This window comes from Lagopus leucura, unplaced genomic scaffold (genome assembly GCF_019238085.1).
Source record: "Lagopus leucura isolate 7727_CA_CO unplaced genomic scaffold, USGS_WTPT01 Super-Scaffold_100002, whole genome shotgun sequence".
Classification (NCBI taxonomy): Eukaryota; Metazoa; Chordata; class Aves; order Galliformes; family Phasianidae; genus Lagopus; species Lagopus leucura.
Genome location: NW_024962263.1, coordinates 52,749,033 through 52,821,121, shown reverse-complemented (window position 1 = coordinate 52,821,121; position 72,089 = coordinate 52,749,033). Strand labels below are relative to the sequence as shown.

The window sequence follows — 72,089 nt, the reverse complement described above, 5'->3', positions numbered from 1 at the left end:
ATTCTGCTGTTAGCTGTGGAGGAATTTTGGAGGACTAACTCTGAGCAGACAGCAAATGCTCAGTGCACTGAAGAAGTGCCCCAACCTGAGATGGGCTTCAAAGGTTTTTTTTTAGTGAATAAGAAATCTGTGACAGTTGTAGCATAGAGAGCTCAGGAAAAAAGAATTTCATTCTGGGTTGTGCTAAGTTGTCTGCAAATGAGCACTGGTGCCATGATGTGTATGGAATATGAACCCTGTGATGTTCACAATACTCCCCTAAACTAGACTTAAGTAGCTGTTTTCATTGTGGTGGCTGGCTTTGCTGTCGATGCTGAAAACATGTATGACTGTGAGTCGCTACCTGCCACAAGGCTTCTGTGGCAGTCCAGTTTTACAGGACAGGCTTTGGTACTTAATACTCATTTGAAACTGAAATTTGGGACTTATTTAATTTCTCTGTGCTGGGGAGAGAGAGTGGCTCAGTGACTGTGCTGTACAGAAGTAGCATGTGCTAGAAGGAGATAACAAATTTCCTTGCTGCCTGTGTGTTGGCAGGGGGTAGTTATGGATGTTAAATGCTTCTCGTTGCACTTCTCTATTAATTGAAAATTTGCAATATGGAAGAAAATTTGGCACAAAGTAACTTTGGAAGTTCCTGGCACATAAATATCAGAGGAGAGATCTAAAATGCTAGGGACTTTGATTAAGAAAACTGAACCAATGTGATCAATTGATACTGGGTGACAATAATATAGCAGTAACTGGGTCATGTTGGAAGTGAAGCTCCTGTCCTTTATGCAGCTGGCTTTAGGGTCTAAGTGCTTCACCACTAAGAGCAGGAAAAGTAGTTTGTGGGCAGAGATGAGTATTCTTCATCTTCCCATTTGCTTCTAATTGAGTCATTAAGGCCACGATGTAGCTGTTACACGTCTAGAGGCACCTAAATATAATGTCACTGTAAGTCCTAGGCTTCAAGACTGGCAGCTCTGGTCCTGCTCTGCAAACAGGGAGTAGGCTGGGCTCTGCATGGCACTGCCTGCAGCCAAGGGGTGTCTCTGGGGTCTCTGGTGTGCGCCCTTTCTGGTCTCTTTGATCAGCTACTCAAGAAGGGAACTGTTCTCATCAGGACTTGAATCAGTGCCTGCTTCAAGGCTTGAAAGTGTCCTGAGTTAATTTTAGTGATTTATTTTTTAATCTAATTTTGCTTGCTTCACAATTTATATTGAGTCAGAGTCTGTCACTGCAGTTTACTTTCCAGAATATTTCACAGGATTTATTTTCTTTTTTCTTTTGCATACATTACCCTTTAGAAATAATACTTTCAGTGAAAGTCTGCCATCACTCTTGAGGATTACTCTCTCTCCCCTCTGATTTAAGATTGTCCTGAGACTTCTGCTAGCTTTAGAAATCTGTTTGTAAAAAAAAAAAAATAAAAAAAAAAATAAAAATCTTTAGTCTGTATTCATTTCCTTAACTAGAAAAACATCTAATCAATAAATTAATATACTAAATTGTTCTAGCAATACTGGTCAAGGGAAAAAAACAGTAATACACATATGTAAAAAAGATCTTTGTTTTAAATCCTTGATTCCTCTTTCCTACTGAATTTTCAAAAATGAATGTAGGTATAAAGCATCTCTTATGTATTATTTCTTTAAAAGTATTTTTTGTAAGATTTCTCAGAAATTTAGTATAAATAAGGTTTCATAAATGTAACTAAAATAAGAAATAGATGGTAAGTACTATCAGTACTGTGAAATGTGAAAATATGACAAAGAATGCAAAACTGATTAGGTAGGACTGAAAAAGCATGAATGTTAACATGTATTTTAAAATTACAAAGTAAATTAACTAGAGTTTAAACAGGGAAGCAAATAAATTGCTGAGCAGAAAGCAATTAACATTCTGTTTTATGAAGATATGAGTAAGATATGACTTTTTTAGAATGCATATGTTCTGAAGAAACTTCTAGTTAAGTTCAAAGTTGCAAGTTGTTTGCTACTGTTTTTAAAATTTATTTTAAAACCGAGGTAACGCTGATAATAGTTTTTCACACTGTCAAAATCCTGTTTTGGATGACCAGTGGCTGACATATGAGCTAAATGATCACTGCTTGCAGAATGGATGCCAACATGTCATACATACTTTTCTTAGGAAGCTTAGTGACTTTCCATGGCAGCAAAAAGGCAACTAGCTTCTTCGATGTTTCTTTATCAAATTTTACTTAAGACAAAAAAGCTTTCAGATCTGTGGGATTTCAGCCTTCCAGAGGTGGTGTTTAAAAACCTTATGACAAAATGAAGCAACGCTTCTCTCAGTCATCACTTTTCCCCGAGGATGTATCACATCAGCTGATGCAAAAAGGGAGCAAGAAATTAAATAAGGTGCAGGAGCTTTTTCACCATTTTTGCATGTGACAGAATTGCAGAAAATGTTTATTCTCAAAGGCAGCAGGTTTGGGTGAAGAGCAGCAGGTGCCACCTGGCTTTATGCCCCAGAATTAGACCTTGTTGGCTTGCTAATGAAATAGCATTTTCTGTGCTGTAATAGAGCAGCGATGTTTCAAGTTCTTGGGATTTCTGTGAGCTATTCTGGTTCAACAAAAGGAAAACTCATTGCAGGGTTCATCCAGAAGCAAAGAGGCTTTCCACAACTAATTTCTTTGAGTTTTCATCATGTGGACCATTCAAATCTGTAGACAAAAGTGAAGGAAATTGTGACCCACCTCCTTGGTTTCCACAGGCAGCTTTTTATAAGTGAACTGAGCTAACAACTTTATAAGTTCTAAAAGTTAGTAGATAGCTAACAGAGTATAATGCACCTATTAAGATATGACTAATTTTGTAAATTCAGCTTCTCTCATTAGTAGCTCAAATGGTAGTCCAGATAAGAGGCCAGCAGAAGAATGCATTGATATATTCTTCAGAAGATATACATTACACTAGTTTACTCTAACTGATGATAAATGAAAATTCTAGACTCAGAAATGGCTATCAGTCAATCAGTCTTGTTCTTCAGTCTTAAAAATGGAGGTAAAGTTTTTTTATTCTGTTTTCTCATCTATTTCAAATCACTCTGCTCTGTGACATAGCTCATTGCTCATTCCCAGCTGCAGAGAGCAAGAGCATTCTCATTATTGTACTTCCTGCCCCTTTTAATGAAACCACCTTCAGGAGAAAAAAAAAATCTTTTTCTGAAACCCTTGTCTTTTTCATACTAGTTTTTAGTGTTTCTTTTCCCTCTAGTTTTGACCTGTTCACAATTAGCCAGCATCTCTTTTCCTGCACTGAATGGAAACTGGCTGTTCTTCAATGCCCTTGCTTCATTTCAGTGTAGCTACAGTAGATGAGGAAAGGATCTTGTTCTTTCATAACAACAAACAAAGCCTGAGTGCAATAAAATACATTTCTTTCTAATGTATATTTTCATTTTTTTGAACTGTCTTGTAGATTTCTTCCCTTTTCTGAAACAGTTTTTTTTTTTTTTCTAATCTACTTATTGCTTATACTGCTCTTCACTGGTTTTGTTTTAATTTGAAATAAACCTCTATTTATCTTTAAGAAGTAGTTTCCTCTATTAAACTAGTCCTGGATGGGGTAAAACTTCAGTTAGGTATTTGTTGACGCATATAGTTAATTACTGACTGTTTATTTGTTTTTCACTAAATTTGCTTGCCTTTGAGGCCTTCATTTGTTCCACATTAATTCTCTCTTTCTCAGTGATTCTCCATTTCAGACTCCTGTGTTCAAACATTCTTCATCTTCCTCTTTTGTAAGGCAGAAGTGATGAATCAGCATTTATGCTGCAAACTGTCACCAGATTGCACTTACCAAGAAAATGACTCCCAGTCATTGCTGGAAGCTAGAATTGTAGAATAATAGAATCTCAGAATATCCTGAATTGGAACGGACCCACAAGGATCACTGAATCCAACTCCTGACTCCACACAGGACCACCTAAAACTCAGACCGTATGTCTGAGAACGTTCTCCTCTGTCTTGGAGAGACTGTTCCGGTGCTTGGCCATCCTCTGGTGAAAAGCCTTTTCCTCATATTCAACATGACCGTTCCCTGCTCCAGCTTCATGCTATTCCCTCAGGCCCTGTCAGCAGAGCCCTGTTCAGTGCTGCCCCTCAGCTCTTCTCTGGGCTGAGCAAACCAAGGGAGCTCAACTGCTGCTGCTGCTCTGCACACATCTCCACTGTAGGGACTTCTTTCTCTAGAAATGGGAAAAATTTCTATGCATTTTAACCTCTTTGAGACTAATTTCTTCTTATGGAATCTTGACGCCATTGAAACCAGGTGGTAGTGCAGCCCATTTCCAGAATAGTATCTTCTTTTAAATCCCAGTTGCATACAGCTGATTAATGGTGAAACCGTGTCATGATTGGTGGTACTATATTCTTATATTCTTATTTTACTGCAGAATGTCTACAGTACAGAAGGTATCAGATTGAACATATAGTTTTTAGGTTAAAAATGAAAGAATTAAATACCCTTCTCCCTGTATTTCCTAGTGAGTTTTAGACCCATTGGACAGTTTTAATTCTGCTTGTAAATAATAATAATAATAATAATAAAAAAATCAGATGTGAATGAGTTTGAAATTGGACTGTTAAGCAGACAAGAGGGCAAACATTAGGAGCCATAAAGGTGTTCTCACTTAAGAGGTTGAAAATGGCTTTACGCAGGTTGGGAGCTGTTCCAGTACTACTAGCACAGCTTATTTTATGTATATTGATGAGCTTTTAGAGGTCTCCATGATGACCACTGCCCTGACTTGGCTTAAGTTTGTTATCTGGGGCATAGTGCCCTCTTTTATTATTATATTGTGAAAATACTAACAGATAAGTATGCATGCCTAATTCCTTCCAAAGTAAGTATACTTGAAAATGCACTGTATGATTAAGTGTTTAATAAATCTGTGCTTTCCAAATGTTGGCTTGAGCATCATTTATTTACTTGGAACAGTGCTTATCTACCAATCCATTACTGCCTCTAAGTCTGTGATGGAGTGGTTCTCTGGGAATGGCATGTTGATTAACTTCAGTATCAACATCTTGCTCTGCGTTTTTCTCTAGACTGGGAATATGTCATCTTTGTAGAACAGCTATAAACTATGTGAGCTGCTCTGAACATAATGCCTCCTATTTTGTTATATCAGCTCACAATGTCAGAGATGTATGTTGATGGTGTGGCATTAGAGGCTGAATCTTCTTGCTAAAATTCTGTTGCATTTTGTTGCTGGGTGACAGATGGCAGCAGAGGGGCAGTCTGAAAGAATGTCTTCTGACATGAAAATGTGTATGAAGCAAAGGAGTGTCATTAAATTCCTCCATGCAGAACACATTGCATGCATTGACATTCATTGATGCTTGCTGAACTTTTATGGAGATCGAGCAGTGGAAGTGAGCGCAAAGAGGTGGTGGGTGGTGTTTCAGCAGAGATGACAGCAACAGAGGTTCACCTCTAATGGTACAGATTTTTATGTGTGGCATGCAGGCTCTTGCTGATCGCTGGTGAAAATGCATAGCTAATGGTGGTGACTACACTGAGGAGTATTTTGTAGCAGGGAATTTGCTCTGTCAAATATGTTATTGTACTCTTTGTGTCTGTTGTAGTTTCCATGGAAATAAGAGCCATCGCTTCTTGAGCGACCTACATAGACATGTATATTATATGGGTTTATAGCTTTGCATTCTAGATTAGGCATGAATGTTAAGTTAGCCTTATTATAAAATAAATATTTGTTACACATACATTTTTCTGGTTTTTAAAGATACCACTGGATATCCATCCTTGCTTTTCCTTTCAAACATTAAACACTATATTAATCAAACAAAGATAGTAGTCTTTAAAATGGAAAACAATATGATTTCATATTAAATATTATTTTCAATAGAGAGTTACAAATAATTGTTATTTTTTGTAGGTTTAAATATAAGCACACAAATGTCAGTGCAAGTGTCCTTCCAAGCAATTCACCAAACTCTTCTGGAATCTTAAATGTCAGGTGGTCCATGTAAGAGCTGGATGAAATGCTGTCTAAAATTACTATGTTAAAGAAACAAACAAACAAAAAAACCCAGGATAAACAGTTAAGGTATAATTAAATGTAGAAAATTTCCATCTTCCACTTGTTAAACATTTCTATGTTTTCTAGAACACATAAACAATGGACGTTGTAGATACGATCAGATACAGTCATGATGGTGAAGCAGCCAATGGGTGTTTTTCTGTTAGCTGGAAATTTCTGAAATTTTTCATCTCTTTTACTGTAACTTTTCTTACCTCAGTTTTATTTATTCTGTACTGGAACTATGTAGCCAATTTGTGAAGCAGTGACTGTTCTCTTCTCCAATTACTTTTTGGATCAAAAACTGCAGGGTCCTGAGGGGAAAAAAAAGTGGAAGGAAAAGCCAGAAGGAGGGGAAACAAGCCTTCAATTGAGGATAGATTTCCTGAAAAAATCTTTGTTTTGCTAATGCTAAAAAAGAAGTTTATTTCAATAACAACTCCACTGGATAACCAGGATAGTGTTGGTCACACTGCTGAGTACCTGTAGGTATCAGGGCAGCAAAATTGATAAAAAGTGCAGGACTTGAGAGGATAATTTTCTTTTTCAAATTTAATTTCAATTTTTTTACAAGATTTTTCTTAAAAGCACCTTTATAATAAACATATAAAATATTATAAAAGAGGTTAATTTGCTCATCTGCTTTGTAGTGATGTGAATAATAATGCAATCTATGAGCTTCTGAGCTAAAAAGGAAACATTAATGTGATTATTGAACATTTTTTCCTCGTGAGTTGTCCTGCTGAATAATACTTGTAGAAGAAAAGGCTGGATAGTTTGTAAAATGGCTTAACAGAGAGAAAAAGTAAGTGCTCAGTAAAAGGAAATTTCCTGAGACCAGAGAGAATAGTAGGCTGTGTTAACAACACTGGATGAGTATGAGGGCCTTGATTACAGACGTAGCTTGTACAGGAGTTTAAATCTTCAGATCTTTTCAGTGTCACTTGGGAAAAGCTATGCCTGACAGTTACACCATCCTGGTGGTCTTTCCTGCCTACACCTATCAAATTCATACAAGTTCCTTTTCAGAATTCCCAGCATTGACTGAGGCCACTCTGTGATGGTATCCTTTCCTTATTCTTCAGAAACAGCTCTTACCTGTGTCTGGAATCGCTTTATTCTGTTTGAGTATCTTCCACTCCACTTCCAGTTCATCTGTTTGACCACTTTACTTCAGATAAACCTTCCTCCTAAATGTATATTGTATATTGAGTTACTCTGTGTGAAACAAATCTTCTGAGAACTCCTGTCTTATATTTGGATTTTGGAAAACCTTAGGGAGATATGCAAATCTTTCTATTTTCAGCTAGATTTATTATATGTTATTCAATTATTGTGTGCTAAGTGAGAACTAAAAATAAGGAAATACTAAGAAAGAAATGCTGAAGTTGAATAGGAAGGAAAAAGTATTTAAGTAATCATAACTGCTATTTTTACTTTTTCTGCTCACAGTACAAAAAAACATAAGCTGTTTCCCTAGGCTGCAATCTCTCTCACGATATTATCATTAGAAATCAGTTTTTCCATACTGCATCTGCAGTATTAGTTCTTATTTCAAGCAAAGGCCTAAAGCCAGATACTTTTGTCAGCCTCTGTCTTCTCCTTTGTCCAGTCTATCCAATCTGATACCCCTCTTTCCCTTCCTTTCCTTATTTCTCCTCAGTTGTGTTGAGCTGAGGTCTAGCTGGTTCTATGGTGATCTCACTTTCCCAGGTCTGTCACGTCTCCTCAAGACACTTGCTCGGTGAGATTTCCAACAGTTTTCAACATAGCACTATTTCCAGAAATTTCCATGTGAGTTATACTCTTAGCTCAAGGTGACACTTTTTGAAAATGTTTGAAGTCTTTCTCCTGGTGTCAGTCTGGAGTGCCTGAGCAAGAAGCCAAGGTAAAACAAACAGATCAAACTTGTTCTCTGAAGTGCTTTAAGTACTTTTCTTCTATGTCAATATACCTTAGAAGCTAAAGGCAGAAAGTTTGCATGAATAAACAAACAGAGCTAGTATTAAATGTTATCAGAAAACTGAAAAAATGATGTCTCGAGTAGGACAAGTGTCAGAAGTCGCTATGTATTGCAGCAGTGTCTTTGGAAAGCTTTTCACTGGGGGTATGGAAAGGATTTGAGGAGAATCCCTCCTGCCCTGCCCATTGCAAGGGAAGGTTTCTCATTTTTCTCCAGGGATTACTGCTGATGCTATTTTGTAGAGTAATGCTGGTGAGGGCACGGATCTGTGCTTATTTGGCTAAACTTGGTGATTCATTTAAATGACTTGATTCTGCCAAATAATTTTAATTGTCAGAGTCATAAGGAACAATTAAATGGTGAGGGACTTCTTATCAGACCATGATGACACAAGATAAGGGGAAGTGGCTTTAAACTGGATTTGGACAGAAATTCTTTACTGTGAAGGTGGTGAGACAGTGGAACAGGTTGCCCAGTGAGGCTGTGGATGCTCCCACTCCGGAGGTGTTCAAGGCCTGGCTGGATGGGACTTTGAGCAACCCGTTTTAGTGGGAGATTTCCTGCCTATAGCAGGGGATTGGAATTAGATGATTAAAGGTCCCTTCCAAACCAAACCATTCTACAATTCTATGAAATGTGTCAACCTTTCTTATTTTCTGGTTTTCTAATTTCTTGGTTACATTAAAAGGCTCACAAGGCTAAAACACTTAGAGGATTTGCCATCTCTCATGTATAAATTCATTATTTCTAAGAGATCTTTCTCCAACTTTAAATATGCATAAAGACTTACTGAAAGGTTTTAATAGACCATGTGCAATTCATGGGAAATAAAATGGAAATTAGAAAGGAAAATTACATTTTTATAGTTGTTGTAATTGTTATTTATAAATTTCAGTGGAAAATAGCAATACATGTACTAATTATCAACTAGATACGTGTATTTTTTTATTTGTGGAAACAATCTTTTTTTAAGACTGGCACTTGGTAAGCCATTAGTACTACTATTACTAAATTTCTGAAGTTATTCTTATCCACACTGACTAGTAAATTCTTCTGTCGTAAAGTTGTAGAACCAAGAGGCCATGTTTTTTTTATCAGTAAAATTTCCATTAGTCTGTATTTTAATGCATTTTTCATATCCATCCTTTCAGTGAGGGTGGTGAGGCACTGGACCAGATTACCCAGAGATGTGGTGGAAGCTCTGTTCCTGAGGACAGTCAAGGTCAGCCCGGATGGGACTCAGCAACCTGATCTAGCTGTAGGTGACCCTGTTCATTGCAGGGGAGTTGGACTAGATAGGTTTTTAAGGTTTTTTCCAATTCTAAGGAATCTATGATTCTATCCCCCTGCAGGGAAAAGAGACATGTTCGAACTATGGAAGAGACTAATTTGCTGGATCTGCATGTAGTGTGAAATACTAAGAATAAATATTTCCACAGGATATGGTATTAGGCATGCTTTCACTTTCCATCCTTACTGATCTGGAATCACAGAAAAATAACTTATGATGTAAAGGTTCAAAAGGATTAACCTAAAGACAGTTAAGTTCTTACATTTTCAAGTGATAAAATCTGCAAAAGAATAATGCTAAATAAAACTGCCCTTCAATTCGTTGAAACAAATTACAGAAGAAACAGTCTCTGTAGAAAGTAAATGTTATATAGATAGGATTACTATTTAATCTGATGATCATTAGGTTACCTTAAATGCACAGTAGTGATTGAGTTATCACAGTTTATCAATAACCATCTATTGTATTCCATTATTTCTTCCTTTAGAAAGATGTGCTTGGTATAACACGCTAACTTATGGCATAAAGTCACAGCTGCATGGAATGACAGGGACAGCAGGTGACCCAGGAAAGCCAGTAGAGCTAACATCCTAACGCAACCATGGACATGTAATCTGAGGGTCGACTGGAACACACCATAAATCTTCTGATTTATGACAGTGCTGAGGGACCCTCAGCTGGTAATTGCATCATAAAGGCTTATCATAACAGGGTTACTAAGAAAGCTTCCATGGCAACATCTACAAAAGAAAACCTTCACCTACAACAGTGTGTGTGTGTGTGTGTGAAAGTAAGTGAGAGAGAGAGAAGCATTTCTGAGGGTGCCAAAATTAATCTGACCAGCATGGCTGGGCTAAGCACTAGCAATAGCAGTGAACTACCAAGAACCCTGGTTATTTTTGTTGTCATAAACATACAAAAAGAGAACATCTGTACAAGAACTACTTACCAGTACTTAGTACTCGTAATTAATTAGTACCCCTTTCTCCCCCCCGCCCCCCAAGACACAGACATCCAGGAATGTAACTTTTTCCTGTGGTCTTGAGTTCTCACTGTTTTATTTTGTTATTATTTTTTTTTTCCCCTGGGGAAAATGAAGGTACAAGGACAGAGGCCTTTGCCTGAGTTCTTCTGCTTTCAGATGGTTCATTCTTGTATTCTTCAGACTATATACAACATTTGGAGAGTCACCTCTACTTCAGAAGAATGGCTCTTGACTCTTCTTTCATCCTGTTCTTTCCCTAAAAGATAGTCTGCAATTTTCAGGACGGTTGATATTTCAAAAAAAAGAGGAGAAGTTGACAAGAGGTAACCTTAGTTTTTCTGTAGAGGAGAAAGGAAAATACCTCATTCTGATTCTTGATACTCATTAGACCTTTCTGTGAAACCTAGGCCTTCATGTTCTTGGAACCAGGATTTATCTCTGTAGTTATCAAAGTCTTTGAAACAGTGTTCTGTGACGTTGTGATTTCTGAAATGATGCCGTATGGCTCACACATGCAGCATTAGGAGGGCGTGGATTTTGTAATGCTGCATTATTATTATTTTTATTTATTTTCCCTAAGAAAAGAAAACTTTATTGTATTAACTGAATTATTTGTGGTCATAATTTTGATGGAGAAAAGTTGCTATATTCTGTTATGAAGAGGAAATGGAAAGGTTCTAGGTGAGAATAAATATGTTACTGGTAGTACACAATAAGAACAGGCTCACCTTAATGGACTGACAGCCCTGTAACTAGAGCATTGGATTAGCATGCAGGAGAGCAAGACAGTCAATATATTTGCATGGCACAAGGAGGTGAGCTCAGCTTTCTACGTTGTCAAGAGTTTCAGCTATTAGAACAGGGAGCTACCTATAATTTTCTGAATATTTGTTTATCTACAATGGACTGGCTCCAACAGGAGAGGCTAATGCCTAAAGGCATAATTTATGTAACCCTTACCACCAACTCATTTGCTAGCTCATTCTCCCCCACTCTCCCTGTATGTGTAAATCTGCATCTGTCTTCAGTCTTTCATAGTGAAAAAATGTTGTTGAAATAGATATTTTCAGCAAGAATGGATACAAGAAACTCAGAAGTCTCTAACGGGCTATTAACAGATGTTGAGCTTTTCTGACACGAGAAAAAGCTGTTCTCACACAAGGTATGGTCTTTGCCAGCTGATCATAGGACAGTCTCAAGGAGTTGTGTAAAAATGCTTATACACATCCACAACTTCTGTTATTGTTAACTGTAAGTAAATTTTTAAGACTAACACTGACTTTAGTTACGGTTATAGATACATATAGATGCAGTTTTCTTAGAAAAAGTGCATATCCTTATATTATCCTTCTCTAAGAAGTGTCTGTGCTCATTCCCTCGAAGGTGAGTATTTCTTGAAAGAGTTCTTGTTGTAGGATGGAAATTAACCAAAAGGTTAATGTTGTCAGGATCATTACATGTTCACACGAGATATAAGTGTGTCATGTCTTCTGAAGTTATTCAGTGATTCTTCTGCACCAGTTGAAATAAGCACTTCTCTGCTGTTTCATACCTTGTCCTTTGATAGTCTGTGGAAATAAAACCCAGATTGCTCCAGCAAAAACTACTGGCTGTGCAAAATGCTTGACTGGCCAACTGTCCCCATTGGCAGGAAGAAGCAGTTTCTGTCATTCTAATGATGTAAATAGGGAGTCTTAGATAATAGTCTTAGTAATACCACACTGGTGTCTTCTGTGAGAGCATGCTATTGAAACAATTAAATGAAAACTATTGGGCACTTAAGTACTTTGTATTCCTGAGGTTTCAAAAGATCTTTGCATTTGCTAATAATAAGTAAGCAATTAGCAGTCTTATCACAATTGAAAAGTACTTTTGTGAACTAGGTGGTATGGGATCATAACTTATTCAAATAAAAAAGAACTTCCTTGGCATCATGTACTTTATGAATACTGATAATTATAGTAGTAGGCAATTATTAAAAAAAGAAAAAGTGAAATTTAAAAAAGGTGAAGCCAAGTCATGTGGATGTTGTCAGAGTAGTGCCTTAGCTTCTGCTCATTTTCTTTATTCCTCTGCCAAAGTCTTAATTTACAGTGGATGTTTCTTTTTGGTGCCATTTGCTTGCCCTGATGCTATCTGTACAGCTCTTCTGTACATTTTGTTCAGCTTGGATTGCCCTTTAAATTTTTGTGTGTTATAAATCTAGTGAGATATTGTTCTTCTCTCTGCTTCTCCTTGTCTTTTACCAAAGAAATTTTCAGCTTGATACTTTTACTCCATAACCCATACTGCTGCATTTAATAGCACTACATGCAGCAAATGATGGCAACTAAATTGGGCATTGATATTTTATGGCACCCATTTAGTACTCTTTGAAGTGAAGCACAAGTTTTCCAGCTTGCTAATCAATTGGGCTGTAAGCAACTGATCACAGACACATTTTCTTCTCGCATCATTTATTTAAGCAAACGTCTCACACGTCGCACTTCCATATGCTGCAAAGCATTGGCACGGGTTTTCAGCTTCATGTCTGCAATTAGTAAGCTATGATTTAGTAACAGTGCCAAAAAATACGCATTTGTGCACTTTATGACATACTCTAAGAGAGCTGAAGCATCTTTCAGTCTTTATGTCCTAAGAAAGGCAGTTGTTTCACTCATTGAGGAAACAGCTTAAAGTTTGTGTTTATCTCTGGCTTGACGGCAATGAGCACTAACGATGACAATGATAATAATAACAGCAGTAGTACCTGAGGAAAAACCGGATGGCCGCGCTGGCACTGCCAGGCAGACGGATGGGTGGTGGGGGAAGCCGCCGAGCCACCCGCTTCCCCTCTGCCGCAGCAGCGGGGCGGGCGCGAGGCCGGGCCGGGCCGGTGGGCAGCGGGGCTGCGGCGCGGGGCACCGACACCCTCTGCTGTTGCTTCAGAAAACAGCGCTCAGCGGCAGAACCGACAGCTCTTTTGGGGTGACACAGCAGCGGGAGGAGCCGGTAGCATAGCTGGAGCTTAGGTGTGCTTGCAGTCAGTATCGGATAACGTTTAGGAGCTTTGCTATGTTTCAGTGGCTCTCTGCTCTTGCTAGACGTAACCTCTCCGAGTGGCTTGCTTCCTCAGGCACCGCCGTTCTCCCAGGGCGGTGCTCAGCCCTTTTTTTTCCATGCGTCCCTCAGACTGCCGGCTTTTGGTGCCCTGTGGCATCTTTGGGCTTCCCCCAGGGCCTCGCGTTTGAGGAACTGCCTGTCAGCTCTTAACCCTTTGCTTGCTGATGCCCAAATAAATTAAAAAAATAACAAACCCTCAAGCAATTCAGGGTTTGCTGTGAATCTGTTTGTGCTTTAAACGTTCCTTCTTTTCCTTCACTCTTGCTCCTGCACAGCTTTGCCTTCTGTGCCTGATTTTTCACCATACTCATTGCTCTCAGCATCACTCTTTATGTACTCTTCACTCCTACAGGCTCAAGCAGGAGCTCTATCAGCTGGGTAATGAACAGAATTCGATAGGCGGGAAGAAGGGAACTGGGGATGGTTTGCCTTCCCCACTCCGTTCTGGAGTCAGCAGAGACTGGCTTAGTCGGCTGGTGCAGGCAGAGCCTCTTATTCTGAGAGCTAAACTCGCCATTTTTCATCTCATTGTTTAAACAATTAATTATGTGTGACTGAAGATACCAGAGGAGGTAGGAGAGGCAAGGTTCTGGAGTTATATATGTAAAATTTGCTTTATATGCTTTGCTTCAGCTGAATCTTTGTTTTCAGACTGATTCTTTTTATTCTGGGCATTTGAAAACTGAAAAAAAACCAGCCCAAATTCTGTTGCGAAAAGGATTAAGATTTGGATATCCAGAGGGGGTTCGGGTTGGATATTAAGAAAACTGTCTTTTCAGTGTGGTGGGCAGTGGTACAGGCTGCCCAGGGAGTGGTGGAGTCACCATCCCCGGAGGTGTTTAAGAAACACACAGCTACAGCACTGAGGGATATGGTTTACTGGCATAGTGGGGATGGGTTGATAGTTGGACTAGATATTCTTATTGATCTTTTCCGACCATAACCATGATTCATATAATTGATAGTAGCTTTTGCTTTTGGGAAATGAGTTATTTTTTTTCATGTTGAAAAGGCAAAAAGATGTCTTTCCAGGATCTAGAGCCAGTATTTATCTGACACAATCCAATGGCATCATCTGCAAAAAACCACCAGTTTAATCTTAGTGACTTCTGTTTATTCCCATAAAGCTTATCAATGGCATCAAGAGCTTCTCATGCCTTGCAGCCGAAGTCTGGGTTGCGTTGGCTGATTCTCATTCCCTTCACAGAGCTGTGTGCCAGCTACCAACACTTCAACATGCCAAATGATTAACTGATAGTGATCTACACATAGGAGGTCTAATTGTGAATGATCATTGCATAAACAATTAGATAGACTTTAAGATTTAGGGGGTTTATTTTATTTTTATTTTTGAAGTAGGAACTGAAGTACAGACACACGTGAAATACTACAGTTATTTCTTAAGAAGAGAAACACAGGTGCAGCCTGCTGTGGACAAGCAGGAAGACAGAAAACTTCCAGTTAGGGACCTTGATTAAACAAAACAAAAGGAAGATGTCCAAGGGGTCACAAATTTCTGCCATCTGCAATTAAGAACTGAACTATGAATCTTATGCTGAATACTTACAGTCTCTGTGACTAAAATATAGGTATGAAAGTTGTTTAGGAGGAAGCATTCTTTATGCTTTCCTGCCTCTCTTTTTCCCCTTCCTCTGCCTCTGAAAAGGATGGATGAAATGCGACATTTCCCGAGGTGTGGGCTCATGCAGCCAGACGGCATTTCTGGATAAATGCAGACAGGAGAACTTTGTTTCCCTGGCAACTGGAGCCACAGAAAAGCTCTTCCAGCATCTCTTCCCTTTGTTCGGGTTCACCATGATTGTATCCATTGGTCAATCAGGTAGGAAAAACAATTATGGACTAAAAAAAGCATTCTGATAGTTTGCTCCACTTAACTCATCTTGCCGCCCTCACAATTTCTAGAATAAAAAGAGGCCTCTTCACATGATCTCTAAGTTCACAGCTGGATTTCAAGGTCTGCCCTGCTCTGAAAATTCACCTTAAACCTGGAATGTGTCACGATCTTCAGGGAGACTGTTGGAAACTCAGCAACTTTCACATGGCACCTAAAACCATGCATGCTGCTGTGGTCCTCGAGTCGTGCCAATGACTCACTGAGCTTTGTTCTTACCTCTGAGTCAGGGCTGCATTAATATTCCAGTGCATTATGATGATTTTGAAGCACTGCGCTGATGGTGGTGGCTCTTTGAGCAATAAACGATTTTAGATTTTACAGATAAAAAACCTGAAGACAATGTGGAAGCCCTTCCCACCTGCTATTGTTAAACATCACACATATCCCTGCCCTCAGTGTTCTTTATTCATTCAAATAATTTCACTAGGATTGTAAAAGAAAACACTTCACAGCTACAAAATTTCCAGTTTATGTTTTTTTCCTCTGGCTTAAATGTTGCAATATTGTGTAGTTTATCTAAGAATGAGGCGCAGAACCCCTGTGTTTTGCTGCCTGGCTATCAGACAGCTGGCTGTGGTATTTCTTTAACTCTGAGGACTGGCATTCATGACTTAAATAGTGTTTCTTAAATATCGAATTTCATGTATGGTTTTCTGTTTTTAATCAAAAACAAGTCCAATTTATTCCTCTTCTTTCTCCTAAAGTCCTGTGAATTGAATGCTGAATCTATAGTGTTGTAATAAGAAGAAAATTGTGGCATTTAAGCCACAGATGTGCACAATCAGAGCTAGAGACAGACTGTAGCTGTGTGTTTGATATTGTGCTTTTATGCTCTTATCCTTTCCCAGATTTTTCCTTGCTTTCCCCAAGAAGAATAAGGTCTTTTATCTAATGGAGTCCCTCAGGGGAACAGGGAGTTCTGGCAGAAATTTTGGTGTGGACCGGTTGAGCTGACCTCCTGCCAACCCTTTCTTTTCCTTCCTTTGTGACTTCGGGACTATTGGAAAGGCCCAGTGGTAACCGAACAGTTATTTGCTGGAGGAGAGGGGGGTGTGACTGAGCATGGTTCTTCCTCTGTCCTCAGGCTTCCTTTAGCCACCACTGCAGAAGTTTCTAGGATATGCAGTGAGGCCAGTTATTCCTGATAATCCAGCTATTGAAGTTTTCCTCAGAAAAGCAAACATGCAAAAGGGAAATATTATTTTTAAGAGTTTATCTGAATTTGTCTAAAATTGCAGAAGAAAAAAGGCATTTCTTTATTCCTAATGCTTTTTTTCTACTGAGTTGTAAAGACCTGCAACAAGCAATAGCTAGAATAGAGCCCCTGAAGTGGAGCACATTCAGACAGAAAGCACCAGCCCCTCATATGCCTCACCATGCAGCTAGCAGTGCCATGGCTGAGCTCCACCTCAGTCCAGCTTCATGCAGATATAATGCATACTTACACCATTAAGGGTCAGTGACTGTTGCTGTAAACACATAGAGTGTGTGTGTGTGTGTGTGTGTGCTGACTTTAAGATGCCTGAAGAGTTTCAGCACAGAACGTAGCTAGAGAAAGAGGAGCTTACTGTCCAGCCCCTGATGCTTGAATATTCTTTGTCTGCTATTAACTAATCTTACTGAATTTTTCACATTATCTTTGCTTTGGATTTATGCAGAGAGCAATAGTAAGCTTTTCTTCTCCATTTCTGATCCAACTGTAGCAATAGCAGAATGATGAACTGTTGCTTCTTCTTCAGTATCTCCAGCCTAACCCTTAATGTTCACTTAATTATTTTGCAGCTGTATGTGCTCACACTTCAGATACTTACAAAAAAAATACCAAAAAAGCAACAACAAAACAAACACAAACACCCACAAAAAGCAAACAAACAAACAAAAACCAATGCAACAAACAATTGTTGATAAGAGAGAATTTAGCAACGAATGCTAAATTATTACTGTCTTCTGGCTCTCCTGTTTTTTAATTACAGAATGTGGAGAAGTTTAGTGAAGGTGTTCATAAGAAGTTAAAAATCTCCAAATAAATCTATGTAGGAGGTGAAGCAGCAGTAATAATTCCCTTTGGTACAATTATGTGGGCCCATGGATTGCAAAAGGAAAAAACAGGCTCAGGGGGTATGTTATGTTAGGATCTCACTTTATCTTCCAAGTAACGGTTATTGTCCCAGGCGAGTTTTCCACCTTTAAAATATATTTGGTTGAGGGGTTTTACTGTCATGTGTTTGTTGCCTTGCACTTTTGATGTGCTCATCAAGGGTGAAACTTCCAGACAGCTCCAAGTAGGTGACAGTGAGCAGATGCTGATGTTTTCCAGTGAGCATGGTCATGGCCATCACTATGCTTGTGTGAGCCTCGATCTTTCAGAAAGGGATTCTGTACATTTTAAAACTCCTTCTAGACTTTTGATTCTATGGCTGATGCCATTTCTCATCTTGATTATAGGTTTGGAAAGAAAAAAATGTTTTAAAAATGGAAACCTCAGCCTATCAGAAGAACTTGGAGTAAAGTTTCATAAGGATGAAGGAAACTCACAACCCCTTTCCTGACCATCTGAGCTTCAGAAAATGTCCAGAGAGGCATGACACCCTGCAGGTGCCTGCAGAGACCTGCTGTCCTGCACAGCCTGCTTGGCCTATTCTCTGCTCCTTCCAAAGGAGACGCCACTTACTCAGGGAACTCTGGTTGGGACTTGGGATTTCAAACAAAGATTAGTGTGTTTTCAGCTCCACAGGATGGAGTGTTTAAGGGATTAAGCCTGAGGAATTTGATTTCTGCACACTCCTCCTCTCCATCCCTGACCACAGCAGGATGTACTTGGCTTCTCACAGTGTGGCACAGTTTGAATGAAAAATAGACAGCAATCAGGCTGTTCCCAGATGTTCCTGCCTCTCTGTGCTGTGGGATCCAGCTTCTGGCATTCCTCCAGGTTGCAGGCATAAAGGAAAAGGAGCACAGCTACCCAGTGAGAAGCATTTGGGATCCACAGTTGTGAAGCTGAGGCAGGAAAAGTCTGACAGGTCAGGAAAGAAATCTAACCTGAAAAATTCTGTTTTATTCAGCATCTACCAGCCTGTAAATGCATGCAGAATTCAGGAAGGCAAAGGGGGTCTTTGCTTAAGGCCTGGGAGTGTGAGGGCAATGAGAAAAGTTGATTTGGAAAAGTGTACAAAACCAAGCACCCACTCACAGCAGAAGTTATTTCTTTTATTTTGTCTGCCTCTGAGCGCAGAGGCAGAAGTCATGTGAGCTTCTGAGCTGCAGGGACAGAGGCAGAGGAGAACGCGTGCATCAGAGCAGCATGCTGCTGGAGCCCTGACGGAGAGAGGGAAGCAGAGAGAGCCTGGGAGGGAAAAGGTAAAGTGGTAGGAGCTGGAACAGCAGCAGCTGCTGCTACTATGGCATAGCTCATGCTCAGGAGTCAGCTCTGCTGCTAGCATGCATCTCTGAGGGCTCAAGTGCCTCGGGTTCAAAAGTCCTAGAAGATCTGTGATACTCCCAGGAGCCAAGTGGATGCTTTTTTTTTTCCTGTTAATATCTGCCTGAGGACTCTGCTCCTTCTCCTGGATTGAGAGGTATTTCGTGTCATTAATTTGTCTCTTGTTTAGAAGCAAGCATGATATCTAGAAAAAGATTAGGCAGGGCTTATGCCAAAGCAGGTATACAGAGAGGTGGTAGATTTTTCTCCTTGTTTATAGTAGAGTTTAGGGAGCAAGGAGCCCCTGTCACTAGGATGCTGTTCGACTTAAAAGATGGAGGATGGGAAAGAGAGAGTTAAAGAGTGGGGGTGGATCTGAACTGCTTCCCATCTGATTTGTTTCTCTGTAATTTCTGAAAGTGGAGGGAAACTTTCCTCATGCACCTGGAGGAGAAACACTTATTACATACTGAGATGTAAAACTTATGTTTATATATTTTGAATGTGGTTTATTTAAATCCCTGCTTGGCAAGCTACACTTCTTGCTACAGCAGTGTTCCCCTTAACAGGTACAAATTTTATAGCTCTTACTATCCAGTGGCTGCGATAGCACCTCTGTCTCATTCCCTCTTTTTCCCTTTTCTAGCATCCTTTCTCCTGCAGCCTCCTCCCAGTCTCTCTCTTGTCTGTGGGAGCCGTGGTCTCTATGGATGCCCCTGTACAGATTTTCCGGGAGGAGCTGGACTCCACCTGCGTGCCGGGGCCCTGTCGCCCTCCCAGCACCAGCAGCAGCTGGCCCCTGGGCTGGGCAGACTATGACAGCAATGCCACTGGGACCTTTGGGGACACCCAGCACAACTACACCAGCATCTCCCCCTCCATTCCCATCATCATCACCGCTGTCTACTCGGTGGTCTTCGTTGTTGGCTTGGTGGGAAACTCTCTGGTGATGTTTGTCATCATAAGGTAAGGGGCTTTACTTGAAAGAGGTGCAAATGGCTGTCCTGAAATTTGGCAGCTCGGGGAATTTATGGAAGCTGTCTGAGTCTGCGTATATCAAGAACTGAACAAAAAAAAAAAGGAGCCAGAATGACCCCAAATCTTTTCAGTCACAGAACCTGCATGGAAGTGCAGTTACAGAGAGAAGGGAGGAACTGGATAAAGGTGATGAATCCTGCAGCCTGTGGGAAAGGTGCTTGGTGCCCCTGAGCTGTGTACATCGGGTGCCCTCTAGGGATGAGAGGCTGCCTTTGACTGAGAGAAAGTGGGAGATAGAAACTTTTGCAGGGTACCTTCTTTTTGTGATTTTATTTTTTTCTCTGCCTGAGAGGAATCCTCTAGACATGGCTTATGTATCCAGCTGTGTGGACACTGATATTTTGCTGCCTCGTCACCTAGTAGCTCTCTTAATGAGGTAGGAGAAAAGGAAACAGTAAGAATCACATCCATTTAATGTAAGCTAAGGGATGCTGTTTCCCTGCTTAGTGGTGTTTAACTCCAGTTGTTGGCATTGCCTTGAAGATAACAAAGCAGATGCAGAGAAGGTTCTACTTTCCCTATTGTTTTTCAGGAAACAGGGGAAAACTGTGTATCTGTGTCAAATAGTTTTTCATATTGAAATACTTAGAGAAATGCATCAATATTGGTGTATTGTTATATTTTTTTCCTGCGCTATGCTTTCTCTCTCTTTTTGTTCTTCCCATTTGTAATTTGTAGTAATTTCTGGACAGTGCAGCTCAGCAGGGTGATAATGACTAACCAAAGAAATTGAAATCATGAAACTTTTCAGTCTCTTCCATCATATTTTATATGAATCTTACAAAAAACTCTGGTTTTTGGTTTGTTTGTTCGGTTTTTTTGTTTTGTTTTGTTTTGGTTTTTTTTGGTGGGCATGTGGTGTATTTGATCAATAAATGAAATCACCTTGAACATAGGAAGAAAAATGGTGGGATTGCAGGTTGATCTTGTTAACAAAGTGTGCATGATAAAGGTCAAGCAGTTGCAGAATGATGAAATAACTCTGCCAGACTTGGTATGGGAGGAGTTAACTGGAATCAGTGAAGTTATTGACGATGTACTTTATGAAAGATGTCTTAGAACCAGGTGAATATCTTGAAAAATGAAATCTCATTTAAAAGTCAGTTCAATAAATAAAGATTCCCGTGGTCAATGCAGGGTAACGGGTTTGCTCCATCTTTGTGATGCTGCAGTTTTTATATCTCATCATTATATCAGCTATTTTACTCTTCATTCAGAGTAAATATTAAATTTGTTTTTGCAAGAAGAGAGACTCCAATCTTAACATGCACAGTGCCATAGGCAGAGTTTTTCTAAGCCATCAATCTTTTAACAGTACAGTGCTGATTTGCCAGTCCAAGCAATGGAAGAAAATTCAAACTTATCCAGAACCCTGGAAGTCAGCATGGATGGATCATATTGATTTGTATGTATTTCTTTTTCTATCTTCTTCTATTACCCTCCTAAGGTTATTTTTATGAAGGTCTAGCTAGCTTTGGCTTCCTCTCCGCCAGATCCTTCTTTACTCTTAAATACATTGTAATTACATTACAAATTTAATTGTATTCAGTATGGAACATTTAAGATTCCAAATGTTCATGCAAGAGTGTATTTTCATTTCTGTCCTAATTTTTAATTTCCTTTCTCTTTCCCACTCATTCTCTCTCTTCACAAGTGCATCTCAAGATGAGTTTTCATAACCCATTGAAAAATGCAGATTGCACCGATGCTTTATGTGGAAAGCCAAGGTCTGCAAAGACAAAGCAGGAAGGGGGTAATCGTGTCCCCTAGCCATCCCAAATTGACTTTCCTGCAGCTAACAGAAATTTTAAAATGGAGTGATGGCTTGTCTTTACCACCAGGAACACTATATTTGTAGGAGTCTTCTCTTTACTGTTTCTCATGTCTCCAAACCCCAAATCCTTCCTCCTGATACCTACTGGACTGGCAGGCAGCACAGGCCTGGCTCCTGCTCCCTTTGCTGTTTTGACCAACACCCACTACTGGCACATGAATTTTCAGTTGTGATAAGGAAGCAAATTGTGTAATTACGTGGCTTACTAAAGATGAAAAGAATTCTTTCAAATAGCCAAAGTATGCTTCCTATGTGATCATAACAGCTCATTTATTGGAGGGATGGGCTGTGTCACAGACCTTTGCTCTTCCCCAGATTGGAGAGCTGGTGTTCATATATCTCCAGGGATGAGGGAGGAGTGAGATTTTTGTATCCTCAGTGATGAGGAGACAATCCTCATGGTGATGCTGCAGACTTCTTGAGACAAAGGAGTGTGTTTTCAGTGAGTGCAGAAATGGAAGCAGGAAGAAAATAGAAAAAAAAATTGATAAGAAGAGAAAGCCATGCAGATAAGTGAGACAGAGCTAAGAAGAAAGGGATAAGTTGAGACAGAGGTAGGTACATCTTTCCAACACTTGAGTGATGTAGAGAAAGAATATGAGTTGGAGAAAATTGGAAATGGCATTGTTCTGAAATCTCTTTAATGTGTTAAGAAATCCCTGTGATAGGAAAACATTCGAGCTGAAATAGGGTAATAGAGAGATCATGTATTTGTCACCTCATTTTGGTGACCAGTCATTCCAGCTCTTATTGAGAGCTGTGTTGAAGGCACAGTGGGAGTAGTACATTAGTACTGTGGTGCCAGTGTGACCTGTTAAACCATGACTCAGGAATCCTGGATTCGTTCTTCCCTTGGTTTTACTGCAGGGATACAAAGCGTTGTTCTTACCTATCAAAGTGATCAAGGTCAATTTGTGGCTCTGTGGCTCAGTTTCCTCTTGTAAAGCGCATATATTGATATTTACTGTCTTTAAACAAAAAACAACAGTTAGATTTATAAACCCAAATCCCGTCACTCAAAATCCTAACAGAACAAGACCAGTTCTATTGTAAGCACTCCAGACAATTCAGACACATCAAAAAAGTTTACTTTTAATGCGCCGAAAGAGGAATGAAACCTGCACCCTTGGCTCTCTCCTTGCAGTTGATATTAATGCTGTGGATGGTTTGCAGGAGCTCTCCCAGTGTTCAGATCAGCTGCATGGTCCATGTGTAAGTACCAAGGGTCTGTTGTCAGACCAACAGCCAGTACGGCACAAGGGATGTAATGCTCATCTAAAGCTGCTTCTTTTCATTGGGAGACAGTAGGAGAAGAACAGGGAGTTTTACTGCCTGCTGCAGTGGTAGAAAGTGCAAATGCTATGTGGGAAGCACGGTACAGAGGAGAAGAGGAGGCAAGAAATGGGTTTGTAGAAACCAGATAAAATTATCTGACCTCATCTGAGTGAAGTTATACAGCTTTGTGCATTTTGACACGGTCAAAACCTATCTCAAGTCCTCAGAACTTTTAATCTCTGGAAGTAAAATAGTTGGCCAGTGTTGATAAATAAAATTGCTTGTCCTTGGAAACATGATAGTCCTTTTCCTTTCTTCTTCTCTTTCTCTCTCTCCTCTCCTCCTGACTTTATTTCTCTAAAATTTAGTTCTAGCTTAAAATAACATGGTGCTTTCTTGTGACAGCTGGATGGGAAGAAAAGTCCTCTGAATGAAAGCTGAGATACAGCTTTGGCAATGGATTTGCTTTTACAAAAAACATAAACATGCTCTGGTAAAAACTCTGTGGGAGCCATGTGGCTGTCTCTTGCCCAGTTCTGAATCACTTTTTGCATGTGCCTTACCTCCATTGTTCCTGAAGTCATTTACTGAGAACAGTTGCTATCATCTAATTCTTAAATAGCCAATCCTGTTATTTCTTTTTAAATTACCATTGACGCTTCCAGTGAACTGTATAATTTTCTGCATGCAAAAGCACTTTTAACAGGAGTTTGTGTCACTGTTATCTATATTCATTCCTAGGGGAATAGAGAAAGCTTGTAGTTTGTTGTGATATTCGTAGAACTGAGTGGCATTTTATGCAACAGAAAGAATTTATAAAGAAATGTCAGCTAAATTCAACTCCTTTCCAGATTGTTTATAAATCTTCTCCATGATGAGAGCTGGGCAAGAAAAAACCGAATGAGGATTAACAAAAGCAAGTGTAGAGTCTTGCATCTGGGGAGGAATAATTGCATGCACCAGTACAGGTTGGGGGATGAGCTGCTGGAGAGGAGCTCTGCAGAGAGGGACCTGGGTGTCCTGATGGACGACAGGTTGGCCATGAGCCAGCAGTGTGCCCTTGTGGCCAAGAGGGCCAATGGCATCCTGGGATGCATTAAAAAGAGCGTGGCCAGCAGGTCGAGGGAGGTGATCCTCCCCCTCTACTCTGCCCTGGTAAGACCTCATCTGGAGTACTGCGTCCAGTTCTGGGCTCCCAGTACAAAAAAGACAGGAATCTCTTGGAAGGTGTCTAGCGGAGGGCCACAGAAATGGTGAAGGGCCTGGAGCATCTCTCCTATGAAGAAAGGCTGAGTGAACTGGGTCTGTTCAGCCTTGAGAAAAGAAGACTGAGAGGGGGACCTGATCCAGGTCTATAAATATCCAAAGTGTGGGGAGCAGAATGGCGAGGCCGAACTCTTTTCAGTGGTGAGTGGAGACAGGACAAGGGGAAACGGCTGGAAACTGCAGCACAGGAAGTTCCGCACAAATGTGCGCAAGAACTTCTTTACAGTGAGGTGACGGAGCACTGGAACAGGCTGCCCAGGGAGGTGGTGGAGTCTCCTTCTCTGGACATGTTCAAGACCTGCCTGGATGCCTACCTGTGCGACCTGGTGTAGGAAACCTGCTTTGGCAGGGGGGTTGGTCTCGATGATCTCGATGATCCTGGGCTCCATCAGGAGAGGGGTGGCCAGCAGGGACAGGGAGGTGATTGTCCCTCTCTACTCAGCTCTTGTGAGGCCCCATCTGGAGTACTGTGTCCAGGTGTGGAGCCCTCAGTACAAGAAAGACATAGAGATTTTGGAAAGGGTCCAGAGGAGGGCGACTAAGATAATCAGGGGGCTGGAGCACCTCCCCTATGAGGACAGGCTGAGGGAGTTGGGCTTGTTCAGCCTGGAGAAGAGAAGGCTGCGGGGTGACCTCATTGCAGCCTATCAATACCTGAAGGGAACCTACACCCAGGAGGGGAGTAAACTCTTCAAAAGGGCTGATAACAGCAGGACTAGGGGAAATGGTTTTAAGTTGAAGGAGGGAAGATTTAGGTTGGATGTTAGGGGGAAGTTCTTTACTAGGAGAGTGGTTAGGCCCTGGAACGGGCTGCCCAGGGAGGTTGTGGATGCCCCGTCCTTGGACGTGTTTAAGGCCAGGTTGGACGGGGTCCTGGGCAACCTGATCTGAATGTGTATGTTTGGTGGCCCTGCTAGGCAGGGGGGTTGGAACTACATGATCCTTGGGGTCCCTTCCAACCCGGGTGATTCTGTGATTCTGTGATTCTGTGATCTCTGGAGGTCCCTTCCAACCCCTACAATTCTGTGATTTCTGTGATTCATTCTAAACAATAATAAAAGTATTAAAATACATATATATAAAAAATGAAATAGATTCAGTATACAAGTTTAAATTAATAACTAGATTTTGGCAACACAAAGATAGCACTTCAAATTATTGTCCTAATTTTATTAAATTACATTTTGAAGTAATATTCTGAAATGAAAAATTTCAGAAGCTGCGGAAGAGTCGACCTAACTGAATTGCCTGTTCTCTATTAATTGTAGCCAGCATGATTTCATTCCTTAATGAAATTATGGAATTGGCTGCTAAAAGTAAAGACCTAGCTGCAGCATACTTTATGAACTTTGTGTCTTTTAATCTGTTTTTACCTGATGAACAGGCAACATCTTACTATTAGCACAGAAGTATCAAATGGATTGATAGCAGTTCATCATGGGACCTGAGGGAATGTCTGGCCTCACCTCTCAGAGTGAAGGTTCTTTTGGTGGATTCTTCAGGATCTGGCCTAGCATGGCACCATTTTCATAAAGACTTTGATTACTAATCACTACTGCCAGCTTTTACAGATGGCACAAAGACCAGGGTAGTAGAAAGAGAACAGGTTTAAAAGTGAAAATATTGGTACCTTGAAAAACATCACTTATTTAAACAAAATCTGAATGTTTTTAATTTATTTAATACCCTACTAGACAATAAGTAAGCGAGACCTGGGATTTATAAGAGACAAGAAACTCAACATGAGTTCCCAAAAAGATGCTATGATAAGAAGAGCTGATACTGAGACACTAGAGAGAACACAGGAAGGGGTTGGAAGGAATATTTATTAGAGAAAATATTAGAAGGAAGCTATTGCTTATAATGTGTAATCTGTTTGGCTTGTGGAAAGATATTTGTTATCTTTCCAGACATTTCCACTGGGCTAGCAGCCAGGTGGTCATTTATTTCAGGGAAAGACATAACTGGTATTAATGACTAGAGCAAGAAAAATTATGGGGAGTCCTTTTGAGCTGACAGAAAGTGAAAACGTACAAGCACTTGCCAATTTGGCTGCTGTTGAGACAGCAAGTTTGAGACAGATGATCAGTCCTCAGCAGGGGGAATGCAAGATGCAAGCATGTCCCTGAGAAACATGTGGTGCAGCAGGGAGACAGTGGGGACAGACTGGCTTAGTCCTTGGTGAGGAGACAGAGAAAGGGAGGACTGGGGACTTTTAATTTTGTTTTTCCCCAAAGAAGATTTGGAATTTGCTGGAAGGGTGTCATGGTAGGACATCTTTAACTTAGTGACTTTGTCCTGGGATGTGCTAAGGGTAGGGAGGGATAATCTTTACTGGCTACTTACTATCTATTCAAACTGTGATTAGTTGATTTCTATCTGAAATTCTCTGACACAGGTGAGTTGTCAAGGAGAAATTTAATTTCAGTTATATATTGCTTTCCAAAGGAAAAGCAACCAGGAAGACTTTGATAAAATCTACTTCTAGGAAGATTACCTCATGTTTATCTTTTGGTCCTTCCATCTGTAAGACCCAGATAAGTCTCAAAATGCAGACCCTGTGCTCTGTTCTTGAAGGCAGACTTTGTGCTTTGATCATTGCTATGCTCTTTTGTGGAGCCTGAAAGGCATTAGGAAATATTAGTATGAATGCCATCTTGTCTACTGGTTGGCATGAGTGCACAAACTGAATTAACTTTGGGGAAGGAGTGTGTACAGATGGATAGAGGACGTGGAAAGAGGAGTGTCTGACCAGTGCTGGCATTCTCCGACCTATAAAATAGATATAAATAACGAATATATGAAGATGCAAAGCATTTTTATGATCCTATTGGGAAGTTTGCATGCTAGTCTGTGTATCATCTTTGAAATATTTAATTATCCTAAAGCCAGAGGGTTCAGATCTCATTAGACTCAGCTTCTAATCCCTGGAGAAGTGAAAATTAGTTCTAGGAAATTTGCTATTTTCAATTTTCAAGACATTGTTTAAAATGAAAGCTCTTTTTTTTTTTTTCTTTGTGAATATTGTAGCCCAACATATTTTTCTTCAATGCATGAGTTTCTGTTAATGTGCGGCAAGAGTGCATGGAGAACCTTTCTGTTTTCTGCATCCGTCAAACCACTAGTGCAGCACACAGCACTCTGCCTGGCTGCTCTTCGCTGCAGAGGTTAGTGCTACTCTGAAGCACACTGTGAGCAAACATCTAGGGTTCCCAAACCTAGCTACCGTGCACCTGGAGGACAGGGGATTTCATATTTGCTGGTTGGCTGGATAGACAAGTGCATTTCCCAGTGCATTGTCAGTAGACTATCCACAGTGTTTAACATAGGGCAGTTAAGAAAGTTCTACTTGAGAAATGGTAGATGAGAACCTGCATGTTTGAATTAGTTCAATTAAGCTATTCAATACGTTAATTTACTGTTCACATGCAGAATTTTTTACCATGCTGCCGGCTGTTGGATAGCATTGCATCTTAATCTCAGATATGGCTTTCTGAATTATTGGTTTGTAAAGGTGCACTGGAAAAGAAAAATATTTTCATGGGAGCTATCAGCCGTGATTTTCAGTTGACTGTCTTAATATTTCCTGCTTTTAACTTGCCTCATCTCCTATGGAAAATATGTGCTCATAAAATCATAGAATTACAAGTTTGGAAATGACCTGCAAGATCATCTACTCCAACCATCCTCCCATTACCATTGCTACCACAAGCACTAAACCATCTCTCGTAGCACCTCATCCAGACACCTCTTGAACACTGTCAGGGATGGTGACTCCACCACCTCCCTGGGTAGCCATTCCAGTGCCTGACCACTCTCTGAGAGAAAAAGATTTTTCCTTATGTCTATCCTAAGTTTCCTCTGGTACAACTTGTGGCCATTTCCTTGGGTCCTGTTTGTTGCCTGGGAGAAGAGGCCAAACCCCTCCTCATCACAACCTCCCTTCAGGAAGTTGTAGCATGCAATGAGGTCTCCCCTGAGCCTCCTCTTCTCCAGACTAAACAATCCTCAGCTGGTATGCACAGTATTAATTCCCAGGACCTCCCTATGTGAGGGCCTTCTGAATTCTTTCTTTATTTCTTACCTGCAGAAACTTCTACTTAGGAGAAAATGTTCAACTATACCTGACTGCTTCCAGCCAATGTCTGCATGCATAGCTGCTTATGTAGCTGGAAAGAAAGGCCCTGAAAAATCTGCTATCCCTGATATCCTTTTCCTTCTGAGTAATGAGATTTGTTCTCTTTGCCAGCCAATCTCGGACCTACAGCAGAAAATTCATTTATTAAAATCATAGAATAACAAAATCATTATGGAATGTGGAAATTGCCGTAGAGATCACCAAGTCCAACCACCAATCCGTTACAACCATGCCCACTAAATTCAGTGCCATATCTGCATGTTTCTTGAACACTTCAAGGGATGCTGATTCCATCACTATCCCTGGACAGCCTGTTCCAATAATCTCCCTCTTCCACATAGAAGAAGCATTTTTCTCTGCTTTTGGGACTCACAATGCCCTCCATGAGAAGCATATCCTTTCAAGACTTTAAGAGCAAAGGGAAAAGTGGACACCATCAGAGATGGAAACGCTGTACGAACAAATTTTGGAGTATTGGTGTTTCTAACACTAAATATATTTCTCAGAAAAGATGCTCTTGAAATCACACAAAAATATTAAAAGTCCTTATCACAGAAGGAGAAAAAAATATTCATTCTTATGAAGTAGTGAGCATTTTTCTTCATTTTTACCCGGATATATGTAAACTTTACTTTTCCTGTCCCTAATTCAGATGCTGGTTGTTAGGCTGAAGAAGGAAATCTTCCACATCTAAATCTAGAAGATCTTGTTCTGGCTCAGCCTATGGCTAGGTCAGAGGAATAATGATAGTAGTAAATCGTAAGGGTTTTAATGGCATCTTCTGAAATTTAAGTAGATTATGCTCCCTGATGGGAACATGAAAGCCACGATCATGTTTTGCCTCTTTAAGTTGCCCAAAAATAAACACCTAGAGGTGTTTATTAACAAACAGAATTCCACTTTAGGATGTGATTTTGAAGGCAATATATACAACTTTTTTGTAGGCTTTTTGTGATTTTGATGTTAAAGACAGGCAACATTTAAGCATGTGTGATAATAACTTTCACCTTTAATTAAAATGTTTTTCTGACGCCTTCTCCACTGCTAACATCTGACTGTCATTCAAAAAGTAGTAATTTTTGTGTTCCTCAAATGATTTCAATCTTAACTTCATATTATCATTAATCTCTTACATTGAGTTTGAAGATCCAAAAGATGGCTGAGTCATCCTTTTGAATTAATATGTTTGGAATATATCCTCCTCCTCTTTTTCTTTCCCCTCCCCCCGCCTCCCCCCCTCCCCCCTCCCCCTCCTCCCCCCCGTTCTGATGCAATATGATATTGAGCATGCCCTGAATACAGAGATTTAGAGCTTTCATGAATAAGCTTTTCAGCTGCTTAATCTCCACATACATCACCCAGAGGAACCTAGTGGAACAGTGCCTGCATTCTGGTGATAGGTGGTTTTGCAATTTGCTTTTAGACATGCTTAGCATTTCATTTACATTCACTGACTCAGGTATCTGCCAAAAATATGTTTGTTATAGCTTGTATTTTTCAGGCTTTTGTATTTTCATTCTGGTATTGCAGCTTGTTGTTGTAGTATACCTGTTAGACTTGCTCCCCTTCCCCCTCCCCCCCCATTTCATACCACAGGGAAAATCTGAGCCTATTACAGCTGTACCAGAGTCTCCTTTTCAGCTTGTATTAATTTTGTTAATGTTATGCTGTATGTTAGCATGTACGCTCCTCCCTTCTAGTTAAGATAATGCCTTTAAGGGGCTCTTCTAGTAGGTTTACTAATGCATTTTTATTTTTTTCTGAAAGCATGCCAACTTCTTGCTAGCATGCTTCCTCCTTCCATAACCACAGTTTCACTGATTGGAGGTGCAATTCCTTTTTCCTGTTTAGTGTCTTAAAAAGATGCGCAAAGTAAATTCTGCGCCAAGAGGAAAAGTTCAGTAGTGATGGCTGAAGTGAGAGATGGGGAAAATTTTCTCAAGGTCAGTCTAAAGCCAGCCTCAGAGAACTTTCCACTTTTGAAAAACGTGCTTAGGCTAAGTTGTGATAGTTACGAGAAATTTTCTTGTGATATGTATGTAGATATGATTTTAATGTTGCTTCTTAAAAAACACGGTCATATATATATCCAAAAAATTACATCTAAAGCAGAGTTTTCTTTCTCATCTTGACTATTTTCTGCAGGTTTTTCATGTATTCACTGATTATTTAAAGCATGCAGAGGATTGAGTCCTCCTAATTGCTTAACCAGTAGTCTCAAAATCTACCAACTCGCTTAAGTCAGTGAAGGATTGTCTGCTTCTTGAAATAAGATGCTAACACCTGATTTAGCTGTGAGACCTTCCATTCTTATGTTGTATCACTCTTGTTTACTCTGCTAGAGTAATTTAAGTGTGTTGTAGTATATTCCCCCTAAATAACATTCAACTATTTGAATCAATAATTTTGTTTATTTTTTAAATATGATTCCCTTACTCCCTTACTTCATGACTATTTTCATCTTCTTCTTGTGCAGATTTGGGCATAGGGGGAATGCTCAAACCATAAAAAATATTGCCTCCTATATTTCAGTGCAATAGAAAAGTGTTGTAGAAAAGCAGACAATTTTCTCATCTAGAATTAGACTCAAGACTCTATCAGGGTCCACTTCAAACTGTCTGACAGCCACAGTTCTTGCTCTATTACTTTAGCTGGACTTTTGATTAAGCCAGCAAACACATATCTTCAGCGACGTCTAAGCATTTAATATTTTTTGGATGTTTAATTCCAAAAATTCAAAAGGAGTTTGGATGATTGAGTTCAGACTCTCAAAGGATTTTCTGAATTTATGAACTCCTAAATTATGTGTGATTTAATCCATATTGCCTACAGCTTAAAAGGCCAATATCTTACTGAAGTGAAGGCCAATGCTTCAAGCTTTCCATTATTATTGTGACATAAAAGAGATTTAGGGTGGCATCAGTAAAATGTGTTTGTACTTAGCATTACAGAGGTTAACCAGTGAACTTGAGTTAGGTACCCATCGCTGCTTGGCTGTACCTGGAAGAATTGATTGCCTAAATAAATAAAATAAAGTATTAATTGGAGCTGTATTTATTAGTCTTCCTCCTTCTTGTTCAAAGTCTGACAGAGAAGGGGTCAGAGTCTTTCAAGTGCCTGTTCTGACAGAGAGAACAGTGCAAGCAGCACCTGCCCGTGGTTTCTGAACTGGGAGGGAATTGGGCAAGGCCAACTGGTCATGGGCCTGCCAGGGCACTGAGCTATGGGGAAGCACTGGGCACACAGGAGGTAAGGCTATCAAAGCCAGCACTATTATGTGCATGTGCCAAGGAAATGAACCAAAGCTTTCCACAGAATTTTATAAATGGAATGGCACACTGTTTTATATAAGCATGTATGTGCATATCAATTTCATCTGCTTACATTGGAGGTCGTATAAATTCTGATGCTTGGATGACTCTGAATTTCTTAATACCTGTACATAACAAGACATCCTTGTTGTTAGATCAGTGCAGTGAGGAGTATTATTTTACTTACATGTGCATGTAATACAGAGTCTAAAAAATTAAAATTGCTCACTTTATGTTTATAATATCACACACAATGTGTATACAGAGAACACTATTCATGTTCCAGCTTCAGAATTTTGAATTTTGAAGCTATCTAAAAAATTACTTCTATTTTACAGGGGATCTTTTCTGTGCAAGGGTGCACAGGGTGCTAGGATGAGGGTGCAAGCGTGAGGGTGAGGGGTAAAGACTACTGGGAAAATAAAATGTACATTGTCACATAATTAAACTATGTCATACACGCACATAAAAAAGTTTGCAAGGAACAAGAGATTTTAGAGATAAAGGCTTTCAGAGATTTGATTTTTTAACACTAATGAAATCCTCTTAGATATTTCTTATTAAAGTTTTCTGGTTTTCTTTAAAGGGTAAAGATCAAGGAATTTCTTCCATTTGTGAAAGCAAACTTTTCCTATCCAAATGATTGGGGAATTTTTGAACATCCACAAAAGTAGTGATTCAGAAGAGCTAGCAGTAATTTCACATCTGCTTACCACAGCTATTACATTTAATTTAAATATTCCTGTATTGAGCCTAGTAACTTGTCTTTGACTGAAACACAGCTACTTGAAAAACTGCAGACATTGATTTGAAGACATAAAAGAAGGAAAAATTACTCCTTTTTTTTTTGTGAAATTTATTTCCCATAATAATCACTTCAGTTTTTGAGATATATCTGTCGTTCTTTATAAGCCGAGTTTCTCTGGCTGTGACTCATGTATTTGTTCTGGTTATACTTTTCTTTCCAGTCTGAAAGAGCTCTTCAGACCTTGATATTTTCTCCTTGTGAAGAACTCCAGACTCTCCAATCAGGCCAGCTCTCAGTGTTCTTTTTGATCAGCTAGCTGTTTTGCGCTCTCTATGTTAAACACAGTAACAATTTTCTCCACTTAATTGACTTATTTTTGTGGTACAATAAGGTGTGTTTTCTGTATTTTCATAATCTTTTTTTTTTTTTACTTTGAACCAGGCAATAATTCCAAATTTCAGTATTCAGTGATATCTTCAGAACTAAAATCACCATCAGGAGTGCTTTTTCTTTTTTCCCAAGGGAGAAAATTCTTAGTCTGTTAATGTGTCTTGTATTGGTTTTTCCTCACCTTGTCTTCTCATATTTCTGTTTTCACAGTGTCTTATGGGCTGTAATATGGCCTACAAGACAAATAACCTCCTCTACTTGAGGACATGTTTAAGGAGGCTGGTTGTAGAGAAGCCCAGCTCTGACTGGTGGGTTCTTTCCCATCTTTATTCTGCCTTTGATCTTGGAGAATCTCAAATGAGCGCACAGGGAGACCAGAGTAAGGGGTAGAGCACTCACAGCTGTAGAGCACTATCCCAAGAAGCAAGTACCAAGAATCTTTGCAGTCATGTCAGCAATTGCTGCAGGCTGTTGGCATCTCAGTTGGGAGGTTTTTTACCTTCTATTCCCATTCAGTTCTTGTTTCTGTGCTTTGAACCAGCAATTCTGCTTTATTTTCTCAATTAATTCTAGTAAGAGTAGCATAGAAGAATGAACGCTATTTTTCACGCTTCATGTTGGTCATTAAATTACATACTGGCCCATATTTTAATTAATATTTGACTTACTGACTAGGCATATTTTGACAGCACTTTGAAGCTCTGCTAGATATAGTTTTTTCAAATTAATTTTGATTGTACATGTCACAGTTTTAAAGACAAACAGACACATTAAACAACATGTTTATAAGCTGAACAGATTAGATCTAATATTTCCTTTGTAAGCTCATTAATAATGAATAACAAGATCTAGCTGGATGTGTTTCTGTGTGTGTTGAATGTATGCGTTTTAGTTTGGGCACACATTCAAAATAATGAAATAATTTTGAGAAGGAAAATCTGTCATTGAATCTTGTAATAAATTGATGGCAATGAGCAAAAGTAACTTTCACTACACAGTGAAAGGGGAAAAGCATTTCAGAGAGGAGAGTTAAGTATATTCCTATGTTAATAATGGAAATGAGAGAGGCTCTCCTTCATGGTTTAGGTTAGGCATAAGGAAGAACTTTTCTCTCAGAGAGTGGTCAAACACTGGAATGGCCTTCCCAGGGAGATGGTGGAGTCACCATCCCTGGCAGTGTTCAAGAGACGTCTGGATGAGATATGGCTTAGTGCTTGTGGTAGCAATGGTAATGGGAGGATGGTTGGAGTAGATGATCTTGCAAGTTGTTTCCAACCTTGTAATTCTATGATTCTCTGATTGATGCTTTGTGTCCATAGTAGAGCTGGCAGCAGTCCTCTTCACCCTGGTACAGAACCTGTGCCCACAGAGTTAAAGTTAGCATTATACAGAAGAAAGCATGGTCCTGTTTAAGATCATATTTCTCTGTGTAGGTTAAGGTTCTCGCTACATGGAAAAAACAAATGCTTCATTTTGGTGAAATTAAAGGATGCAGAGAAGGCATTGCTATGATACTTTTTTCCATTGAGATATCCTGCTTAAATAGTTATCATCTTTTATAATAGAAGTTGTGGAAGAGTAGGCAGGGAAAATCTGGAGATGAAGGAGGAGAAATTGGAAATGTGGGAGAAAAGAAGATAAATTGCTAGAACTTGTACAAGATGGCAATCTGGCCCAGCAAAAGTAACTATTAACAGAGATTCCTACATCCATGAAATGTCTATTGCTACAACAAAACAAACAATACATTTGTAAATACTGACAGTTAGCAATAAGAAAAGGAAACACAAAACAATTTTGTCACTTGCAAATGTAACAATGATATTTGCTTGTAGATGTAGTTGAGAAGGTAGCATGGAAATCATTGTTTGGATTATTAGATTAAATTTATTCATTATCTGGTTTTACGCGTACTGGATAGCTGTAACTGATCATGCAGGTTGAGGGACTGAATGAAAGGTGTTTACTGTTAATTCAAGGGTCCTGAATATATGCACTTCTGTCACAAATTAGGAATGATAGCAAAAAAATAACGACTGCAGATTGTCTGAAAAACTGTTACGTATTTGAATGTACTCAGTCATATAAACCTTACTTTTTTGTCTTTCAGATATACAAAGATGAAGACAGCAACCAACATCTACATTTTCAATCTGGCTATGGCAGATGCACTAGTTACCACGACTATGCCTTTCCAAAGCACAGAGTACCTGATGAACTCTTGGCCATTTGGGGATGTGCTGTGTAAAATAGTTATTTCGATCGACTATTATAACATGTTTACCAGCATATTCACACTGACCATGATGAGCGTTGATCGATACATTGCTGTATGTCACCCTGTGAAAGCTCTGGACTTCCGTACTCCTCTCAAGGCAAAGATAATCAACATCTGTATCTGGCTGTTGTCCTCATCTGTTGGCATATCTGCCATAGTTCTCGGAGGTACCAAAGTCAGGGAAGGTGAGTGTGAGCATGCAAAGCGGAGACTTCATTTTATTTGAATGTAAAACATTGCTTGGAATATTGACTAAACCTGATTGATTTTGACTTTGGTAATTTGTGCAAACTTTACACATAGAAGATCATTCACATTCCTTGTTTCAAAAAGTGTGCCTAAATTTCTGACATTTTGAAATATGGCGTATAAAGAATTTAAGCTCAGATATCCTTGCCGACTTAAAGAATCAAGTGCACTTTGAAGCACTATTTGTGCTAGACTGAGACCATAAGAAAATAACAACAGACAGCAGGGGGAAGTAGTCAGGTATTTGAACATGGCTGAAAATTCAAAGACCAGATGAAACTTGAAATGTAGGCTGAGAGTTTTTTCTGTAGGCATTGTGAGAGTAGTTCTGATGAGGTTTCAAGAGCAGAAACTAGTTTGCTTCTCATTAGCATTACTATTAAAGCTTGGGAGCTTTTTGTCAGCAACCATTTCACAGAACTTAAAGATATGGTGAAAAAAGGAAGAAAGACAGTAGCTGGAGAGAAAAAAGGTAAGCTAAATGCTAAGAAAATGACAGTGTCAGAAATTCTTATTTAAAAAGGAGTAGGACATGTATGTAGACTTGGAAAGGCTGAGAAGCATCAGCAGAGGAACCAGGAACACAGAGCATGGCAGGGAAGCAACTACAGAACATAAAGTCAATGAATGTGACCATGGAGTGCTGTAGGCTCTGTTGAAATTTGTAATCTGTGAAGGACTGCAGATTTAGCCCCTATATCCAGTGACTCTTTACTATGTTCTGCTAGGGAGTTAATCTTATTTTGAAATCCTTGAAAAGGAAAGGGGAGATATGTACTTCCTACCAGCAGGTATAGCAGCAATATGGGTGCAGTACTGTGTCTTCAAAACCTCTAATGTATGTTCTGGTATTGAGGACATTCTGTTATGGATGGCTCTGCGAAATACAAGGCATACATATTTATTTGGTAGTAGTGATGTCTGGGATGTTACTTTTCTTTTGACAAATGATTAACAAATTGCTGATTTAGCTGCCTATTCCAGTAGAAAGTTTTCACTCCTCCCAGGAGAACTGGTAAACTTTACATAAGGGCACAGTTTTATCCGGGAGAGAAAATAAATGCAGTGTGTTTAACTCCTTGGCATAGATCAGTGCAAACAAAACAATGGTGTTCATTAATAAAACAGCTGTTCAAGTGCTGTTTTGTTTGATTGAGGATATTCAAATTCTTTTTTTCTGTTGGTCTTACAGTGGGTATGTGAAAGGAGAGCGTCTCTGGAAACATCTTTCAGACATTTGGGAGTTCAAGTTTCCCAGTTTGCAGTGCTGTAACTCTTCTTCCCTATCAAGTTCTTACAGGCTCTATAAAGCCATGTGCAGCTCAGGAAAAAAACACTTCAGAACATCTGTGAGAAGAATTTTTGTCTGTCTACTTAAGAAATTCTGAAGGTTATAAAAGATTGGCCAAGTGTTTTGTTTGAAGCATGCTTAACTACCAGAATGTTCTTTTCATTTTGTAATCATCACATTTGGATCAAGGGGCTGCTCTGAGGCCAGAAACGATTAAATGCCTTTTTCACACCTCATGGCAGGTAGATATTTTTTCCTGCAGAAACACCTATTAGAAATACAGCTGGGCCAAATGAGGTTGGAAATCACTGGTAAATGTTTGTCAGTCCCTACTGTTCAGCCCTGCTTGTCTGATCTACAGTGCCTCTTGAGCGTTTATTACCAGTTATTTTTTCTGGTGTGTTCATGAATTGTGCTGTGGCAAAAGGGAGAATACTAAGATACTCCTTACAGCAGGAGCTCAGGACAGAAACTTTATTTTACATTGGTGACAACAGTTGCTGTTTATATGCTACAGGGCCTCTGTTGGGTTTGGATTTAAACAACATCAAACAGAAACTGACTATATTTAAAGCTACAAACCCATGCTCAATTAGTCCTTTTTATTCTCACAATGCAGGATTTCTCCCTGCAGTGTCCTTCCAGATGCATTTTCCTTATATCTGTATAAATTTTCCCTCTCTGGACTTAATGGAGCCTTTATTGCTGAAGAAGCATTTGCTTTAGAAAAGAAAAGGCTCCAGTTTAATAACTCAGTTGAGTAGAGAGAAGTATGAATGCCTGAAGGCAGTAGGTTACTAAGACATTTAACAGAAATAGATATCCTGTACAAGGATTGAGATGAATCTTAAGCGGTAGCTTATCAAATATTTTAATATACCTTTATACAAAAGTACCATCTGAAGTGAAGGAAGTACTTTTCTTTAAGTACATTGAAATATTGGAATATCTGGCTTCAGAGTGGGACAAGACACTGAAATTTTAAATGCTCATTTTGTGACACTGTACTCTACTTAGTTCTGAACTTCTTCAGGCAGAAAGTAGCCCAAAAGAACCCTGCATTTTATTCTTTCCTCAAACACCTGAATATGATTGTGATATTGTGTATCTCTGACAGGGATATTTGTTGGCCATCAATGTAAACCATGAAAAAGTAAATGGATTCCATAGGGCATCCATGTCATTGGGAGAGACAACACTATGAATTTAGGATAAGACTTAAGTAAATTGTTATGAATCTTGAACAGCCATTACGTTTATATTCAATAATTTATTGGCTCCTGAAATACCATTGTCATTTACAAAATTATATAAAGTGTAGCAAGCATAACTGTATTTAGGGGTCATGGACCTGCAGATTTTTTTTCTGTCTTCTTCTGAAGGAGATAAAGCATTTCTTTTGAGAATTTGGATTTTGTGTTGAGGGATATGGTTTAGTGAGAACTATTGGTGATAGGTGGATGGTTGGACTGGATGATCTTGTAGGTCTTTTCCAACGTTGGTGTTTCTGTGATTCTGTGAGTATTCTTATTAAAAAAGCTTCCAAAATTAAAATTGAATCAAGTATACTAATGCTTTTTTTTTTTTTTTAACCTTCTCAGAGTATACTTATGCCTATATTTTATTTTTATTTTTGTGTATATTCAATTTAATATTGTATTAGTATTTTTAGTACTATTATTATATTTAGTATTATTATATTTGTACTTATTTAGTATATTAGTATATCAATACTTATTTTAATACTAAAATATTTGCTTATATTTATAATACAATTAATTACACATTTTTTATCTCAGTAATTAAGTGCAGTTTAAATATCTTTCACTGTAAAATTAAAAGATTTTTTTGAATGAAAAGCAATGTCAAAATTATCTGTTCAAATTCACAGAATGTGAAACATTGTAAACCTTTTTTTTTTCCAGATGGTTTTGATTAGGATAGAATAATGTTGGCACAGTAAAATTTCTAAGTCATTTCTGATTTTTCCTTTTCTATTACTGGAAGGGCTGCCTGGATTCTGAGCCCTTTGCTGGGGGATGGTGGCTGGGCTATACTTGCTCTTCCACCTGCATCTGAAAGTTCCAGGCTTTCCTTTCAGCGTGACTCCAGATGTTCAGCAACACCTACCCTCTCAGAAGTGGCAGCAAAATGCATGGATTCCTCTGGCTTTCTCAGGAAGATTTGATTGGAATAAACATCTTAATCAGCAGGAGCTTTTTCTAACCTAATAATTTGGATAAATCCCTGAAATTAGCTGTGAAGAGGGACAGTTTCAGTGAATGAATGGATGTGGCGTAGAGCAGTCATCCCTGATCAATCACAGCTCACATTTATCTCAGCTGCACATCTAGCTGCAACTTACTGGTCTAACTGTTGTACCCTCATCCTGTTTTGATTGCTGCACCTAGGCTGTGGTCTACTACAAATAACAGTAGTAATCAATGTGGAAGTTTCCTTGAAGATCATTATTAAAGTTTCTAGAATAAAATATCAGAAGAGCAGCTTACTTTGTCAACATATAATCACAGAGGATTAAGAGAAGTTGATTGAAAGCTTCAGGCCTATGACATTATAATTGTGTTATCAGTTTATCATTCTGCATCAGTCTTGAAAGATTCTTTTCACTTTTCAGCTTTCAGAATCATCCATTAGTTATTATATTCTCTGAAACAAAATTTCAAAATATTTAGCTTCATTTTCAACTTTCTATTTGTTATTTTAGAATTTAACTCATCCAGTGACACCTTTCTGATATCTATCCACGGACATGTCTGTATGATACCATAAGGATAACTTCACACGCAGGCACACGCAAACAGCCCTTCTTCACAACAATATCAGCAACATCAATTTGGTTTGTGAAGCATTTTGATAGCAAGGAAATACAGTTTGATGGATTTTTTTTCTGACTAGTCTTACGGAGACATATAAAAAAGTGATATGCAACAGTGTATTGAAGTTTTCCACCCTTTGGTCTGATTCAACATAGCCAGTAGATACCAATTTGCAGAGGAATGATGAATTCCCTAGGGGAAAAAACAAAACAAAAGCAAACCAAAGAATAATGCAGATTTGGCAGGAGAAAATATAAGATACAACTCAGAGTGAAATACCTTGTGTTACCTTGGCTTGTCTTCAGTGAATTTTAACTGCTGATAGTAGTTATAAATTTACCCCTTGTTTTGCTTTGCTATTTATCTTATCTCTTGTTTTGCTATGTGGTTTATATGCTGGAAGGTGGCCATGAGGTCAGAAAATGAAACCTCAAATATTTCACACCTTAGCAGCCTCCTGTCAGATGGAATATTTCTGGGACATAAAATAATGTGACAGCTCATGACTTTGAATCCTGGCATAGGCAAGGAGAAAGGAAGTGGGATGGCACTGGTGGTTCAGATCCCACAGTTGCTGCACAGTCTGAATTTTCAGTGATGTGATCTGCAAAAAGAGCAGCTTCCATTTGACTCTGCACACAAACTTATTTTGTTTGCTTCTATGTGACTGAAAAGAATCTGTTGCCAGGAATTAATTTTTCTGAATGCAAGAATTTCCGTGTATTCAGTTTACTCTGAAGAAAACACATGGGAAAAGATTACTACACAATTATCGCACATTGGCAAAATCTTCCTACAATCAAAAGCTCATTGCACTGCCACCATTCATAATATGAAAAATCTGCCTCCTTACGCAGACAAAATCTTGTATAGTTTGATAGTAATTATGAGTTTTCCACTCCATTAAACCTGGTATACTCTTCTTGGCTTTAAATCTCAGTGAGATTCAAATGGAAAAAAATTGTTCATCCTATTTTATAAATTTTAATTTTTCTGCCTGTGTTCTTAGCTCCTCCTGTGGGAAATTACATTTATACAATGTTATGCAGTTTAAAAAACCCATCTCTATGTAAGTAATTTCCAGAGAAAGCTGTGTAAAACCAATTTCAGTGGTAATGTAAAGCTTTTCATTGAGTGATTTAATGATAACTTCCTTTATTAGTATCACAATGCAAGATAATCGCTTTCTCTAGCTTACACCATGATAATTATATTATTTAGAATATCTAATAATAAAGCAATTTTCTTGCTTCTTTCTTTCCTAGATACTGCTAGCACTGAATGCTCCTTGCAGTTCCCAGACAGAGACTATGTGTGGTGGGACATCTTCATGAAAATCTGTGTCTTTGTCTTTGCATTTGTTATTCCAGTGCTCATTATAATTGTTTGCTATACTCTGATGATCCTGCGCCTTAAAAGCGTACGACTTCTCTCAGGGTCTCGAGAAAAAGATCGAAACCTGCGCCGCATCACCAGGTTGGTTCTTGTGGTTGTGGCAGTTTTTATTATCTGTTGGACTCCTATTCACATTTTTGTGCTGGTTGAAGCATTGGGGGATGTGTCCCACAGTACTGCTGCTGTATCCAGCTATTATTTCTGTATTGCTTTGGGGTACACCAACAGCAGCCTCAATCCTATCCTTTATGCCTTTTTGGATGAAAACTTCAAGAGATGTTTCAAAGACTTCTGCTTCCCCTTTAAGATGAGGATGGACAGGCAGAGTACCAGCAGAGTTCGAAACACCGTGCAAGACCCAGCTTATAGGAGGGAAGCAGATGGGACAAACAAACCTGTATGACTAGTCGTGGAAATGTCGTCTTACTGTCCGCAAGAGAGAGAAGAGTCCAATGATCTTGGACTGACACAGATTACCACTGCAGTTTGAACTAGACTCACACAGACATTTCTGGAACATTTAAGAAGTCCTAGTGGGTTGAACCAAGTCGATTATTGACACACAAAGACATTCTGAAAATAAGTTCAAGTGTAGAGGACCTGATTAGTGGTCAGATTTTGGCACCATAATTACGGTAGTTGACCAGGTGCTACTGCACATTTCTTGGGAAAGAGGAGAAGCTTATTATAGTGTTAAGTAAAGAAAGTTGTGGGTTTTCTCTTTACACTGTAAGATTATCTTAACTGACATTAAATTATAACAGTAAGTTATGCCAAAAGCATAGATTTACTCAAATATTGATTGCTTCTGAAGTATACAGGTTGACAACATGATTTGTCATATTCTTTTAAAGTGAAAAGTGTTATTTATGTTTCAGCAGAACACTACCACATTCCCCTCAACTAATGTATTTGTAACATTTGTCTGTTCTGTGAAAATGCAGCTTTAGCATGAACTGCCTACATATCAAAATGACTTTATTATGTCTGTGTATGGTAAAGCATTGCAGTGTTTAAAAATACTGGGACTTAAGGAAAATTGTTAGTATATCTTTTGCACGTGATTAATCACCTGTATGTAATGTTTTCTGTGCGGTTTTCCAAGATGTTTGTATACATCTGGATAATATAATATTCATTTTCAGAGTGTATTTTCATCAAGAGACTAGAAAGCTTCACATTCATAACTTGTTAAAAGTCTGATGGAAAACTGTGCCACATTCTTTGTATGGGAATAAATAGTTCAATTTCATTTTCAATAAATGGAACATACATAAAAATAGAGCTGTTCTCATTTTCCTGAAGAAATTAGCAGATTCAAAATAAATATTCAAACAGCTGTTGATAGAAACTAGTGAATTAGTAAATAGATTAACTGGACTGATACAAAGGAGATGAAGACTAAATATATTGTCTGGTTTCTTATAGAGTAATAGAATCATTTGAGTTTGAAAGCTCCCTTACAGGTCATCTAGTCCAACTCCCCTGCAGTGAACGGGAGCATCTACAGCAAGAACAGGTTGCTCAGAGCCCTGTCCAGCCTGACCTTGAGTGTCTCCAGACATGGGTGCATTCACATCTCTGGGGCAACCTGTTCCAGTGCCTCACTATTCTTACTGTGACAAACTTCTTTTTAGATAGCCAATCTAAATCTCCCTCTATTAGTCTGAAACCATTTCTCCTCATCTTGTCCTATCACAACAGACCCTGCTAAAGAGTCAGTCCCATTCCTTCTTACAGCTCCCCTTTCGATACTAAAAGGCCGCTACCAGGTCTTCTCAGAGCCTTGTCTTCTCCAGGTTGAACAGCCCCAGCTCCCTCAGTCTGTCCTCATAGGAGAGGTGTTCCATCCCTTGGGTCATTTGTGTGGCCCTCTTCTGGATGCACTCCAACAGGTCAGTGCCTTTCCTGTACTGAGGACTCCACATCTGGATGTAGCATTCCAAGTGAGGTCTCATGAGCACAGATCAGAGAGGCAGGAGCACCTCCCTCACCCTGTTGGCCATGCTTCTTTTGATGCAGACCATGCTTCTTTTGATGGTTCTCTTTTTTTTAATTTTTTAATAATTACATATTTTCTTTGATGCAGTCCTATGAACTCATATAAGCATTTGTTTTCCTATGAAGATGGAGAAACTAAAGCACAACAACACTAATTATCAATCTGCTGAGGGTAAATCTGAGGTAAAACTGAACCTAAACTTCAACTTGTAGTTTTTCATCTTGGCCACCAGATATCTTTCTGGTACCTTTAGTCCTTATGCAAAATCATGTTCGGTGTGGGTATCCTCACTGCATAGCAAATTTTCTGAGAAACACAGACTGATTTGGTCCTACTGGAGCAACCAACAAAAAATCCTTTATGCACACAGGTATAAATAATAAAATTTGTTCTTGTAGCTGACAGTATAGTGGAAATTTAATCCTCCGGATAACTTCATCATCTTTTACTATTAATTCAGTCACATATGTAACATATTTTTGTTATCAAGCAGATAAGTGTAGTGCTTCTACATTGTCAGACCAGTGCTGAACAATCACTGGTGTCTACTCCCATGCTTTTGCTCTGAGAAGCAGAGGCTTGAAATTCTGGCTCTGGAGTTTAAGTACTTGGGAACTAACTGCACTCATGCAATTATCTTTGTTAACAAAAATAGTGAAGATAATTATTTTTTGACAAGTCTAACACTTCCTGACAATGTATGCATAATAAGTGAATAGCTGACCTCAAGATACTTGATTTGCCCAAGGAAATGAATGATGCTCAGAAATCTGATTGTATAACTCTATCTTCCTACTCTATCTCCATTTTTTTTTAATTTAATTTAATTTTTTTTGTGTTTTTCTCTGCAACATACATACACAATAATAAATAAAGTTCTGACCTTTAAATAGTCACAAAAAAAAGGAATGCTTGCAGTAAAAATTGACAGTCAGAGGTATTTATCAAATTACCAGTAAATGTACTGTGAAAGAACTAGGGCTTAATGAATTATTTGCACTCCAAATCATGTGTTTTTTTCATATTATATTATTGTGCTGCATGCGTATATCTGTATTACAATAGAATTATTACTCTTCACATCATGTACCCTGATCTGAACTGCAAAGAAAAATCGATGTTCTTAGTGTGTAAGAAAGAAGCATTCTAACTGTCGATTTTTTAATGAGTATGTTTTAAGTAATAAGAGCATCTTCCCTGTAATAGGTGGAGGAAAGAATGAGATCTTAACATTTTTTTCTGTGTTATGGATATACAAGGCTTTTACAGCCATATGATCTGTGTTCTAAAGATCTCTTTCCATGGAAGATTAACAGTCAGATTAGTCCAGGTGTAGCTGAAGGGCGTCTTGGAGGATTTATTGCAAAATTAGGTGCTGTTCATTGAACAGTGAGGGAAAGTTGCCCAAGGTTTCTTCCTTTCTTTTTTTTCTTAATAGATACAATTGATGAGATTAAAGATATAATGAATAGAAAAATATTATGGTTTTGCTCACTGGACCTGTTTCCATATGATTAAATTCCCGTTTTTCATTCAGAAGTTCTCAGACTGGAATGACCAACTGACAAAAACAATTATTCTCAAAGTCATGCATGCTGACTTTGGAAACCTGTACTGAAGCCTTGTAAAATACCTTAATTTCTGTGTGATTCTGGATGAATATTTTGCCTTCACTGTTGTGTAGTCTCCTACTTCCAGTCCTTGTGGGGGGCAAGGGACAGGGCAGTGGGGAAGGGGTTTGCTGCCCCACAGCTGCTGGAGAAAAACAACATGGGATAGATGTGTGCAGGCAGCCTGGCAATCAGCCTTTCCCACTGCAGCTGGCCTCAACTCTCTTCCTCGACAGGTTCCAAAAATTTGGTGTTGCAGATGTATAGTACAAGGTAATTTGACCTTTTAGTGGGGTCATCTCCGTATTGTCTAGAGGGAGTGTTAGGGAATCACCTTCTCTATTCCCTGATTCATTCAATTCCAGAATCTTCTATGTGAGAAATAGTATTCTTCTTCAGTGCTTTTGTCAGTGCTTCAGAAAGCACAGCAGAAGAGCATTACTGCTGAGTTACTGCAGGCTAAATGTCTTCTCCATAATTTCAGACTTCTGCTGTGTAGAGGTACAGGATTAATTAGAGAATGGAGGGCTGCTTCAGTGTCATGTCTCTTTCCACTGCAAATTTAGCTAACTGCTTTGCACTTGCTGTTAGACAAGCCCTATTGTTAATTTTGTTCATCTTTTAATATAGATTGAAAAGGTGTTAAAAATAACTGGAATTCTTACTCAAATGTTTCTGAACCTGGGAATTTAACTGAGTCCATGGATGTTGGTGTATTAGAGTTGCAACTCAACGAAAAACAGTGGTTTTATTCTTCTATTATTTATTTAAGCTGGGAAAAATCCCAGTAAAATCCTTGTATGTCAAATGTCCTTCACTTTTCTTATCTTCTACACATTGAAAATGTCTGTTCAAATATGAAAGCTATTGCCTAGGTTTGACATTACCCTCTAAAAACCAAGCTGGTCACAAGGTTTTCCCTCAGCTACAGCTCAGTAATGCATTTTTAATTACTGTACAAGACTATATTACATTATTATTACTATATACATTATTATTATTACTATATTACATCAGATTTTTTGTTTGTTTTGTTTTGTTTAATGGAAGTCATGATTTACTCATAATCAAGTGAAAAGACACAGAAAGAGAGACAAAATATGTAACTAATTTCCAAGAGAGAGACAGTCTAGAAATTGGAAGAAAGTATGGTTACTGCCATGCAAATGCAGAAGATCTTACCTACAGTGATAACAACATGAAGGATGGGATACTTGCGACATGAGAAACGATTTTGAATTGCACGTGTACACTTGTGTGTGTGGAAAATTGTTCAGTGTCTCGCTGCTACATTCAGCATGCATCAAACTGAAAAGAAATATTTATTACATAGTTTTCTATCTACATGGATAAATGAAATATTAGAAGAAGATTATGTATCATTACTATAGAACAAATAAAGGGGATGTTCTGATGCTGAGTGTGAAGAGAAGCAGATAACACCTCAGGCAGTTTCTGTTTCAGTTTGAGGTGATTAATACTGAATCTTCTTTTGGATTGTACTAAACATTTCTGTTTAGCACCTGCCAAAGTACCTAACTTAAGCTGCTGCTCACACTGTATTACATTGAAAAACCGGGCAGAGAAGGAATCTTCAGATTTGCATAGATTATGCTCTTTTCCATGTTTTTCTGTGCTGATACCAGATGGAACCAAAAGAGCAAACTAACATACTATGAGAATAGTATTATTTCCCGTAGTCTCAGAGAAAACGTGGTTTGTGTTGTTCACTGTCACAAATCTAAGTGAATTGACTGTTCAGTGTCCTAGGGGAAAAAAATTGTCATACAATCTACGTCCCATGGGTCAAAGAAAAGCTTTCAGAAATGCTCATGAAATGATGTATAGAGCTTCTAGTAGGCCTTGCTTATCTTATTTCATTTGTGCCTTTAAATACCTCTTCCCTACAGTGATGTAACACTTTATTTTAAAGATACTCGCTGCTAATTAATTCAAAGGAAGACAGGTTCTATTAATTTATTAACAGAATCTTACACTTGGAAAAACAAAGATGTCAATTAAATGTTGTCACCACAACAGCTCCTGATGGGATGTCCAACATGCCAAACTGCTTTCCAAGTTCAAAGAGAATGTTCTTTAAAAAAGGTCACTTGTCAGGGAACAGAACGTTTCCTAGAATTTCAGACCTGTTTGGTTCTGCCAAGTTATGGTCAATGTAAACAGACCACTACTGAAATGATACAATTGCTTGTTGTAGCATGTTTGATAGACTCCATATGAAAACAGTGTACTGACAATATATCCTTTATGTATAAAACCAATGGCTAAGATAAAGTCCAAAAAAATTACTTATGTAGTTGAATTTTAAAGTTAGGAGGATGTTTGACATTATGCCAATATGAAGCTGGCCAGGGATATAACACAAATTCTAGTTTATAGGATACATAGCAGGTGCTACCACTGGGGAAGCTGGTGTCCAGCTTTGTTCCAAATCCATACTCAGAGCATCACGGCACTTTTATGGATGTCTCTCTGTGAAGGATATCCAGGGATTTTAGGCTGAATCAGTGTGTGATGGGAAAGGAAACGAGCTTAAGCAGCAGCTTTTCTCAGTAAGAGTGAGAAATTAAAATTTTAAAATGGAACCATTTTGGTCTACACCCAAATTTTAAATATTTTCTTACCCTAATGTCAATATTCTACTATGTGTTAAATGATCTAATTTTGAAAAACAGAAGAGATGAAAGATGAAATTATTCTGTTATTCTGTGATTTTGTGATTCTGATTCTGTGTTTTCTTCTTCTTTATCTGAAACAGTGCTCTGCATGTGTGATATCAGGGTAATAAACAAAATAATCCTGTTTTCAAAAAGCACACATTTTTTCTTCATCTCGAAAATCAATGCAAATACTTGCCTCAAAGTACCCATGACTAATCATAAGGTAACTGGGAAAGTAAACATTTTCCTCCATTCTGCCGTGTCTATACCACATGCAAGCAGGCTATGTTACTCAGCATTACTTAATACCATACTTCAGGAATTATCTCCAGAGGCAAGTCTGTTTTATTGTGATTGCAAATAAAAAGCTAAAGAAACTTTTCCAGAGAACTGGTAGTTAGAAAATTTTACATGAAGGAGTGAAAAATATCTTTTTTTTTTTTTTTTTTTTTTTTATCTGCATGATTGATTGTAATTTCAGATTGATTGTATTTAGAAATTCTGGGAAAATTGACTCCTATGGCTCTAAGTGGAAATCTGTCAGCTTTGAGCATACCCTTGGAGTAGATCAGAACTGTGTGACAGCTGATAATTAGAAAGCTGAGATTTAACATCATCTTCAAACTCTTCTATCCATTATAATGTTTGGTCTGAGACCTCCTGCTTTTTTCAGAAGGTAGCAGATATTCTCTTCTGAGGGAAAATATAAAATTTTGAGCCAATATACAGCTGTTGTGGTAATTCATAGATGTAGAGGTACATTTCTTCATATATGATTAGTTGTGGTGGCAAGTATCTGCATTCATTTAGTGATTTAATGTTGTGAAAACTTGGAAGTATGAGAAGGGCACCTTATATGAATAAATGGTGACAGTGAGTGAGACTAGATGTTCAGGGAGAATATAAAAATTAGAAGATAGGAGCAATAGGTTGTGTAAGTATGCATATATCTATGTGTAAACGTATAAGATCTCTCTCTTCTCTTTTTTCCTCTGTCTATTTTACAAAGGTTACCTCAAAGAAACAGCTGACTTTCTCATTTGTTTCTTCTCAGAAATGAAACATCCCACAGGGCTCCAGAATTAAACATGGATTTAGTTTTGCTCTAGTCCAGAAATGATGACTGAAAGTAGATCCAGATTTCACAAATCATGGAAGTTAAAAGGTGTTCAGTTTTCATGGGGTGAAATGGAATTTTATTCTCCTAATGCTTGTTCTAAATATTTAGCTTTATATCTTTTTTCATATATGGCAGCTTGACTGCCTAGTCACCTTAAAGCGAGATTCTGTGAATATGGTAATGGGAAGATATAGAACCCTGTGAGATGTGACATGGTGGAAAAGAGGTAGAATTAAAAAGAGAGTTTGGAGACTTCGGTGAAATACTGAAGAATTTCTTGGAAGAGGTCATTCTGTCTTGAGGGGCTGCTTATTACTGCTGATGCATTTTGTTCCAGACTGTTTCCTGTCAAAGCAAATACTTAACTGTCTCTCTCCAAAGAAGCCATGACCTTTCTTTGAGTGTTTTGCTGTATTAGAAGGTTTTCAAAAAGCAACATGAAAGCATTCATGAAGGCAGTTTGATGATAGACCTGGGTTGATCTTTAGCTATTGCTGCATACTATGGACAAGAACCCTACTGAATGTATTTATTTTCTGTTTCTAAAGATCTGAAATCCAGCACTGAAATTCTCTGCCTGTTGGACAATTGGTTGACTGATTTGTGAAAATACTTTTGTACAGTGAAATTGTAATGTACTTGCCAAAGGCACTGTCAGTCAGTCAAGGAATTGTCAGGAAGCATTTTAGGGATGCTTATACACATCCCTCCTGTGTTTTCTTCCATCCAGAAGAACAATTTTGCATGACCAAAAATACCCTTATTTAAAAATGGCCTAATTCAATTCAAAAGCAGCATTAATACCCTGTCTTCTGTAGCAGGTAAGCTGATGTTTTGTGCTTTCAGGGCACCATTTCCCACTCAGCCTGGAGATGCTTCTTATCTCCAGCTTGTCTCAGGGTTTGAAAAACATCCGGGACGGGAGAGGGAGAAGCACAGGCTGTGTGGTGCTCAGAGATGGGCCACTGCAACTACTAAAAGGGGTGCTGCTGGTCCTGCCATAAGGATTAGATCTATCTTGTGCATCTTACCTCTCCTGTTCCACTTTCAGGCTTTGTCTTCTTGACTGAAAACAGAGATTTAGATGTTTTATGCTTAGGCATAGAACTGCTATGTGTACATTATCAGCTTTGTGTTTCTGTTATCTTCTTAAATTGTTATTCCTATTATTTATTTTTTTTAATTTTAATTCTTCTGATCTTAACAACTCCTTTAAATCCCCCAAACTCAGTGGTTACCTGCAGTTATATGTGTTATCAAAAATATAGTTTTTGGGCCCCATGTGAATCATGGCAAATGCTACAGTTCTGCCCAATGTGTGAATGCACACACTGAGTTTTCCCCTGGCAGTTGCCTCCTTTCTGACAGGGCGAAGTGAAATTTAATCACTCTACTGCACACTGTAGGTATTAAGAACATAGATGATTTTTACATGCATTTATGTTTTCTTTAAAAATACTTATTTAGTGTTATTTCTGCAACCCAGAAATACTTACACACTGATTCCTTGGTTTGGCAGCCATAAGAATGAGTAATAACAGTAATAATAATAGCATAATAAATTATTCATATAAAATATTATGAAGGTAGTTGAAATTCTTTTTGATAAAATGAAGCATTTTGTGACATTGCATTTTTTGAATGCAAAAATGCATATAATATCTCTGAGATCAAGAAGATAACAGGAGGAATCCTCATCCCAGGAGAAGTCTTCAATTCTGGCCATTGTGTTTTTTATTATTATTATTATTATTATTATTATTATTATTATTATTATTATACTGCAGATTAGATTTGGATTTCTCTCTATAAAGTCTTCTACAACTTTCAGGAAATTTTGAAAACTCTTCTTCTTCTATGTTTGAAGTGCATTGTTGGGGTTTGTTCAGCAGTGATACAAGCATAAACTCCATGAGCTGGGTTTCAGCATAGCATGGAGTACCCTGCCATCAAGTTAGTGCTCTTACTACAGTGTTATTTTCACCTATTTGAACACCAGATTGTAAAAGCTACAACTGCACTCTATGTTGAACTTGGATAGGCATAAGGGAGACGTTTCCAAGCTGCAACTGTCAGGTGAAGGCATGATCTAGGCAAGGAGTTGCTTGGCTTGGGCACAGCGTAGACAAACTGAAGGTCTGGATGCGTAGAAACATTCAAGAAAACGTGTAAGCCTTTGGACTTCTGTAGAGTTAGGTGGTAGATGGGCAGGAAATCTCAAATGCACTGTTGATGTATAAAATTCTGTTAAATTCCACTTAATAGTTAAAGTAGATTTTTCTCATCTCATGTTTTGTATTGAACGTAACAGTTCTGTGTGTGACAGAAATTACACTTCTGATTTCACCCTGATAAGTGATTTTGAAGCAGAAAAGAAAATACCATTAGGTCTGTGTGACCTAATGGTAACCTCATAAACATCAGAGCTGTAAATAAAACCTTATTAATATCAGATGACTAAGATAGAACTCTTTTTATCATCTTACAAGCTTACCTATGTGTACCAGGTCTGGCCAGGAGCAAACAAATGTTGAATGCACAATGATTTTGAGTATCATTTATTCAAATAATATTAACTGTTGTCACATACGCCACATGTCAGATAGGTTTTCATCTGTACAACAAATGTGCAGTTATTTGTGTTCATTTCTTAACTAGGGTTGAAAAATACTCAAGGATTTTTATATAGGGATATATAACATCTATACGGCTTGAAAAATAAATCAGTCAGGATAAGCAGTGTGTTGTTCTGTGGCAGACATTTTTGTGAAGTCTCAGATTTGGAAATAAAATAATGAAACTGTATCTTTTTATAGCCTTTTCATTTGCCCCAAGATAGATTACAAAATTGTCCCATATATATGACAAATAGAAATATCTTTACTGAAGAAATGCAGCAACCTTTTTAGTTAGGGTGAGAAGTGGGAAGATCTTTCTTTAAATGCCAGTTTGAAGAAAATACTACGATTTTGCAGAATCACTGAACTATAGGCATTGGAAGGGACCTGTGCTAGATCATTAAGTCTAACATCCTGCTAAAGCAGGTTACATATATTAGGTTGCACAAGAACACATCCAGAAGAGTTTTGAATATCTCCAGAGAAGGAAACTGCACTACCTCTCTTGCAAGCCTGTTCCAGTGCCCTGTCACCCTCAAATAAGTTCCTTCATATGTTCACAGCGAACCTCCTGTGCCCATTGTCCTTTCTCCTGTCACTGGGTACAATTGAAAAAACCTGGCCACATACACTTGACTCCCACCCGTTAGATATTTATAAGCTTGCCTCTTAGTCTTCTCTGGGATGAACAGACCCAGATGTCTCAGCCCTTCCTCACACAGGAGATGCTCCAGGTCCTGAATCCTCTTTGTAGCCTTCTGTTGGACTCTCTCAGAAGTTCCCTGTCTTTCTAATGCTCTTTACAGCAGAGAAGTCCCCAGAGAGCAGTTGCTGATAGCAAGGGAAATCAATTCATTTAAATAAGTATAAGAAAGCACAGAGGAAATAGGGCTGGAGTTAGCACTGGAGAAAAGGCATGAGTAGAGCTCAAAGAGAAGAATCACTGTTAGAGCCTGCAGCTCCAAAGCAGGGCTTTCCTTCACAGGATATCACCCATCTGAACAGCTGTTTTCAGAAGATTTTTAGTCCCTTTGATGGTACTTTAGGGATCTTCTGTTTTACAGAGTTGCAGTATCTTGTAAAGAAAGTTCAAAGGTTGATGTACCAGCTATTTCTGGAGTGGCATCTTATGGCCCTGTAACATCAGAGGCAGCGCAATGGAAAGCTTAGGTTTGCTCTTCTTCTCTCTTGGAAAGCTTTAATTCTTATGCTCTACCTCAGTGAGAATGACTTTGAAGAAGCTGAAATTAGGAACACATAGGTGAATAAATGTTTCCAGTCTCCAGTGAGAATATGGATTAACACCACTTGTATCCTAACTATCATCAGGTCCAACCCCTTTCGCCAGCCTCAGTGCAAACATGCATATTAGTTACATACATTAATCTACCTTGTCTTCTCCTTTTTCACCACATTATTCATAGATGCTATAAATCTGTTTTTAAGCTCGCTTAATTACAAGAAGGAAGGACTTTTTTTTTTTTTCCTGTTAGGGAAGGAAAATTACAGAGATCATGTTTTCAGTTGATCCAATCTGGCAGCACATCTGACATAACTCTTTAATAAATGGAGAAAAGAAATTAGAATTTGCTGTTTAGTAGGCAAGAAGTTGTTAGATAGAGAAAGTTGTCATATTTATTAATACAGCTATTTTGAATATAGAATTCATTTTGGAAAAACATTATGGCAAACTGGGGAAAATGTGAGATAAAAACAGATACTTTTTTCTTCTTTGCTGGGGAGAAAAAGCATACTGCATGTGGCCTGCCAACCTCATCACCAGCCTGTGACAGGTATCCAGTAGTTGCTAAAGGAGCTGGACTGACATCCTGAGCAGATTTTTGCTTGTGGCACCTGGCAGTGGCTTAAGAGCACAGGCTTTTTTGTTAGCTCAAGGGCAAAGATTAGGTAAGCAGGTTGAATTTTAAAATTTGTGGCCTTTGCAAGGTAAGGTGAATGCAAAAATACTGCATTTGATTTGCATTCTGTATTAGTTTCTGCATGTTGCATTCACAGTAGTTACTTATAAAGATAGGAGAAACTGAAGAGTTGGGCCTGTTCAGCCTGGAGAAAATGAAGGTCGGGGGAACTCATCAGTGTGGATAAATACCTAAAGAGAGGATACAAAAACGTACAAAAACGTGGTGGTTTTGTTCTCCTTGACCTTCCCCCACTTCTCTCTCAGCCCCTTCCAGCTGCTGGCCATTCATTCGTGGGCAGCTGGAGATGGTGGGAAGTATTTACCCTGTTAATTTGTCCTTTAGAGTGATACCTGTCCTCAGTGTACCATTGGGAATTTTCAATTTTGTCATTATATTCAGAATTAAATCTGAGAAGCCACATGATCTTGCCTCGGAGAAGTTGCAATATTATTTTGAAGGCTGGAGGGAGCAGACATGCTAGCAGGGTGTGGGTTAGACAGGTTATCACTCTTCTCCCTGCTGCTGTTTTCTGAGACTATTACACCCACACTGCAAACAGAAATTTTACTACTTAAGTAATTTTTCTTTATGGAGTTACTTTGGCATGAATTTTCCTCCTTGCTTTAGGCTTCCATGCAGACTCATGCATGTTTCCTCACTTTGTGAGGAAAATTTACCTACTGAAGTTTGGTGAAGGCTGTTAGAGCATTTAATAATAAAAGAAAAGAATTAAAGCTATTTAAGTAGTTATCTTTTAAACTGGGCTTGCTGACTTTCAATTCAAGATTTCCAAACATTTCATATTCTAATCACAAATATCAGCTGCAGACAGCCCACCAACAATAAGCAGACCTTTTCCATGGGTTCAGATCTGTGTTCACTTGTAAGCACACATCTATCTTTTATATAATCTAATGTCACTGTGTCTAATGTTTCTGTGGGCTGCACCCTCACAGAAATTGCATATAGCTCAACAGAAAAAGCTGCATCATAGACCCTTGGTGCCTGTGGTGCCTGAGGATAGCTGTATTCTCTGGGTCTGCAATGGGGGGGTTTCTTTATCCTCCACACTATCTCTTCAGTATTCCTCTGGAATCCCTTCTCCCTCACCTCAGGACATGCCTTGTGAACAACTCTGCCAATAATAAAGGGAAAGTCATGTATCCCTGAAGTGGCATAGGTGGGCTTTCATCTGCATCATTATTTTTTATCTTTATGTATATTCTTAACAAGTCCTAACGCCCTCAGTTTGATGGCTCATTTTAACTGTTTTCCTCATTAACACATTCTTGTTGTAGTTACATATGGAAAAACTGTATCAGATATCATGTTTCAAAACATTTATTAGTGGTATTAAAAATCAATGAGAAACTAGATGGTTAAATGCAAGTGTGATATGCAGCTGTTCTGTTTAACCTGGATTGAGATGCATTGTGCATTTCCCTCTGCAGAATAATTTATCTGTGCTGCAGAAGTACTCTGATCTTTCTAGAGTAACAGACTCAGCTGACACGGTGAATCCTGCAAATTTTTACTGCTATTGATTAAGCATTTCCCCCTTCAGCATTCTTATTCTTCATTGCTATCAGTGGAGACAAAAGCACTTGAGGAACGAGTGAAAGGTGGATTTCTTCTGTAGATACACAAAAGGGGAAAAATAAAGAAGGGCTTCTACTACAAACTATTTCTAGAAATTTCCAGTAAAGAAGATAAAATCATTTTTATCTCCCTGCAAATTCCTGTAACACTTTTCCCCTTGTCAGCTAATCTCTTCCCTTCCCTCTCTCTCAACAGATACCTCCTTCTGTTTGTTTCCACTCTACGTACAGTGGCTGTACAGAGTAAAACCAAACCTTGCTTCACATATGCTTAAATGCCATGCTTATTTTCAAGTCTGATAAATGCTCTTGCTTTGATTTTCAATTTTCTGGTTGACAGCTTTCTAGAAGCTTTCTTCAGCTAACACTAACTTACTGCTAATTATGACAGCTGACAAGAAAAGTTCATGCCTATGCCCTCATGACTGTAAACAGTGCACAAAGCTCACCACATCCCAGTAGTCAGCATACATTGATGTGTCAGCTGGGATGCAACCAGGGAAGCTGTACTTATCTCTAGAAGTATTGTTTAATCAAACCCAAATTTCTCTGTAGGTTTTTTTTTTTTTTAATTTGTTTGTTTTTTTCCTGATAAAACTTTTCTAGGGGAAATGTCACCAAAATCATTTTTAGTGAAAACAAACACAGCATCCTCCAGAAGGGCTGCAATTCAGGCTGCTTGTGTACTGACGGTGTGAGGGTTGGGGTTCAGTACAGCTGAAAATATAGAGGCTCAGGGCCTCAGACAGGGATCTCTTCCCTCTTAGAAAAAAGGATTCATCACTAAACATGAGTTTTTTTCCCAGTCACTTTCCAGTTGTGCAGATGTCTTCTCTGGAGATATGAGACCCAGGAACAACTGATTCCAACGCAGAAATGATCTGCACGGGTGTTCCCAGACAAGCTACATTATCTGGAGGAGCTGTAAGGGATATGATGCTTGACTTCTTGGCTGGCCTTAGAAAGTGAACTGTGTGCAGGCTGAGCCAGTGCAGCTCTGTGAGACCCAGATCGAGAGGCTGTGATACTGTGCTGCAGAGAAGTGAGACAACTCCGCTTAGGGAGGAGCAGGAGATGGGCCAGCTGCACCAGTGTGGGAGGCTTGTCATGTTTGCATCTGAGATTTTTCTCTTCCCCTTAAACATTTTCAAGTGTCTCACTTTTGCCTCTTGTTACCAATTGAATTATTGTCTTTCTGACAGTTTGAGCAGCTGCTCTCAGTTAAAAGTGCTCTCTTTTTCAGTTCTTTATTTCCTTTCTCCCTCTTTCATTACTCAGCTCATGACGGTAACATTTTGATTGATTTGAGATTTTATCAGGTTTGGGCCTTTGTATGCCAAAGCACAGAGGGTGTTGGGTGTAAGTGAGAGCACATCTGTCAGCTCTGTTCAGCACCACACTGCTAATTTGTTTTCAACAAGTGGAGCTAAATAGCATCCATGGGAAACTAGCTCTGATGGAAACTGGCAGCCCAGAGAAGCTGTAGAAGCTCCATCCTTGGAAGCGTTCGAGACCAGAATGGTTGGGGTCCTGGGCAACCTGATCTGATGGGTGGCAACCCTGCTAACGGCAGAGGGGTTGGAATTGGATTGTCTTTAAGGTCCCTTACAAGCAAAGCGATTCCACAATTCTATGAAGTACAGCTGAGATTGTCTGCCCTTCATTAATCTCTGGGATGGAAATGCTGCCTGAAAATAACAACAGCTTACATAATTTTGGTGATAGTTCAAGAAAAACAACACAAATATAATTTTATTCTAAGAAATGATAGAAATAAAATGACAGCGTATTTAACATGGAAGTTAACTACCTTGATATTTGTTTTAAATGTAGTAGGCCACTGTATGGGAACAGTTGAGTCACCGCCTGAACCACTGATTGATCACCGAGGCAAGGACTGAGTCAGCCCTGGGAGCACAGGTGAAGGAGATTCACCTGCGTGAGTGGAAGGGGTGGAGGCTGGCTGCGCCTCTCCTAGATCCCATTTAAGGGCTGACTGCCACTGAGAGGGGATCTTTTTTTGGAGATTCTACCCCATGGAGTCTTTCCTGTAAATCTGCATCTTTGGCTGTAGGTGAGTGTTCCTTCCCTGTTTGTTTCTTCTTCTATTTTCACCACAGTAATCTTTCCAGGTATAACACCAACTGTAACAGATGCACATCTTCCTGAGGACTATCTCTATGATATTTTTAGATTTATTTATTTATTTATTTTATTTATTTATTTTTTTTAACATGGAGCTTCAGAATTGCAGTCTTATTGACTTCTTATTGTTGTTATTTGGCTTTGAGAGGTTTTCTGATGAATGTTGTAGGAACGTGAAAATACTCATACAGTTAATACCTGTGACCCTTAAACTTCCCTGTCACTGAGATAACCCTAGGCATATCCTATCTTACCTTGAAGACTTGTCAGACATGCTGTGAAACTTCACTGTCAAATCTGATATCAACTCTTGCCCTTGGCACTTCTCTTTATCTGTTCCCAACTTGGTCACTATTTCTTTACACTACACTATCAGTATCCTCCTGTTTTATGATGGTCCATATCAGAGGCAATGGTGGTAGTATGGCAGTAGAGGTTAAACATTCCCACTACATTTTGTTGCTGTGTGACAGATGGCAGCAGAGGGGCACTCGCAAAAAAAAAAAAAAAATGGTGTCAGACATGGAAGTGTGGGTGAGGCAAAGGAATATTGTTCCTTTATAATATTAATTCTTCCATGCAAAATAAATGGCAACCATTAATGTTATTGATGCTGGCTGAATGTTTGTGGAGACAAAATTGTAATTTTCATGGAAATAAAAAGGATGTGTTACTTTTGGAGCAACCTGTGTACATAAATGTACTACATTCCTGCTGAAAACTGTATCTGTGCAAGAATGAAGGTAAGAGGCTATGTAGGTTAATGCCACACAGAAGACTAAGAAGTTTCACTAATAAATATAGTTCAGGGTGGTAAATTAGCTGGTGGTCAAATTTTTACCTGAACTCTGCTCAGATTGGCTTGTTTGGTAGCTGTATGCTTTTGTCACCATTGTGATTGATGCGTGGAATTATTTTTAGTGTTGAGTTTTTAGCCTTTAGTTAAAAATGACACAGCATGAAATCAAGTATGTCTACTTACTTCTAATTATTAGCAGGGCTAGACACATTATTTGTTTTGCATATCAAGTGTTTAATTTACATTGCATCAGTGAATATGAAGCTGCACAGAACTAACTACTATGAGACCAGAAAAAACTTGTAATTAAAAGTTAGACAACCAAATTATTGGTTTTGCTATCAGCAGTTGCTGAATTGAGTGAACTTTTGCAAAGGGCTTAATCTGTCAAGAAAAATTTCATTGGAGTAAGATATGGATCATGGGGTTTCAACATATTGTGCATGAATGGAGACTAGGATCCACATTTTTTATCTTCAGTCTATTTGAGCTCTCTGCCTCCAGTTCCCTCCAGAAACAATGGAGGCAGGGGCACTTTCACCTATCTTTCAGAGGAACTTGCCTTCCTCCTTTGCCTGCAAGGTCAGCCTAAGGAAGGTAAGCCCAGAAACCTAATGCTAGCCTTGGCTGGCTCTTGTACACAGGATGAAGGTGAGGGAAATAGCTGCCATTTCTAGAGAAGGTGACGTACTGCACAAATGCAAGTCTATGCACTGCTCTTGACTGAAGAAGAAAATGATTAAGTACAAGCTGTCAGAAACAATATTACTGGAGGATGTTAATGGGCCAAGAAGTTATGCAGGTTGCCTAGGTGATTTTCAATTATATACATAAGAACAGCTGGCATATCCCCGAGATAAAATATTCCATCTTAAATTATGTGGTTTTCCTTATTAAAACCAAGAAACTGTGAGTGAGAAAGCATACTTTTATCAAGTTCTAAGTGAAAATAAGTTCTTAGAAAAAACTGAACATGGGGGGGGGGGGGGAAGCTGAGCATAGTTTTCTGAGCCAAGTACGTTAGTTTCTTCCCCCTCCCTTGTAAGGAAAATATCTCAAGAGAAGGTAAGTCTTCCCCATTAAGCATAGGGTACATCAGATAGTTCTAAAAAGTTTCATCTGCCATGCTGTGATTTTTATGGTCCAGTACATTCTGCTGCATGTGCGCAAAGTGAGAGGTATAAGTAAAAAGCCCCTGATAGAGGTGCTAATGAGTTATTGATCCCTCTGAGACTGGCAGTGATGGCAATGATGTTACTGTAATTGGTTTGCTGAAGTACTTCATGTGCAATATACTTCTACCTGGGAAATTTGATGTCTATATTTCTAACTTTCTAACTTCAACAAAAGTTAGAAAATTGCTTACTAAACTCAAGTATAACTCAATACTGTAGACTTGTCTGGGAGAAAATATTAGTCAATTTCCCATTTAACAAGTGCATATCCGTCTTTTATAGGAAAGTGTGTGTGGCAAAGTGTATGGAACTAGCCCAAGATTTTTCTGAAGAAAGGTGGAGTTTTCTAAGTAACTGTAGTTTTATTCTTATAGTATTTGAATATGAAGAATCCTTGCATAAGAGAAGTAAAACAAAATCATATTCTGGGCCAGATTATTTTCCTAGCTCTTGTTCCTAAGTGAAGCAATTACCTATGTGAGTATTTTGCACATTTAAGCTCACATTGTTAACAAAGTCAGAGCTGGAAAATGACAGCCTCAGAGGCTTTGCTGAAGGAAGCTCTACAGGAGTAATGTGTCATTCGCACTACTTCACTCAGTGATGGCAGTGTTACAAAAGCCCTGATATCATCCAAACCAACTTTTTTCCTCCAATGGTGAAGTTTCTGCTGAGGACAGGGTCCAATTTTGGACCAAGGAAGATGTGAGCCAACAGGTACAAGCCCAGGTAACAGTGTAAGTGATTATCAAATGAATTTTGCTCGTTCACTAAGAAGAAAGACTGGGAAATGTAATAGTACTGGCATTTGTATGGGGCTTCAAAAAGAAAATGTCAAATTTCATGTGAACTTCGTAACTGTAAGATAAATTTCTGAGCTGCAGTAGGAAGATTAGTGAGGATGTGGAGCCCACTCCATTGGACTTCTTGAGGACCAAGCATTCAGTGAGCAGTGACCTACTTCCTACTTGCTCCTGCCCCACGGGGAAAGCTGAATGAGGTCATTCCCAGTTTACTGTTCAATGATTTCTATGCAACAAACTGTTACACATTATGTAGCATTATAGTTTTTAAAATTATATAGTATCACACTGAATTAACAGAAAAGCTAAAAGGATAGTTATCTGTTAAAAATAGAAGCACATTAGAGCTGTATTGATTCATAGGAGGAAATGACAGGAAAGAATTATACTTTAAAAAGTACTAAGTACAGTTATTGTATTTTTTTTTATGAGAAATTGTCCAGACACTGCCAGATGAGCATAAGTGGTTAGTTTGTGATGTTTAACAGTGATGTTCTCTGATTTGTTTGCTGTGCCCTTAACATGCAAAGTAAACCTCTCATTAAATTCTTCTTGTTAAATTGATTTACACACTTAAACTTTTTTTCTCTCAATTTCCATTTGTGAGTGACTCACTCATGAGTATGTTAATTATTCATAAGAACCTTTTTGACATACTGGAGCAGCATTTGTTACATTACAGACAAGTCAGTCTGAGTCTAATCTCACCTAAAGTGCTGTAAATAGGCTTTGCTATTGTGCACTAAGTAAGAGAAATAAAAATCAATTGAATGGCTTTGTGTATTCAGTGGATTATTAAAATACTCAAACTTCAAAAGAATGAAGTAAAAGGAAGGTGAAGTTCCCCAGGGAAAGCTGTCTGTCTGCTCTTTAATTTCCTTCTTACATTAATGGAGGACTAGGGTTGAAAAATCTTATAGTAGGTAAAAGGCTGTATTCTAATTTTAACTGCTAATAAACAGACGTTTGTCAGAACTGCTGTCTTAATAATTCTGAGACTTTTAATTCTGAATCATTTCATTAGCTAGTAATCATTATTTTATTTGTCGATATGGGGAGAAATTGTTGCAAAAGTTTGTTTTTCTCTGGAGAAGGAAGATCAGAAGTCAAATATACTTCATGATTTTTGTTACAATTTATTAATTTGCTGGGAATTTGCCTTAGATAAATCCCATTGGGATGAACTAAAGGTTTTTCATATATTGTTACAATTATTTCTAGGTTCATTCAGGCAAGTCCAGAGAATAAACCAGAAGCTGACACTAAGAAAGTAACCTTTGATTTAGATTGCTTAGTGACAAAGAATATCAACCACACTTTTGTTTTTATTTACTTTTGTTGGAACCGAGACATAATTTGGTTTTACTTTGTTCATTTTGAAAATGAATTATTCCACACTATATTGATTTCAATTTAATTTTGAATGAAACTGTCCACTCAGATATTGAATTATGTTCAATGAATTTTAACTTGTTAATTTATCTAACAAGATTAAATTGGATTTATTTATGTAGACCAACTCCATGTAAAGCTGACTGTGGAAAGTCAGCAAATATTTCTGCAGAAATTACTAAGACTACTGTATATTCTCTTAGAGGACCTTGAAAAACTTTGTTGTTTCTAGTACCTGCTGTGATATCTGCAGACTTCATTTTGTCAGCTTTCATCCTTGTTTCTAGCATGAATAGCATTCACCTTGACAAGAATGTGAATTACAATATTTATTGCCAGTGCATTATGTTCTTATGAAGCCTATAAACACAAGCTCTCTTTGTAGACCCTGACCTCCTTTGTGGCTGCAGTGAGTTGCGGGAGGAACAAGATACATATATTTCTAGAGTCTATTAGTCTTCTAGACTTTTTTTTTCTTCCTTTCCATCATTTTTATCTTTTGAAGATGAATTTTATCTTCCTGCAGTTCATGGCTTCACATTGAATTATGCAGAGTTATAAGCACTCAGAACTCCACCTATATTTTGTCCGCTTTACTGTACCATTTCCTTTAGGACTCCTTCAGGTCCTTAAACAGATCTCATAACTTCAGAATGTTTGCTGTGTAAATGCTGAAATTAGTTGTGAAACAGAAGCTCTGTAGTGCAGTGAAAGAACAAAAAGTTTGGAAGAAATCATATTCCACTGACTTTTTGAATACAGTAGAGAATGTAGGGATGGTGGAAAGGCTCATGTATGAGGGAGGCATACTGCACATGCATACTGGAGCAAAGGTATAAAAAAAAAAAGTCATGTGTGAAAATCATAAAAGACTTTGCAAAGATATAAGTAAATAGGTGAGAACATAGCAGGAAACTTGACATGGGTAATTGCAAAATACTGGAAATCATGTACAAATTTTAGTATCCTCATGTTGATTTGTTTTACATTAAGATTGTAACACTTTGTTAAAGATATCTAGCAGCTGTTTATAATTGCAAGTAGTTTGTAGTATGTTGTGATTTCTAGTTCCATTAAAGTCACCAGAAGCATATAGGTTATACAGGGCTTGGGAATCTCCTCATTGCTTTTTTTTTTTTCTTAAGTGGAACATCTTGAATGGCTTGTATTTCACTCCTGGAATGTCTGTTTGCAAAAGCAAAGTCTGTTTTTGCATGGACCTCTGTGAATGTCATTATTCAGTTGCGTGTTTTTAAAAATGTGAACATTCAGTAGGCAGTGGCCCCACAGAGTTGACACCAACACAACTGCCATACTGGAGAGCCTGTGGCCAACCGTCGTTCCTGTGAGCATGCCAGGATTCACTCGCATTCCCTGAAAGCGTCTAAGTCAATTTATTTTCGGGAATGTGCTGAAGTGGTTCACTTGGACAAATTATTACAAATTATTGTAGGAGTGCTAGTATTTACCTATAACGTAAAACTCCCAGTTTTACACTTTGCTGTTGCCTGTGGACTCTGAAGCAGCTCTCAGCTCTTAAGGTAATGCAATAAACAGTAGGCTGTACAGATACCTTTTCAGCTAATGGTTGAGTAATACAAGGACAGAAATAAATTTTAAAATATGGTTGCAAAAGAGGGTTTTCATTTTCCCAAGAGAGCTGTCTGAGAAGTAATGATAGTCACAGTTTTTTTCCTTTTATTTTTCCTGACCCTTTCTGGCAGCATCTTTAAAGTGTAACAGCTTTGGTTTTGTTGGGATAGAGAAAAACCCCCCTGTATGTTTGAGGTCTCGGATCAGAAGGCTGTTGAAGAAAATTTATGGGAAGAGAGTGCCATTCTGTGTGAAAGCCAGTACTTCCTTTCTTTTTGAAAACAACAATAACCATCTGTTTTTCAAAAGTGAGCTGCTAAGGTTGGCTGGATATTTGAACCTCCTGAATAGAAGTCTTGGCTGAAAGCATGAGGTAGCAGATGAGAGTGAAGTGTGGGCATGTTCACAAGCAGTGCTTGTGCACTTTGGTGACTTACCTATCAAGGCAGAAGTCCTGATGACTGGTTTGGCTTACATTTCAGAATCTAAATTATGCCTACATTAATTGTTGGATCCCATCTGTGAATGTTAGAGCTCATATAGTATGTGAAGCTTAAGAAGGTAATGCAACATAAAAGATGCATCTTGTATTTATTAGTGTTGCTGTTGGTGATTTTTCTCTTCTTTAACTTGGTACCTTACCTCATGAACTCTGTGGAAATTTCATATGCTTGGGAAGCCAATCATTCTGACAATTCTGATTGACATTTGGTCACAGGGTTTAAAAGCCATTACTAAGAAATTATACTCAGAGGCACATGTGCAATGATTTCCTTCTTTTCTTGGGGTATTATGACTGGGGAGAAAAATTCTGGTCTTCTGATCTGTCTTGTAACAAATGAATAATGGCACAGTACTGAGTTCTATTAAGTTACCTGAAGTTTTTCATCAGCAAGTCCAAGATACTAGCATAGAAAGCATCTGTAAATATGGAAGATGCTTCATAGAACATATGCATGACTATTAAATACATTTTCTTTCAATTCAGATTTTTTACCAGGAAAAAAAAAAAGAATATTTCAGCTAAGTGCACTCAAAGTCTTACTTATAGCTGAGGAACTCAGTGACTAATAGTGGCACTTGAGACCATTAGGCTCCATGTAAAATAGGATGATTGGCAGCTAATGAAAGAGAATACAGTACGATAAGAGTCTACAGTCTAAGAATAACGGAGGGCTGAAATGAACAATGTGTAATAGTAATGAAAAGAGCCATGGTGTTCATCTCCTAATAAAGACACGAAAGAGTGACCTCATGTCTAGCAGAAATGAATTAACCGTAATCTGAACTTGGCCTCTTATCATCTGTTTGGAAAATGTCTTCATGTAAGTATGGGTGTGATGATAATGAAAAAGGTTGCAGGCAGGAAGAAAATGGTTGCTTGTACCTTAATGTACAGACAAAATTACAGTTAATAACTAAGAACTTGAATGTCCTGAATTCCTAATTGGATTGTGGGAACTGGCAAGATTGGAAAAGGAAAAAAAGAGGGGGAGGAAAAAAAAAAAGCACAGTTTAAACACTTAATAGCATATATACAGAGAATTCAGTGCTTTTCTTTCTCTTGTGCTTAGACATTAGACTTCCAATAAGTAATTTTGGCAAGTTGGTGCTTTGCAGCATCTTGTGCAGCAAACAACATAAGGGAAGCAAAAAGTGAAATCTGACTTCTAACTTTGCAACACAGCACAGGGGGTGTGAATTCCTCCAGCCAAAGCACCACCACTCAGGTACTTTGCGGTGATTCATCTAAATTTAAATATTCTGGAACTTGATGAAGGCTTTTGTCTAGTAATATTCTCTTTATTTCTCTTAAGTTCTTCTATCTACCAAATACAAGGGGGAAAGTGCTTGGGTTTCCTGACTTACGCTGGGTATATCACTGTCCTCATTAGAGCACAGTGAGTCTGACTTCTACCTTTAGTAAGTATGTCCTTGGATTTCTGAGTGTCTTCTGCCACGTCTCAACTGGACTAATTATGCGCTCTGAGAAAAAATGCTTAAGTGCACTCACTTATACAAGTTCTGATCTATGCATTGTATATATATTTTTTCATTCTTGTCTGTTTTTTTTTCTTTTTGTGCATTTTCTGTATTTGTTACTGTATTTAGAGGAAAGGTCATTTCTGCTAAGAATGATAGAGATGGTAGGATCAAATAAATGGATCCTGCCATGCATGTTTTAGAAATGCTGAGTGTCAGTTCAGTGCTTGATTTCTGATGTACTGCATAAAAAAAAATCACCTGTCAAGTTTCCAAGATTTGGTCTGATGTGAAATGCAGATGCATGTCTGCTATGGTTATCTTTAGCAACTACAGCACATAGTAATAGGACAAGGGGGGGGTGGTTTTAAACTGAGACTGGAGGTTTAGATTGGATATTAGGAGGAAGTTTTTCACTCAGAGGGTGTTGATGCACTGGAACAGGTTGCCCAAGGAGGTTGTGGATGCCCCATCTTGGAGGCATTCAAGGCCAGGCTGGATGTGGTTCTGGGCAGACTGATCTAGTGGTTGGCGAGCCTGAACATAGCAGGGGGGTTGCAACTAGATGATCTTCATGGTCCTTTTCAACTGAGGCCATTTTATGATTCTATGAACTCCAGTTAAAATATCGTCTATCTGTAACCACTTTACAGTGTATGTGAAGCAAAGACTAAGATTAGAAAAACATTTAAACATCTTAAAAATTACATGGCAATTTCTCAACAATTCACTAGGAATGTACACAGGAGGGAAATTAGAACAAAAAATTATTTTGACAATTAGATATCAAATCAGATTATTACTCTGTTGCACAAAGTGCATTTATGAGAATGTTAAAAACTATTTCATTTGTTATATACTGTATTGATAGACAATTAATGCATTTTTTTTCTGGGGCTTGCACTACCCCAAATAGGTATTTTTTTTTGAGATGGAGTAATTGTTCAAGCAATTCACTAGTGGATAATTCCATGTTGTCATCATTTTCCACACAGTCTTGAATAATATGGTTGATACTGTGTAGGCTGTTTAGCTCTTTCCGTCCTCACAATGATGTTGATGTGGGAACTGGTTGTGGCTGTTCTAAAAATGTGGGACTATGTGGGCACTAATATAAAATATGTTCTACATGTGGTGATGGGAGTGGAAGTGGCATTTCCCTAGGAACATGCTCCAGGTCCTTTGGGCAGTAAAGGTGTAAATAGGTTAAGGCTGTATGTACCTACTTTTGTCTCTTATGTATTCACAAAGAAAGAAAACTTGCTATGTGGCTGTCTTCTGATTTCTATTAGAACATATGCAATAATCTAACTTGAAGTCTAACACAGTCATGAACTACAAGGTAGGTCAGCATATATGTTAGGATGTTCTCGAGGGGTTCAGAGCTGTCTTTCCTCCGGTTCTGGATGGGTGTGAGGATCAGATGGCTGAGGTCATGCCAATTCCAGGGGAATGCTCTAAAGCAAAGATGGAACTGAGGGGTGGTAGGAGCCTACAGGCAACTTTGCGGCTCAGTATTGATCCCACAGGGTTTGTCGCTATCACTTCTGTCCTCCTACAGTTCAGACCTTCCCACACACTGTCGGCTGCAATTAAATATATATGCCAGGCATGACAAACAGAGGGTTTATCATACTATGTGAGAAACAGATTTTGTGTACTGTCTTCAAGTGACTGAAATACTGGATGCATAATAAGCCATGTAATACTGTGATCTGGTATAAATAAACAAAAAGTCACTTTCAAAGCAATAAATTTTACACCAGCAAATCTCACAATCTCCAGTAAACTGGATCCTGACACAAAGGGTCTAGAAATGCAACATGTCAGAATTCAGCAATAAGAGATGAGTTTTTGATGTATTACATAAAAGTCTCCAACATTCAAGTTTTCAGGCTTGGGCCTGCATTCAAATGCAGTTGGGTGATTGCTGAGCAACTGGGAAGGATTGATGTTACAAGATTTGCCACTTTGAGAAACTAGGTCTGGTAAGAAAAAAATCAATGATGTAGTTTACATTTTCGTCACCTTAGTGGAATCAGGCTAAGAAAATAAATTAAGATTCCCTTTTTTTCTTTTCCTTAAAGGTATACTGAATAGAACTACAACAAAAATGAAGTTCAGATATCAATTGTTTCTACAGCTTCTTTGCTTTTGGAGTAAGACTTTAAAGCAGTTTCTTAAATTCCAAAGGCAATTCCAAAAATTAAATTCCAAAAGCAATTAAGTATGTCTGTGACATCAGTGTGTATCTTAAGACAAAGCCTAAACTTACAGTGTTTCACTATTTTGACTAAGCTCAAATCTGTTGCAGAAACAGGGATAAGACTTTTTGCTTTTAATTGATTCAAAGGTGTTGATATCCTAGATTATGTTTCTGGAGACTAGAAGGAGAAATTTGCCACAAAGTGGAAAGAAAAGGCCAAAAGAACTCCTGCCTGCTGCAAATTGATGTGCAGGTGGAGCATGTGCAAGACAGATATTTCTTCCTGGCTATTGTTCATCATTCCATAGTAAGGATTTTAAAAAATCCTACATAATCTAGGGTTATAAATTGAGTGAATTTTTAAGTTACATTTAATACAGAAGTTACAGAATATTGGTCTGTAAAGAAAAACAGTATAGCATTTTACTTGGAAGGATGAACTTTGCACAGCAAGTTGTCCTAACAATCCTAAGAATTTTATTTGTTATGGAATCCTACAGTATGCTTTAAATGAAGAAAAAAAAAATAAATAAATCTCACAGATGTTCTATATTTTCCTTCTGGCAAAGATATTCTGCAATGAGAGATCTTGAAATTGCATACCTTCTGTTTCCACTGATTTAGGGAAACTATTTCAGAAATTTGTGCAACCCAAGAGCTAACAGGCTTAATTTATAGACTAAAAAACCATTAAAGTTAAAAGCCCATTCAATTTAAAGCTACAGTAATACAAAAACAAATAGGGAAGTCTTGGGGAAAAAAAATCAAATGTTATGTACACATATTGGGAAGGACTTAATGATTTTAGAATCTGAAAGTACTGCAAATGTACTGAAATCAAAATGGCAAACATGTCTTGCTTGGGAAAGTGACAAATTTTCTTTTAACGTAATTATTTGTGTGCTTTTCTAAAGACATCAGGTATTCACAAGAGGTTTCTGAAGATGCCAGACAAAGAATTGAATGGAGTAAATTGTAGACATCATCTTTCTAAAAAGTAAGATGCTCACAGGGTGAAGATAAAGAAGAAAATGGGAGATAAACAAAATAGAAACCCAAAGAGGTGAAGTGTCCTCTAAAAGCTGTGGGAAATAAACAAGCAAGCCATTGCTAGCTCTATTTAGTAGTATTGCCAGGAAAAGTCATTTTGGTGAGCAGAAGAGGAATGGCTTGGTGTTTTGAACAAATATTAAATGCTACTCAAATTAAAAACAAACAACACAATGTTGAGATATCTTTTAATTTTGGAATTTGAAAATCTCAGAAGGAAAAGGTTCGGAAGAGAATTCTTAATTGTCATGGAAAATGTTTAGTGGACTTTTACTGGTATTGGACTACTATTGGGTCATAACATTATTAGTGGTAGGCTTAAAATTAAAATATTAAGTTTTACGTTTATATTTTTATTGGCTTTTAAGAATAACTTAATTTTCTTAAATTCTGGTGCAGTGTTGTAAGCAGAAATTTAACTTTGACTGAAAAGATTAATCTCTAGAAACATTAATATTTATTTTTTTAAGAACAGCTGTTTTGTGAATTGAACAACTTATTTGATAATACTGGAGTACCATTCAGTGGCATGAAATTGGTACGGCTTTCTGTTTCAAAATCTCATGTTTTCTTGTATCTGGAAGAGGTCAGCTTGTTCTCTCAAAGTTTCATCATCAACAATAGAAACAATGTTCTGCTGAATTTCATGGGATCATGGGAGGATCAAATGACATTAGTGACAGAGGAACCACATCCTTTAGATTCACTTTCATTAATTCCTTTTCTGCCATACTTCTGATCTATTTTAGAAAAAAAAAATACTCCTACTCTGCTTTAATCCTGACTGACTTGTTTCCCATTCACAAGTTTATCTTTCTTGCTCTCTTTTCTCTCCTTTATTTTTCTCAATCCTTTTTCACTCCCACCCATTTCTGTCTTATCACGCAGATGTTTTACTTGACATTACTAGCAAGGTCTATTTATCCAAGAGAAATAATTCCTTCTTTACCTACTCTTCACTTCAGAACCATTCTAAGGGTCTTTTTCTTCTAACTACTGCTCTTCAGTTTCAAGGAAAGGAATTATAATTGCTACTGCCATTGGCAAATAAATACTGATGGTGTCTACTCTTTATCTAATCTATAATTCCAGATCCTTGGCCCAGAAAGACTTTTGCTACAATGAAAACACTACAGAAATGAATAAAAACTGCTACATGGGGATTGAAAGCATGTAAACTTATTGCAGACCTGATGAACAAGAAAATTTTACATTTTTTGAAATGCACAAAGAATTCTCATGTCCATTCATATTGGACAGTCATTTTTAGGATATGGAATGGTACTTCAATTCTGGAAAAGTTTAAGATGTTCTCTGATACACTTTTATTGCAAGGCAGAAGCAATAGCCTGAAGGTAATATATATGATATAGGAGACAGATCTACTTAATACTGCTGATACAAAGGGCCATTCAGCAGTTTTGAGATCACCGTTTATCGCCTTGCTTTTGGGATGCTCTGATAATTTAGTACAATATGTTACTCATTTCAAGTGAAGGAAGTTGAACTTCCAATTTGTTAAAGTCCAGAAATCAAATGCATATCAGAAAGAAGATATTTCTTTAGTGAAGAACTGTACTCTCACTCACCAGGAGTTGAGAGTAATTATTTAAAACTGCATTAGTAAGCTAAATAAATCTTCAGTAACAGTCAGAGTGTATCTGAAAACTTTTTGGCTATGATCAGTATTTCAATGCAACTACAAAAAAAGGTTAGTTGCACATTTTTAAAGAATATTTTGATCTGTTTCTACGTAGTCTTCTACATTAAATGTTTAAGCTGGATTTACTGGTTATTTATAATGAAAGAGCTGATATAGAGTTTGGATTCAGGCTTTATTGTTTATATTAGTTCAACTACTGAAATCAGATTGTTTGGAAGTTTCCCTCCTGCTTATTTTCTTTTTTTCTGCTCTAGCCTTTGTGTTTTTCTTATGCCATTAGCAACACTCTTTAGAATTCACTCATTCTACCAAAGCTTCTTTCTTTATAACTTTTAAAAATAAAAACAGTTGAAGATTAGAGAGACTAAATCTCTTTAACATCTTTTAATATTCATTGAGTTCACTGAAGGATAAACTGTTCTGGCCCTTCAGATTAACACTGAAGTAACACCCTGTAGGCAAGCTGAAGAATGCATTGTCTAAAACCAATTAGTAAAGCACAAATTGTTATCAGCATCTGTCAAACGGCTGTTCTAATTTTTGATGCCTTTGGAGATATTGTTTTGAGATAGAGTTGTGATTGTTTGAGGAGGTAGTGTTAATATCTGCTGGGCATGTTAAGTACACCAGGTTTCAAGCTGCCTGTAACAAAGCCTTTCTCCCAGGCTAAGAACAAATAAAATAAGTAAGCTTCTCTGCTCAGGATATTTACATTAGAATGGCCGGGGCATCACAGTTAAAATGAGCTTTGTCTTTTTCAGGTAAAAAGAACAAGCAGTTAAAGTAAAATCAAATGAAATAAAATAAAACAATACAATTTTTAAGGGGAAAAAGTTCAAGCAGTAAATACAAAAATTATGACACTTTTTCTAGCCAGAATTTGCAAGGAAAATTTAAAAAAAAAATGCTATGAAAAGGTCAGGCAACAAATGCTCTGTCATAAAAGAGCAGCTGCAGTTTGTTGGAAGTTTATATAGGTGGTATTATTCAGTATCAGTAATATGGAACTGTAGTAACATACATCTGAACTGAGCTAATTCTCGTGGCAATTCTGATGTAGATGAGTGTGTAACACTTTCATTTTATGACAACTTTGTGGTCAGGAAAAGAATGTGCTATAATTACCATGAGTGTTATGAAAGAGATTGTAAATAGGGACTTCTACAGTCTAAGATTAAAATATTCCATCTGTGGAAAAAAAAAAAACTGATTCTGTCAATATTAAGTAAAAGGCAGATCTCCTAAGTGATGGGGATTTCTAAAGATTATGTTCTCTTTAAACTCTATTGAGATGATGTTTTAAGTCTGGGGAGAAATATGGCTCCCAGAAAGAATAAGACGTGAGACTGGGTTATATCAGTTAGATATTTAAAGAAAGTATTCTTTAAGTCAGAGCAAGATATTTTGTTATGATTAATATAACCATGAGCAACCTTCACAATTTGCTCAAATTACTTTCCCAAGTTACCATCATGATGAATGTGATCTGTGCGTGGTATGAGCACGCATACACTTGGCTGATCCAGGTACAAGAGTGTACACACAAGCACTGTGCCCTGGGTCTGACATGGGTCAGTCCTCCTGCTGGCTGTGGGTCAGGAATCTTAGCATCCCTCCTACCAACAAGGGACCCAATGTGCTGCTGGCCTTGCTCTTCTCACCATGCCATTATCCTGGTAACAGAAATGCACTGCTAGTGATGTGTGTAGCTTACGTTGCTTGGATGGAAAGAGGAAGGAATTTTAATATTACTGTCATGTGCATCTGTGAATGATGAGAGACTTTTGAAACATCTGCAGGAATGGCTTATTCAGTTGCTTTCAATTAGAAACTGTTATTTTGTGCTGCATATAGAAATCCTTTCAAAAGACACAAGCCATCCCCTTGCTTCTAGCTTTTCACCTCACCCTCACTCTTGTGAGCATGCTACAGAAGTGGAAATGCAGCAGTGAGGAGGCAAAGCACCAATACACTCAGACTGGATCTGTTCCAGGGAATAATAATAGTGGTTGAGGTAAGAAAACAGAAAGCCTCATCCCAGAACAAGTCTGCTTTGCTCTGCTGTGTAATTTAAAAGAGAAAAATGACCCAAGGGTTCCATTTTGCAGAGATTATATATTCAATAATAACAAGTGATGACTTGAGCAGTTTTCAGCCTCTAAAGAAAAACAGAAGGGCACAGATGGATTTGCCTGGGGAGAGGACAGCTAGCATTAGGACCTTTAGCTTCCTCTGCCAGGTAATATGAGAGGTGTGCCTTGTCCTAACCCCAGATGCTTTCTCTAGCAATCAGTTAAGAACATTCTTCCTTTGAGAAGGAAGATGGAATTTTGTTAAAGAGAACTGCTAGTGTAAATTATTAAGCTTTTGCCTTCCAAACCCATCAGTTTGGGAAAATGAAGCAACTGCAAAGTAAAATAGAAAAGTCAGCATGACAAAAGACAAATATTTCATTAAACCAGAGAGAAGTCAGCAGTGTTATTCAAGATTAAAATGGTTAAAAATGAATTTCAGTCTGCAAATGAACGGTGAACTCTAATCTAGTTTACAACCCATTGTAGTAATGTTGTTATTTAGAAAATGGGGAGGAGAATGAGAGGTAATTTTTTTTACAAAGTAACTTATTTGATGGTCACTGAGATTTTTACTTGTATATTTCTCTTCCTATTTTCTTACTGGCGTTATACAAATATGTGAAGTTTTGTGGCATTTCCTGGCTCAGTAGAAAATGGGTTACAGGTATTGTTCTAACTGAAAATAAAAATTGAGTTATTTTGTTTTTTAACAGAAACTGTCATTAAAAATATATATTTGTATGTATTTGTTATCTTAAAGAAAAAAAAGTTTTCATAATGTCAATAATTTTTGAGTTTGAGTAATTTTTTCAGTTGAGATGGTTTGATTGAGGCAGTGAGAATCCATTATGATTTCTAGTCACTACAGTATAC

At 38.2% G+C, this 72,089-nt stretch overlaps 1 protein-coding gene across 1 annotated transcript; it reads left to right on the top strand.

Moving 5' to 3' along the window:
- The first annotated feature begins 19,437 nt into the window (after positions 1-19,437).
- On the top strand, positions 19,438-41,184 carry OPRK1 (opioid receptor kappa 1). The gene is made up of 3 exons (XM_042869596.1): positions 19,438-19,697; positions 34,842-35,194; positions 40,652-41,184. The coding sequence occupies exons 1-3, from the start codon at positions 19,438-19,440 to the stop codon at positions 41,182-41,184; spliced, it is 1,146 nt and encodes a 381-aa protein (XP_042725530.1).
- The last annotated feature ends 30,905 nt before the right edge of the window (positions 41,185-72,089 follow it).

Bases quoted from the DNA above. Each gene is read 5' to 3' on its own strand.
- OPRK1 (XM_042869596.1), top strand. From the start codon at position 19,438: ATGGATGCCCCTGTACAGATTTTCCGGGAGGAGCTGGACTCCACCTGC. The intron at 19,698-34,841 runs GTAAGGGGCTTT...TTTGTCTTTCAG, and splicing joins GTGATGTTTGTCATCATAAG to ATATACAAAGATGAAGACAG. The intron at 35,195-40,651 runs GTGAGTGTGAGC...TTTCTTTCCTAG, and splicing joins AGGTACCAAAGTCAGGGAAG to ATACTGCTAGCACTGAATGC.